Here is a 60785-nt window from a genome sequence, read left to right as displayed (position 1 = left end):
TCCTGTCTTTTTGAGAGAGCAGAAGTTTTCCTCCGTTTTATAGTTTGAATCACATTTCTACGTGCAGGTATGATAGAGCTGGGTGACTCAGAAAAAAGGTGCAATTTTGTAGAAAAAAGGTGGGTTTCTAAAGAAAATTCCAATGCATTTCTAATGCATTATTTATTCCCAGTTTTTTGGAAATAACTTTGGGAAAAATTGGAATTTTAACACCAAAAGTCATAGCACCCCTTTCGGGATAAAGACGCACATTTTGATGTATATATTACCGGGGTTTTCTCAAAGCTGCGGGACAAGTTACGCGCCAAAATTTGGCGGAAGAATAATCTCAGCTATTCTAGCTGTAGAGGAGTGCCTCGGAGCTGAGCACCCGTGGCACTAATAAACTCACTCAGCAGCAGCTGTCTCTCAGCTGCTCGCCCTTCACAGCCCATGACTTTCTAGACTTTTTCAGTAATAAATAGACAAGATTAGACATAAAATCAGCTTTTCTTCTCCAGCTTCTACAGAACCAGCAGAGCATTACATTGAGTGCCTGTTAACTTCTCCTTTAACAAATTTTGAGACTCTGTGTCTTGAAGCACTGTCTAAGCTGGTGTCTTCTAAACCCACCACCTGTCTGCTGGACCCTCTACCAGCTAAGCCTCTGTGCTCTCTCTCTCTCTCTCTCTCTCTCTCTCCCCCCAACACAACGGGTCGAGGCAGATGGCCGCCCACCCTGAGTCCGGTTCTGCTCGAGGTTTCTGCCTCTTAAAAGGAAGTTTTTCCTCGCCACTGTCGCCTAGTGCTTGCTTTTGGTTGGGAAATGAATTGTTGGGTCTCTGTAAATAATTTTATAAAGAGAAGGTCTAGTTCTGCTCTATTTGGAAAGTGCCTTGAGATAACTTCTGTTGTGAATTGGCGCTATACCAATAAAATTGACTTGACATACACACTGATACCGGCTGGTATCGAGGTCAACACGGCTCAGACATGAAAGAAATAAGTATGAAAAAGATCAGATGGTGATAGGGCCCAATAAGGAAAATACCAGAATAAAGAAAATGTGTGAATTTTAAGTAATAAAAAAGTCACTTTCTTCGTTGTAACAGGTAACACTGAAGTAAAACTGACAGAACTGCAAATAATAAAGTCAATTAGCCGCTGAATGTGTAAAGGAAGGAAACATTTAGAGCACTTATTGTGCACACAAACAAACATACAATGACACGATGATAAAAGCAATATATTCAGATTTATTTAAACCGCATACATACTGTACATTTCAAAAACAATCACTAAAGTTTCATTTGGTCCCACAGGTTGACGTTACATGATACATGTCCCATCTTTCAGGTATTTCATCGACTCCATCTGCTGCGTCATTGCCAGAACTTCGTGAAACCCGGTGCTGAGTCCTGACATGTGCTGGAAGTACGCCTCCTTCTCCACCTGCACCGACAGATTATTCACCCCTGCGTCTTTCAAAATGGCCGTCACCTACGAATGAGGAGAATTACACAGTCAGATAAATCAGGATTATTTACACTGTAACCATGGAGAAAGTTTCATGGAGAATGAATCGTGACTCTTCTGTTTGCACCGACCTGCTGTATGATCCTCTGCTCCACCACATCTGACATGATCTGCAGGTGGATGGTCCCTGCGATCATGTTGGCTGAATGCCTCCAGAAATGAGGGTCTCTGTACGACAAAACTCCTTCAATCTTCTCGATCTGGAACAAGGAAGACTGAGCTTTAAATATCAGCAGATTTGTTACCAAGGCTAATGATGATTATCAAGAATGTTCCTGAATCAAATTACAATGTGATGTACCCCATGTGATTGACAATCAAGAATATTGTAAATTTACTCTAAGTTAAAAAACCTTCATAGTGCAGACCTCCACTAACAGTTAACAATTTATAAAATCTGTATCCAGATCAGTAGAGATGATGAGCAATCATGGAGGCCATGCCAGATTTTCTTTGGAATCCAGAAAATAGAATAATTATTTCATCGTCTCTATAATAAGAGAACATGTATGCGCACAGCTGACAGAAACTTAAAAAATAAATGACCAAATTAAATTAATATGCAAATTTATGCAGCAAGATGCTCCAAAGTTTTAATCAGACCAGTTACTCCATATGACGTCCCTGAGGTGTAAAGTATAAAGTTTCTACTATGTATCATTCTTGAGTTGTCGTGTTCACAAGAATGTGTCTACAGAGTCACAGGTGCCAGGATGACAAAATAATTACATTAAATAATTTAATAATAATAATAATTATATAAAATTTTAGATATCCTGCAAGCAACCAAACAGGAGTCCAAACACATAACATTAAAAAAGCATCAGATTCTACTGATTTCAAGGGTTAAAAGAAAAGTTCAACATCATTTTTCACACAGAAATGTTTTCAGGCTGTAATCATCACACAATGAAAAGCTGCCACCAAACTACTGCATGTCCTGCTGATGTCCTATATCTGTTTTTCCTCTTATTTTCCTCCTATTTTATCTGGTGTTTTACCATTGCTTTTATTTGATATATTTTCATTTTAATTATTTCAATTGATTTTATTAACTGGATTGTGAAGCACATTGTGACTAGTGTCTGTGCTATTTAAATCAACTTTGCTTGCTTGCAAAATGCTGTAATATAAATACAGTCAGTCTGATTGACAGTAAAACCACGAACTGTTACAGGAAAACCACAGTAATGTCGTTCTCATCTCACCTTCCCCAGTGCACTGTTCAGCTCCTTCTCTTGTTCTGGGGGAGTTCGTAGAAGAAGAACCTCACAGGCGTCCTTCAGCAGAGGGATGACACTGAGGAAAATTAGTGTGGCGATGAAGAGCGAGCAAATCGGGTCAGCAATCAACCAGCCGAACTGCCGGATGAGGATGGTGGAGATGATCACACCAACGCTGCCTAAAGTATCAGCCAGGACATGAAGGAAAACACCTGGAAGAAAAAAAACGCATGAGGACTACATCTGGTTAACACTTCCTTTCCACTGGGTTTATTTCTGTACTATTCCCTAAACACACACCTCTCATGTTAGCGTTCATGCCTCCACCCACTGAGCCATGGGAGTGCCCGTGTCCGCCGTGCCCATGTCCACCGTGCCCGTGTCCTCCATGAGAGTGGCCGTGACCTCCGTGGCTGTGCTCGCTGTGGGAGTGGCCGTGGTGCGAGTGGCCGTGGTCATGTGAAGAGCAGCTTTTGCCGCCGTGGGCGTGGGCGTGGGCGTGACTGAACGCGCAGATACCCACCAGGTTGACCAGTAAGCCTCCGACAGACACAGGCTGCAGGAAACAAAAAACAGCACGCAGAGTTCAGACTGACTGACGTGAAGTGACATGATGATAAACCATTAATTAGTGAAATCATCTGATATCGTCCCAAAAATATTAATAATGAGGATGTCCAGAGTCGATCTGAAAAATCTGTTCCAAAGCTAATCGAGATACTTCACTGATCCAATCCTCCATTCTTTTTTCACATGCTCATCAGCTGTCGCATGTAAACAGACATTACGCACAAGTCAGGCAGCTGGCGAGGCATAACAACTACACTGATTATAGTGTGTGACTAGCACTCAGACACAAAATAGTAGCTATACAATGTCTACACTTCCAGTTTAACAGGTTTAAGGAACAAAACTTAAAGTAAAAATTTTATTTAAATTGTATTCTTTGGGATGCTTGTTTACTGTATGTGTAAAGTTTGTGTTTTATCTCAGTTTTTGTTAAAGGTCCCATATTTTACACTTGTCCTATGTTCACTTCATGTTCAATCAGAAGAGAGAGGCTCTGAGCCTCCCTTCTGATTGGCTGACTGTTTTCTGAGTGATCTAATAAAAATATCAGATTTCAGGAAAACACTCAGAGAAACCAAATCCTGTAAGGTTGGTTGGTGGGTCCAGGTGGGCAGGGCATGGCTAAGAGTGAGAGAGTGCATTTCTCTGTGGACTGAGGCTTTGATACTTTCACAGTATTAATATAGAACCTAGACCTGCTTTATAATCAAAAAGACATGGACATCTAACTTTATACAATATGGGACCTTTAAAGGATTATCATCAATGCATGAAAGCGCTGCATGTTTAATTTTCTACGTCTGATATTCTATGTTTTGGTACTAATATAGAGCACAAACTGTTTTTTTTTGCTTTACTTTTCGGTTTATCTTGCCTGTAATATAAGTAGTGTCATCTAAGCCCATGTGGGCTCAGCAGCTCCAGTTGTATTATTCTTGGATAAAAGCACTCATTCATTCTTAAAGGGATTCCCTTGTCATTAGTTATAGTACATGCATTAAGCTGGGGAATTTGTGAGAGAGAGATTATAAAAAAAATGGTCAAGAGGCCAAGAAAGATGGCCTTTTAATTCCTTAATTGAATCCATTAAGCAACTCTATAGCATTGCATAACACGCAGTTTACACAGGCTTTTTGTTAAACATTTGTGGTTTGTAAGACAAGATAAACCTGATGATATTACTTCAGAAAGCTCCAGAGCCAAAGTAAGGAGAGTATAGGTACTAAACATGATAAGCAAACTGAGCTTCATGTGTACAAATGGTGCAGCGCCCCTGTAGGTTTGCTTAATTTATTTTATACAATATTTATTTAATATATACTTATATTTATTTTTTCACAAACTTTTACTTTGTAAATAATGTTTAATCAAATAATTACTGAAGTGTGTAACAAGCTTCTCTATTGTGTAGGACTGGTGAGGACCGTATTAGCAGATGCTCAATATTAAATGACTTGGGACTGAAGGTGAACACATGATCAGGACACACTGATTTAAATTATTTACTCAAGTGCATCAAATGTACATTCAGTCACAAGTGTTCACATGAAGAGGTACAAGCAGTTTACTTACTGTCAGCATGTCTGTGTTTATATTAGGAGGATCCAGTAAACGGGTGACCGACTCAACGAAGACAAAGAAAGCGATGACCATCAGGAACAGGCCGTTGATGAATCCAGAAAGTATTTCCACGCGTCCATACCTGCAAACAAACAAGAGTTCATTTTCAAACATGCAGCTGTAGTTCAAGTATTTTTTCTAGTACTTCCTATCAAAGCCTATTCTTGTGTTCTTGGTGGACTTTACCCGTAGGAGAAGATCCTGGTAGCTTTCCAGCGAGTCATGAGGGCAGCAAACAAACCCAGGACCAAAGCAGAGCAGTCAAATAGCATGTGGAAGCCGTCAGAGATCAGCCCCAGGCTGTTGGTCCAAACACCATAAAACAGCTCCACAAAGGTAAAAGCCTGAAACAAGCAGAGCAACACATCTTACCAAATAACAACAAAGTAGTAGATGTCAAATCCAAAACTACACACTATTCCCAAGTGTGAAAAACACACAAATATTTTCTGCTAACAAAGTTGATATTTACATCTTGACAGTATTAATCCAATTCTATTTTTCTCCTGATATGGTGAGCACTGTCTCAAAGCCTCCTCTACACTACAAGGTTTTTATTTCACTGAAATGTAACACAGTCAAATTTAAATATGGTCACAACCTTTCACCGGCTGGTCAGCTGTGAGTTATCTCTTCATGACACTGTACGTACCAGGTTGAGACACAGGAAGTAGAAGATTTGTCTGGAGTCATATTCCTCCAGGATTTGTTTCAGTGAATCTTTGATGAACCGTGGGAGAGACTGCGACGTGTGCTGCAACGCGTCGCCCATGAAGTTGTACAGAGGAGTCCCTTCAGGTGAGTAACCCACCAAGGTGCCCTTCTGACCTTTCTTTGACGGAGATGAGAGGATACTGGACGCTGCAGAGAGAGAAAGCGAGGAGAAATCAAGGCTGATATCCAAAAACCACTAAATACGCAGGCACGCAGCTGTGCCTGCGTATTTAGCATTTAATAATAGATACACATTAACTCATCCCGCTGCCCGCCTACTTACACATGATGAAGAAGATGGCGCTGACTAGCACTCCTCCAGAGAGCACGTGCTCGGTGCTGACCTGCTGGGGCGGTTTGCTCATGGAGCGCAGCTGATCCGTCAGTGGGTGAGTCCAGAAGTTGGCCAGCAGCAGAGCGCTGAGGAAGAGGGCGATGGTGCCGTAGCGGGCGCACCTCGGCGTCTCCATCTTTGCGTTGCACATGGCCTCGACGTAAAACTCCAGGATCATCACAGAGAAGATGATCATCCCGAATGGCAGGATGAGGGACGACCAGGATTCTACTTTACTCTGGTGTTGAGACAGATTCAAGGGATTCAGGGATTCAGAGACAGAAGTCATTCTGAGCTTTTTGCTGTGAAATCATTTGAGCATAGACAGATACAATTGATACTGATTTACAGTAACTACAGATTTGTTAGCTTCTGAGCTTACCAAACAGAGGTATTTCGGCATTTAGCATGCTAACATGTAATAACTAACAGAACAGCTGAGGCTGATGAGAATGTCATTAGTTCTGCAGATACTGTCCAATACTAAAGTTTTGGACAGAGTGAAATTTTGACCAAAGTTATTTGCATTCTTCCTGAGGGGAACATGAATGTGATGGACCAAATGCATGGCAATCCATCCAATGGTGGTTGAGACATTTCAATCAAAGCCACAAAAGCCAAACTCATTGTGGTGGTATATGAAAACTCAGTGGCTCATCATCTAGAAACATGGACATCTGCACAGATTTCCATGGCAATCCATCAGGTAAATGTTTAGTTATGTCAGTTTGGACCCAAGTAATGGATTGTGTGACCAACAGACAGACTGACTGACAGACAGGCGAACACAGCCATGCCTGGAGCTGCTAGCATTGCTAAAAATTTTTAAAATAGGACTGAGGCTATATGCATGCAGACATTTGTAAAGATTGGTCATCTTATCACATGGTCTGTGCACCTACCTCTGTGGTCGCTGAGAGCACTATGACCCATGGCAGCAGCACCATGGCAGAAACCAGGTTGTCAAGGGCATAGAGGCGTTTTGCACCACCAATTTCCACTGATAATTTCCTGGAGACTGTGTGGAAGCCCACCTTCAGACACAGGGAGGCCACCAGCAGCACAACACCACCCTGACAGGATGAACACGAAAGCAGAAGATGAAAATCAAAACTAATACTTTACTGTGCTTCTGTTTAGGCAGCAGTAAACATAAAATTTCATGTGGGGAATGAGCCTTGCTTACTTTGTGATCCGCAACCCCTAAAAATGCAATAGCAGTGTAGAGGAAATGTGTGAGCGCACTGTCATGGTGTCCCTCAGCTTGAAGAGGACGAGTCAAGGCAAACATAATACAAACAGAGACATATGATAGTGAACAACACAAACAGATCTGGTCAATAAATAGGTAAACAGGTAAATAGTGAAAACAGATGTAACCGTTGCCTTCTATAAGAAGCAAAGGATACGGTGCTCTGCCATCTTTGCCATGAGATCATCGTTGTCAAAGAGAAGGAGGCAGATCACAGCGATGATGAATAAAGCAGCGCCTCTGGTCTAAACAGTCACACACAAACCAACAGAAACGCATGTAATGTCAAATATATCTGAAAGGGGCTTATCTTTATCTTCAGAGATAAAAGTTTCTGATTTATAATTAAAAGTCCTCCCACCTTGGACGGCCCGCCTCCTGAGCTTGTAAACAAGACACCAAGGAGAGCAATGACCACCACATCACTGTGCTCAAAAAGCAACAATGTCCTGTGAAAGACATGAGTCAGGATTTACTTATAAGCTGAACACAACAGACTCTGCATAAACACTCATGCAGATACAGTGCCCACAAACACACAGTTAAAACTACATGTATATCACATCCACAGTATTGACATCTCTAACCACTATGGGAAAAACACATACATATGGTTGTATCAAAATATTTCACCTTAGGGGTCCACAGAGAGTTAGACCAAAGAATCCCAGGAGAGATATGACACAGCTGAAAACAGCATGCTTTAGTAATTTTATCCACTACAAAGAAAACAGAGGCATTAATACAATGTATTTCATGACAAAATTATATTTTACTTTTGTAATGCTCAACACAAACACTACAAACAACAGGACGACATTCATAGGTGAATAAGAGATTGAAGAAATCACAGAGAAAAATTTGGAATTTTTTTTTCACTCACAAATTTAAGAGTAAGAAATACAACAAACCTGTCTTTTTGAGATGACTTTGCCAGAGGAGAAAGGCTTTTGAAAGAAAAGCAGAATAACAGCAGTCCTGAGAAAAGACAAAGATTTCCTTCAGCATGTTGTCATCATCCATAATTTCCAAAATACAAAGACATAATACAATGCATGTGATGAAACCGCAGCAAGCTCAGTAGTACTTACCCTAATTTAAGTACGAAGATGAATTGGACAATGTGAACAACTTTTAGGATATCGTACGATTCAAAGATCCCAAGTGCCTTGAGGACCTTTGAGACGACCAGTAAAACTATGTACCTGGTTAACCTGAAGAGGAAAAGGATATAGAATAGGATATATTAGTGCTAGAGCTGAATGATACAGAAAAAACAACTGTCCTGCTAAACGTTTTGCTCACCCACTGAGATTTTGCACATATTTTTGCACTGTTATATTAGATGTGTACTGACATAAATAACCAGTTAATGGATTAGTTTCTATAAATCTATAAATAATAATTTTGATAATCTGTTGATCATTTAAGTCATTAATCAAGCAGACTGTAATTTATTCTAGATTCTCAAATGAAAGTATGTGCTTCTTTTCTGTTTTTATAGTTATAAACTGCATACAGCCTATTTGTTGTGTTTGGACACAAAAGGCAACTTAAAGACGTCACTGGGCAATTGTGATGGACATTTTCACTATTTTATACATTTTGTAGACTAATCAACAAACCGCATATGTGGATTACAGCTACAGTCATCTGACCTTTCTGACTTAAGGGCAAGAAAACAGTCAATAAATCACACTCAGTTGGATAAGATAATCGTTAACAATACGGTAGAGACATACCTGGAATTGGGCACTTCGACCATGCCCAGTTTCCCCCCTGAGAGCACGTTGCTGCTGTATTTCTCTTCCATTTTCAAGCTCCCAAACTCGACCAGTTTAAGTCCAGTTACAGTATTTATGTTTCCGTTACCTCATCATCACTGCTACCTTAATAATGAAGCTGAACCGCAGTCCATTTAAAGCTAAACAATATGAACAGGCTTCTTCTGTCCCTAATACATCGCCCTGTTTGACCTAACAAAATATGTAAAGTGAACTGTAAACAAACATAAGGCAACAGTCAGCTGGCAGCCTCTTAGCCTGTTAGCTAGCTAGATAGCTAGCCATTCGGCATGCCAGTTAGATTTTTATACAAAGTTTCTAGTTGCGACACGTCCTGTGTACAGTGTACGTCAAACAAACACACGTAGTCCCTTAGTTAGAGCAAGACAATAATTACAATTTTAGGTTAGGTTGACCATAGTAAATGCTAAAGTCCGTAATGAAAGAGTAAAACAATAAGCTGGGAATAGAGTCACAGCACTTCCGGACACGGTAAACATTCCACGTATTAACGTCACGTACGTGTGTTCGTGAGCGTCGCTCCTGCGCAGTTCTGCGCGCGGACGTGTCACTGAAGAGCGGTGGTGGAGGTGGTGAAAGTGACCTGCATCAGGTGAGTTGTGTTTTTAAGTACACGTTTAAGTTTCATTTTCATTTCAGTTTCATGACAGCAAATAAAAAGCTTCCATGCTGAGTTCTGCTTCACCAGCTTTCATTAATCAGTGTATTATCTCTTTGTACCGTCGGGGGCAAAATTATAAAATCATGAAGAATCATATTAATTATGGAAGGCTACTTGGACTGAGTCAAAAAGTCAAAATTAGACAATTAATTCTGACACATTAATGTAGCCTATTTGACTTGACATCTTACAATATGGATCTTTTTAGTTATTCTGACTGTCCCAAAAGTATGACTTCATCTCAAAATATGTAACTAAAAATTAAAAATCTTTACTTGATACTTCAAAATTTTACTCACAAATTCAACATTTCAGAAAGCTTTCATCGTTATGGCTTAGCAACTTAAGTCCAGATTTTGACCTAGTATCTCTCATAAGAGTCTGATTTATTATCTCATCTCAGCTTTGACTCAACACAAACATTTTAATATTTCTCATTCTAAACTTTTTCATGTTGTTTTTATTTTCATGGTGGAAATGAACTTTCAAAGTATCCACCACTGTATCGGACAGTATGATTTGAACATCTCAGCTTAAACTTAAAACAATTTATTTGGGTAGCATTAACCAACTACAGTGCCCATGAGGCTTTGACAATTGCTCTGTGGCTAAGACTCATGGGACATGTTTTATGCCTATATATGTCTGTCAAACTTATACTCTATTATAATGAGCCAAGTTGTGAATTCATTGTAAAAAAAAAAAAAGAAAAACAATGTATGGAAACAAAAACAGAAACAGTCAACAGAGAAAGTAGCATCAAACTCTTCTGAAGCAGTCAAAGCAGATTTATTTCTTGTTTAGCCTAATGGCTGATGGTTAGCTTTATAACAAACGTTGTTAAAACATAAGCATTTTGGTAAGATATTGGCTTTAAAGCTTGCAGAAAATAAATTATACCCCGCCTCTTTTGTATCTTCTTCATCTTTTGTGTTTTCTGTATACTTTAGATCAATTTCCCATATACTATATTAAATTTGTTACCACAATATACTCCATTAGAAATGTGTTTTTGTCAGAAAGAGGGAATGTGATGCTTAAGTTATTGTTGCTGGGATAAGAGCTTTATTAGAGCATCAACTTAAAAAGACTGTTTGGTGAGGTTATTCCAAATTATTTAGAAAAATGAGGGATCTTATCAGAGATTGGTGGACAACAAAGCTTTGTTTTACAGGACAGTGGTACAGAGTTTCAGTGGGGTCCACACAGTCCAAGCAGGACCTTCTGATAGTGTTCCTCAGTGTCTCTCTGTGAAACAGAGACAAACATGTGGTCAGCTGTTACACACTGAAGATGTCACTTCTTTACTTAATGAGATTGGAGGTGAAAAACAGAATATAAAAATGTGATATTTAATAGGCATGTCTTCTCACCAGTATGTGTTCCTGTAGACTAATGTCATACATGGCCCTGTATTCCTCCACAATCTTCTTCAGGTCGACCTCAGAGCGACCCACTATCACCCTGGTCAGCGTATCCTCACATGTGCCGTGACCCTGTGAGAACAGAGCACGTTTATGTTCACTTAAGTGTTCTCATTCACATCACAGAAAGTTATGTACCATTGTGATGTGCTACCTCTGTGTATGGTCAGCTGATCACGAGAGTGAAAATATTTGCAGTGGTCAGAGACACAATGTGACAAACTTTTCAGTTTTTATTTCAACTATATTTCAAAGTAGGTATTTAAAGGAAAGACATAAATACAACAATAAAATTATATCTTCTGTGTGGGGAAAAGTTATCCAACCACACACACAGTAACCACCTTGACATATGGAGAGAGAGTGAAGCAGAGAGATATTCATACACACCTTCATGGCCAGATGGAGCTTCTCAGCAAAGAAAGCTGGTATGTTCCAGGCACATTTCACTGAACATCAAAGAGACACAAACACACATCATGCAGTGTCCAGCTGTACAGCTCACAACGTTTATTCATTCACCTCTGTGTACTATAGTTCATCTTATCGAGTTTTATATCCATAAATTTAGATGCTCTCGATCACATGATTCAAGCACTTCTCTTCATTTTCACTTATTCAACTCGATGTGTTTTTTTATTTTATTTGTGTATTTAGGTGTTTTGTAGTCCCTCTGCACCTCTGTGTGTCCTTCTTCCACTGTTTCATTCACATTAAAATCGTGTTAATTTAAGTTTTAGAGTGCTCGACTCTTTTGTCAAACCCTTTTTTCCTGTAAGGACTGGTTCTTGAGCAACACATTATCCATCAGTCAGTCAATCTATCCATCAGAAAATGAACGAGTAAAACATCTTGACATCCACTGGCCAGATTTCCATTAAATTGACTGTGGATCTTCAGGGCTCTATTGATTTTGAAGACCCTTTGATTTTCCCCTAGAGTCTCTTTTACACAGGAAATATCAGACATAACTTTACTGAGCTCATTCATGCTCCTTAGAGGATGAATCCTTTTGATCACATGATCTTTCGTTTCATTTCACCCACAGAATAACCTTTTAAATTTTGACCCGTGGAAGCAAAATCTTCAGTATGTTGCTGAATATGTTCAGCACTTTCTCTGTTGTTGGTTGTAATGTGGGTGAACATTGCAGCCTGTGTCCTGTTAGCAGATTCTCCACAGAAACATCAGTTGTGCAACACTATAGTCAGCGCTTGTCAATGACAAATTAAGTGCTTGAAAGTCCCTGACAACGTGGTTTCATCGTTTCTCTATAATATTAAATATTCATTACTAAATGTGCAAAGTTAAAGTTTGAAAGCTCAGCGCTCAGCAGGACCGTGGGTGTGGTTCGATCAAATTTGACATACAGCAGTTTGACAAGACAAGCAAACAGCTGTTATATATATATCATATAAGCTAAATCCTAACTGGCATATAGAGATATGTGACATCACCTCCAGCTGAACTCCGCCCCCCTTCAACCCAGTGAGAAAAACACAGACAAGAGCACAGATATGGAAATCATAGCTCATGGTAAGAAGCCAGTTGATAAAAATGCTTTTCACATTCTTTAGAATTTGTTCTGCAAAACTCAGCAACACGTAAAGTCCCTGCTCCAGTCCTCCAGTGACACCTAATCATGTAATATCATTTAAGATATGATGACATCAACCTTACCAATGTCAATGAGACAGTCTTCGATGTCTCCTTTCAGCTCCATGTTCAGGGCTTTAGGTAGTGTGATGTCACTGACGCAGGCGTATTGCTGGAATGCTAACAGGTAAACAGACAAACAACAGGTATTTATGGGTAAACAGGCTTTTTTAGTTGTCAGACAGAAACCAGGCGTCTCTCCTCAAAAGTTATTGTTGCCAAGGCAATGAGGATGTTGCATATACACTTAGCATTGCTGGAATTTAAAATACAGTCTTTAGCTGGTTTGAAATGATCTTTAGATATGAGCATCCACAATTTACAAGTTCAGCTGAACTACAGAAGATGAATAACAACAATTTTGCAGTTAGAAGGCAGTTACTGTACACAACAACTGCTTTAAACACACAACAGGGATGTTTTTACACATTTGTTAGGCAGGTTTTGTCCTAGAGATTCAAGCCAAAGTTTTCTTTCACAAAAGTTATTTTTGCTTTCATCTTTGGTTCCCTCCTCTGGACCTACCATCCTGTCTCTGCCCTGTTTATCTTAGCCACCATCTCCTGCCACTCTCCATCCGCCCACCAGATGTCCCCAGACTCTCTTCCCTATTCCTGTTCACCTGACAGCCCCACCCATCCACACACCTGTTCCCACTTGTCATCAGCCCTGCAGTCACCTGAGCTCTCCCCACCTGCACCTCCTTCTCAGCCTTGATCTACATATACCAGTTCACTTCCTTTGCTTATGTCACTGTGTGTTTCCCTGTATGTAGTATCCTCTTGTCTGTACCTGCCTGTGTGCCTACTTGTCTTCCTGACTGACTTTGCACTGCATTGTTCCTACAGTGCTGGGTGTGTTCCACCTGTTACCTGGAGGAGTGTGGTTACACCTGTTTGCCCAGATGTGTGTGTCTTCATGTAAAAATGAAGGTTTTGAATGTTTCATCCTCTGAATCAAACCCAACAGCTGAAGCATTCATGCATTTGAAACACACTCACTCTTAGAGAGCTGTGGTCCACTCCGTGTGGTCAGGATGTTGATGAAGGCGGACACGTCGATTCCTGCAGTGTTCTCACCTGCCTCGAACAGAATCTACAGATAGAAAACAGTAACACTGTGAACCTGTCGCGTTTGGTGATTGTATGTGATAGTTTTACATGTCCTCCCTTATGATTGGCTGACTGTTTTCTGAGTGATACATCGCCAGGCCAACCAGAGGTAATGGATTGTAGCTTACTACTGTACCTTGGTAAAACTCATTAGTAAATACAAATGGCAATACCCAGTCAGCGATTGAGTGGAACATGTGTTTAAAATTCAGAAATAATGATAAAATCCTGTGGTATTTCAGAAAAAATCAACTTTACCCACTGGTCTCTAAGGTTCCTCTGCTTGGAAAGGTTGTGCAATGATTTATTGGCTTCTTGACATCCAACAACTAATACCTTGTTAGCTCGGCGATAGAAAGACCTCTTGGTCTTGTTATAAATAAAGTTAAAATGGGTGAGAGCGGAGACTTTGATGTGACATCACAAAGTCCCAGAAGTCCTGACGGCTGGTTTTAAGGCTCAGTTTCTGAATACAGGCTGTGTGCATTTCTCTGTGGACTGAGCGCTTTGATACTTTCACAGTATTAATATAGAACCTAGACCTACTTTATAATCAAACAACACATGGACATCTGTGTTAATACTATATGGGACTTTTAAAAACTACAGTACTCAAAAGTGACAGAGCTTTTTTTTTTTTTTTATTAAATAACTAACTATATATCTGTTACATCTTCAGTAAGAACCAATGAGCTTGGGACAGTGCTACAGACAGGATAGGGAAGCTAAAAAGTATTTTTAGTTTTTCAAGGGATTGACAACAAAATTATAAGGCAAATTATGTCGTTTAAAAGTTGATTTTCCTGACTTTACCTCTGCATCCTTTCGGGCCAGACCCAAATCGACTTCAGTATTCTCATCTTTGTTTGCTTTCAACATGGCCAGAAGGGCCGTGGTGAAGTCGCCACTGGTCTCATCCTGAATGACCTCTTCCAGGTCCTTTTCATACTCTGAGGGATCGAGAGCATTTCAGGATAAGGTTGAATACACTCTGCAATAATATAATGAAACAAGGTATAGCTGCAGTGGTAATAACTTTTGCTAAGAGGCACAATGATTACAGTGCAGCACTGTCTGGGAATTCATTGTTATACTGCTCCAGTGGAGACACTGAAGAGGTTTGAGTTACATACCTAAGATGTTACATAAAATGTGAAGAGCTCTCAGGAGTTCAGAGCTCATGTACACACACACACACACACACACACACACACACACACTGTAAGTAGTGGATCCGAATCAAGGCTGACCTTCTTTGAAGACCCTCTTGATCTCTCGAATCTCTTGGTTTGATCTGGTTGCCAGAATCTCCACCAGGATGTCCTCATGTGTTCCCCATCCCTGTTGGAATAGAGAAAATGCCATAGAAGCATTAAGCAAGAAATGTGCCTAGAAATAACAGATACTGCAGGATAAAAAGGATAAAAAACAGCTACATGTAATATCTTACTCAGCTCAACTAATACTCAACCTTTTTAAAAAAAGATAAAAAACCTTGCAGAAGCCAGATCAAAGAGGAATTCACTGCTGGTTGAACAATGAAGAGTTACACAGTGTTATCTGGAAATATTCTCCCATGATATTTATAACATAAACCACTGATGTTTACCTTTGTGGCTTGCCTGAGCTGGTAGGCATCAAAGTGAGCTGGTGTCATGAGCAGAGCCAGAGAGACGTCCTCTAAATCTGAGCGCAGAGCTCCCCTCAGAGCTTCATCCAGCCTCTGCAACACACAGGGAGCAACCACATGAAGACATGATGGTACCACTGCTCATTACAGTCATGGCATTTCAGAACGGAGAAAAACTGCTGCAGAAAAGTAAAGCCATTATGTGCTGATTTGTGAGTGTTTGAGGATGATAGGATCTGCCACAGTGTCTCTTCAGGGAGTCATGAGTTACTTTAAAGATGTTTTTCTTACACAGCCTGACTGTGTGTGAGTAGCACAGGATCACCGCTTTAAAATGACAATGTCACAGTGTCTTCTGGTGAGGTATGCTGCATTTACTTGTTGACATTGGTGATGACGTGATGTGCTAAAATGTAGCACAAATAGCGATGAGTCATAAAGACAACAAGCTCCAGCAATGTCAGTTGCACAACAGTGGAACCATCAGGGCCTTCGAGGCCTTCAGAGACAGCAACACATGTCAGCATTATGAATTTCATAATCAATATCTTTCATTTAATTATCATTCTCTTCTAATTCTGATTTTAGCCTCATTTTCTATTAAATTTGCTTCAGAATTGAAATGGTTACAATCCCATAACCATGAATTAACCAATCACATTTTGACTTATAGTGTGTGGGACCATAAATCACTGTCCTAGTCCCTCCCGAAGGATCACGGCCAGAGCTATTGCAATGGTGTAAATCATCATCGGCTTTTGGAATTGGTGCGCTCAACTGTCTTCACTCGATGCTCCTGTAGTGAAGACTCAACATACCCAAAGCCCCCCAGCAGGAACATGAATTTGGTCAGCATTAGCTGTAATACTCACGGTTCGCCACTGTTGCACAGCAATAGCTTTTAGCTGTTAAAGTTAGCCAGCTAGCCACCATGGTACAGGTCATACCATTGCTAAGCTGTAGCTGAGTGTATTTAATTGAATAAGATTGTGTTTTATTACTTATGAATTCAACTATTCATTCGTAAGAAGAAAAGTAACAGTCAATAATGTGAAAGAATAACTGAACTTATGCGTAAACACAGACTCTAAACCCTGCAGGTTAATGTGAGAAAATAAGAACTGCAAAAGAATCTTTAATCCCAATGCAGAGCAAGGATTGAATGGCTTGTTGCTGTCACAACAATTGACCTCATTTGTGTTGCAAATCTGTAAATGCTCAAAGCATTTTACATAGTGAGGTCAGTGATGACTGACATTTAATGTTTTAACATTTTTCAAGGCTTTAACTTTAGTTTTGGTTTGTGTTTGTGAATCTTCCATTATCTGACCAGACTCTTCATATATATACTCTATATACTATATATATATATACATATATATAAATGACTCACCTCCCCAGTGGACGCTTCATAAACGGCTTTGATCTTCTGCCTCTGCTCGTTGCTTCTCTTCACCAGGACTGAGATGATCACATCCTCATCCACTCCTGCGAGGGACAAGCTGCACTTTACCTCACTTACTTAAAAGCACTGAGAGGAGAGTGAGAACGTTTTACAGCAGCCTAACCTTAAAAAACACAAGGTTATCTTTAAGAGAACATGAGAGGGCACACCCACCTTTGCTTTCAATGGCACTCTGAAGAACTGAAGCGTCACTGCTGGCGTTGAAGTTGGGGTACGGGGAGACTGTCCCATAATACTTAGGCTTCGGTTTACCCTTCACCTGAAAGAACAACCAGAGATACAGATGTTTTACAAAGCTCTGGCTGCTGCAAACCACAAGGACTGAAGATATTTATCATGGCAGTTTCATTACAAGACAGAGTGACTGACACAGTGGAGATGGAGGAGAGGATGATGACTAGCCTATTAATTCATATAAAATCCAAACACTAGAATGTCTCTCATTAAAACCTGGATTTCAAACTGGAATTACACAGTATTCATCAAAACTGCAGCTAGCCAGCAACAGGTGCATTCTCCTAGTGACTGGTTGTTCCTACAGGTGATACTCACTGTAACGGTGTCATCTTCAGGGTCTCTGTTATGGATGACATTCTTGAAAAACTTCTTGAAGATGGACATCTTTCCTCGGCTGGAAGGTTTAAAAACAGAAGCAAAGGCTGTAGCAAGAAAGAAAAAAACAGGAGGTTAGAGTGTTTTAAAATGGTCTTTATCGTATTTAAAAATGTAAAAACCTCACCTGTGCTACAGGAGACCGTCCTCACACCCAGGTCTGTGGATGTTAGTCACAGTATTTAGCTCGCTCTGCAATGTCTCCACCCAACTCTGCGCAGATGATTTTGAGGCAAGTTTATTTTGCCTGCAGAGGATCAGCCAATCGTCTGTCACCTCTCAAAGCTGGCATTCCTGCAGGGTGGCTGTCTGAGGTTGGAGCACCTCTGACTGGTTGGGTGACTCTTCTGTTCAGGCTTGTGTTGTAAATTGTTAAGCTTCACCCTTTTAATCAAACAACTTATTAATCACGCAGACATGCAGCAAACAGTCTCAACTCAGAAAGAATTAAGTGTATAGTTTAAAGGAGCTGGTGAAGTAAACCTTAACACTTAAATACTGACCTGAGACAACACGTTGTTGTTTTTGTACAACTGCATGACTGAACCTGATGTTCCACATTTTTTGCTTGGGCTGTGAAAAGGGAACTCAACAGATTTAGGACATCAAAGTCTTTTTATAGGTCTTGGGAAGCTACTGCATGTTTGAAAAAAGTTTCATGAAGCCTTTTGTGGCTCCACACGGAGCTACACAATGTCCTTAAGTGATGTCACCTGAGTCAAGGTCAGAGGAGGATGAAGACTACAAGTTTGAAAATGAAAGAAATCTGGGATGTGGTGTTAGAAACCAAATCTCTGTAGCCCGCTCCTCATCTCTGCTTGAGGCTAGAGGCTCAAGGATACATTAGCCACTACAAGTATAGCACATCTGAATCTCCAACCAAAATTCTCCGTGGTCAAGTTGCATTGTGGGTAATGTAGGCACCAGGTTTAGACAAGCAAGATGAGAGTGCATATCATGTAGGCTCAGTCCTTACCACATTACCTTGGGTTCCAATCTGATTCAGGCCCTTTGCTGCATGTCTTCCCCTCTCTCTACCCTGACCTCCCTGTCGCTCACTCTGACCCCGTTATAAGGAAGCCAAAAAAAAAACAAACCATTGTAAGCTAAACTGCTACAAAGATGTTTTAAAAGATATTAAACTTTATTGCAAAGTCAGAATCTTATCATGAATGAAAGTCAATGTAAATGTAAAAGAGGCACAGATGTGTTGAAAATCAATAACTGAGACATCAGACATGACCACACCGTGTTTACATAAAGTACATGAACAAACTGAGTGGGGGATGTTTGAGATAGTGAGGCCAATCTCTTCAAAATCACCATAATGTAATTGCATGAAAATATGCTTAACTGACATTACATATACACATATATGACATATAGTCTAAAGGTAGATGTCCATGTGTTGTTTGATTATAAAGCAGGTCTAGGTTCTATATTAATACAGTGAAAGTATCAAAGCGCTCAGTCCACAGAGAAATGCACACAGCCTGTATTCAGAAACTGAGCCTTAGAACAAGCCATCAGGAAGTTTGTGATGTCACATTGAAACAGTCACCACCCTCAGCTGTGCCCCCAGCATGGCCTCTTATAGGCTCTGAGCCTCTCTTCTGATTGGCTGACTGACCTGTTAGACCTGCTGGACCTCCAGGCAGGAGGCGTAAAACTACATTCAAGATTTTTGGTTCTTAAAACCACAAATATAGTTTCTATGGATATCAAGATTTCACAGTGTCTGGACACCTAAGATCTTTCTTTCCTGTGGTTGATGAGCCCAGATGAGAGAACTGTCTTTACTTTTGGAAACGTGTTTTATCGTCACAGAGACAAACAGCATTGTCAGTCAAGTTTAGTTGTTGCTCAAGACAAAGCAGCAGCTGTAGGTTCCAGTTTACAGGGTTCCAAAAAGTTTCAAGAATGACCTCTGACAAACTTCAAACTGTTGATGTCAGTAAAGAAGCATGAAAGGAAATGAAGTCTCTTGTGAAATACCGCTATATAACACTCTGCTGAATGTGTTTGTGCTTTGAACTGAACGGATATTGTCTTGGGGATGAACACAGTCTTCAGGGAAGTGAGTGCTAGCGAGTGCGAGTGCTTGCTAGCCAATCCCCTTCTGTGGCTATTATACACATAGGCAATAATACGTGTTATATAGAAAAATAAGGAATGTCATGAAGGCATCGTTAAGGGAAATGAGACTCTGTATGAATAGTCATCATGTTTCCATTCATACTTTATATACCTGTGAGCCATAGTAACCAGTACTCTGCACTTTCATTTATGTGTTGCACTATAACACACGATCATGTCCATTACCAGTGAGTTATCTGGTAACACAGGGTGAAGTACTGTTCTGATGTAGGAGAGTGGTTTAACTGTTCAACTGAATTCATTTGAATTTAACTTAAGATTAGACTTCACTCATTACTTGTCCCTGCCTGCTTTTGTCTGCTGAGCATTAATAAAGATGAACTGTTTTGAACTTCTACCGTTGTCTCTGAGTCATGGAATTGAGGCCTCCCTATCCTGAGTCATGACACCTGTCAATCAGAAGACAATTTGGACACTAGCCAATGTTAACCCATGTTTAACTCATACGGGAACCAACAGGACCGAAACACAGATCAACAGTCGTCCTTCATGAGTTATATGTTGCTCAAGACAAAGCAGCAGCTGTAGGTTCCAGTTTACAGGGTTCCAAAAAGTTTCAAGAATGACCTCTGACAAACTTCAAACTGTTGATGTCAGTAAAGAAGCATGAAAGGAAATGAAGGCTCTTGTGAAATACCGCTATATAACACTCTGCTGAACAGATATTGTCTCGAGGATGAACACAGTCTTCAGGGAAGTGATTTTCTCACACTGTTATCTTGGAGGGGGCCCTCTCCCACGGCCTCGGCCCGGTCCTGCACCTGGACCCGGCATCGGCCCTTGTCCTCTCGGCCCTGGTGGCCGGCTCACCGGTCTTTGAACGTTGGGGTTGGGCGATGCCAGAGTCACATCTTTCTCCAGGTTAACACCTTTACCAGGCTTCGTCTTAGTTGGCTTTGGTTCTGGCTCTGGTTTCTTTTCTGTTTAGACAGAGAAAGTAATAAATCAGTTGTTGTATCTCTGAGTTTCCATTGATTCATAACCTCAATACCTCAATGGAGGCAACATCAAATGTCTGTTAGTGTTTAAGAATAACATGTTAGTGCTCTATAATCTAGAGAGAATTGTATTTTCACATGTTGGTATAAAGGGAACAAGCTTGGATCAGTGTTAGATTCATATGTATAAAATGTCTCCTTTTATAGGAGTTTACTGACCAGGCTCTGGTGGAGCTGGGGGGGCAAGGGAGCGGTTGGGCAGAAGGTCCTCCAAGTCTTTCATGACCTGGTTGGTGCTGTCCGTGTTGTTCCTCCGATTCTTCTCTTCATCCCGAGCCTGGACGGAGACAGACGGAGGGAGACAGATACAGACAAGAAGAGGTGGTGGACAGAAAAAAGAGTGAGGAGGTGGAAAAACCCAACATATTCAGTTATTGTTACTTATATTGAAGATATGTCAAGAAGGTGCTTAAAGGATAAGACTACTGATATTCTATATTTTTGTTATTGTTAACAAATACCATGAAAAGAAACCAAAACCAACAATATATTTATCCATCACTCGATACGTCAGACTTCTGAGGCTACGTCCACGCCGTTTTAAAATGAAGATGATCTCCGTCCAGACGACTGTTTTAGCTTCATATCAGAAACAATATCTGTTGATACTATCACACTTGAAAACGCATGTATTCATGACTCATAACATGTCTTGATCAGACCCAATCAGGGAGCGACTGCAGGTGTCTACACCAGCATTTGGAGTAGTGTGAACACCAGGCATAAATGTAGCAAAAGTGATGCATTTTAAAACTAAAACGTAGTAGTGTGGATGTAGCCCGAGTGTCAGTGGCCTCGAGTCCATTGGTTATTCCTGAAGATGTAAATCTTTTAAAACAGGGCACAATTATATATTTCATTTCTTTAAAAAAGGCTCAGTAACTTCCTATAACAGATGGACACTGTAGTTTTTAGCAAACATTACTCAAACAGGAGTAAATAGTGCATTTCTTTGGGACTATTTCCATTTGGGGATTAATACAGTGTTCATGGTAATGAAGAGACATGTCGCCCAGTGCAAGAGTGTGGCTCATTTCATGGTTTCTGGACAACAAACGCTCGATGGCACAGAGGAATAAGACATATGAGGCTTTGGTACAAAAACAACTCATGTTAATATTATCAATTCATTATTGATTTCTTTTCAGATGATTTGTTTGCAGAAATTAAAATAGAAAGTCACTAAATTATCCTTTAAACAGTATCTTTAGTGGGATATTTGATCAAAACACTTTGGATCTGTACATGATGACGGATGTAGCGCTAGATGAAAGATGAAGGGACCACCACAGACAGACTGCCATTACAAACTAATTAATTATTTCAGCAGCCTGTAGATCTGTGATAACACCATGTATATGTACAGACTGCACAGGTGTATCTCCATTCTCTATTTACCATCTGCATCTTCTTCTTCAGCTCCATGTTGGAGTTCTTGTAGGCCTCAGACACTGCGTTCAGGTAGTAGATGGCCAGTCTGTACAGGAGAGAGGACAGGATTGATGTATGAATGTGAAATATGCATCTATTTCAAAATATAACTTGGTATGTACTGGTACAAAATTGAGGACGAGCTCAAATATATATAAATCAGAAAATGAGTTAAGTTAGGTTCAAAGCGTAATATATGTGTGTGTGCGTGTGTGTGACCCTGTGTGCCTCCTCTACACTCACACCATGAGCAATACAGCAGGTATGATGAGGCCCGGGTTGGCTGCGTAGCTGAAGAGCGTCCCCATGAAGGCCGGCAGGTCCAGGTCGATCGTCTCCATGATCACATCAAACATCTTCACCTTCCCACTGCAGACAGCAACACTGTCAATATGTCTGTTCATCATATTCATATTACATCATTTTAAGGGTATGTTTTCCGGGCTGCCCGTCCGTACATAGGTACGTTGGGGGTCAAAGATTCAAGGGCGTGGTGACCTCACAGAAGACGGTTTTGGCCTTGTGAGCTCAATATGTCCATAACAGGAGGTCAACCAGCCACCCCGGTTTTCCCAGCTGCTCGGAAAGCTGCAGGGAAGCGGAGTGGCGCTTCCAGTTCACTAAGCCTCACCTCCATTACGACAATGAACTACTTTCATTACATGTATCATTATTACTAAAGGAGGCAGAGGAATAACAAAACATAAGGCACAACAAACAAAGAAAGAGCAGGAGAAAGGGAGGGAGAGAAAGAAGTCATCAGTACCTGCTAAGCTAAAGAAACTAGCAGATCTGAGTAGCATGTAAACAACAGAAACGCCAGCAACCGGAAATGAGACAACATGCTGCAGCACAGCAATAAGAGCCCTGTCAAGAAAGAAAGTGTTTCTGTCCACTGAAATGCTTACAGGGCTTTTAATTTATAACAATTATAATAAATATAAAAATTATACATATCAAGCAGAGGGAGTCAGAAATAAAGACCTGCCTCAGTTACAGGCCTGTTACATTCTGGAGTTGAGGCGAATAAAGGCCCCGGTTTCACTATTTGAAAACTGTTGTGGATCCGACAGAAACTGTGTGCTGTGTCAAAATAAGAAAGATAAGAAGGGTCACTTCAATTTCTTTCTCTGAGTAATCATTATATAAGTAAATATAGCTGAAATCACAGCACAGTCTGTCTTTAACATGTGTTTGGCAATTTTGTCAGACGGTTATAAAATCACAATTTTAGCAGCAGCTTGGAAATGGCTTGAACAAAGCTTTGATATTTGACTTTGAGATGTTGGGCGAGTGTTTTTGTGCTTTTTGTACTTTTAATGTTTCCAGTAGAAATCATACAGTGTGTGGTATAATAAGGTTAAAGTCCAGTTCATGTGACCAAGTCAACACTCTGGGTTGCCATGACGTCATGTGATGATGTCATACGGAATGTTGTGATGTAAGAAGGCCAAGAGAACTCCAGAACAGTTAGTCATAAAATCTCTCAGTGAACACACAAGAACCTCCAGTACAACACATCATCCACACGAGAAAGTACAGTACTACAACTCCAGCACCAATTCAATATTTGTGTACAAACGACATGGAGAGGAGCAACACTTCAAGAGACAAGAAAAGATTTTCAAAGAAGCCTGAGGATGCTGCTCAACAAGAGGCACATCCTCCCAGTAAAACGCTGCAGGCCCTGCGACGAGCCCTTCTCAACGCCCAGAGGCAAAATAAAGAACTGGCTGCCGAAAATGCAGCTCTGAAAGAGCAGGTAGCCAGCAAAGACATCAGCTGGGAGGCAGAGAAAAAGATGCTCCTGGAGAAGACTGTAGAGTCTGAAAGAGCTGCAAGGACAAAGTTGGACGCAGAGCGCAAGAATATGGACAGACGGATGAGAGAGAAGGAGAAGGAAGTCCACTCCTTGAGGGAACACCTGCGTTTCCAACAAACCCAGACAGAGATGGCCAAGAAACAGTGGATGGCAGAGGTCGCCAGAGTCAAGGAGATGGAGCTCTCCTTTGACCAAAGCATTGTCCAGTTCACTGCAGCATGGGAGAGCCGGCTGACTGCCAGGGAGGAGAAGGCAGTCGCCGAGCTCAAAGCGCTGCAGGAGAGCTGCGACAAGAGGGTGAAAGACATTACCCTGCAACAAGAACAGCACATCAGCAGTGCCAGGGCTGACAACCTGGTACTGATATACAGAAATCTAGAGCACCTGGACAAGATCAAAACCCTTGAGGCCAAGATCAAGCAGAAGGAGATCGAGTGGCAGGAAGACGTCAGGACCCTAGAGGAGAATCTCAGGCGAGAGCAGGAAGTAAAGGAGGATGAGCTGCAGCAGCAGAACAAAGCAGAGGACAGGTGGCTGGCCAAGCAAGAGGACTGGATCAAGAAGGTCAGCTGTATAGAGGAGGAGATCCAGCGCCTCATCCTGCAGAACATTGAGCTTCAGGTACGTCACATCAGCCATCACTTTGATTTGAATTCTAACTTGTTGGATTGTAAATTTCTTCCAGATTGAACCTTTGAAAGAGAAAATACTGCAACATGTGCTGTGTCTGTCTTTTCAGGAGCTCGCCTTAAAGTCCGATAGAGACAAGGCAAAGATTAGAAAGGAGGAAGAAAAGAGGCTGAAGAAGGAGATGAAGGAGAAGAAAGAACAGGAGAAGAAGGAGAAAATGGAAAGAGAGGAGAATGAGAGGACGGAGATAAAAGAGAAGGAAGAGCAGGAGAAGAAGGAGAAGAAGAAGCTGAAGGAGAAGAAAGAGCAGGAAAATAAGGAGAAGAAGGAAAGAGAGAAGAAGGAGAAGAAGGAGATGAAGGAAAAGAAAAAGCAGGAGAAGGAAAGAGAGAAGGAGAAAAAACAGTAGGAGAAGAGAGAGGTAACATCCCTTTCCCTTTAACCCCCCAACACCAACCCTTTCCCTCTCCCTCTCCCTCACCCAACTCCCAACCCTCCTTTACCCCGTTACCCCTCCTTATCCCCTCTCCCATCCTTCCTTGCTCGCTCAACCCCCCACCCCCTATGCCGGTCGAGGCAGATTGCTGCCCACCCTGAGTCCGGTTCTGCTCGAGGTTTCTGCCTCTTAAAATGAAGTTTCGCCTGGTGCTTGCTCTGGGTGGGAATTGTTGCCCCCCCTCCTTATCCCCTTTACCTCTCTATCCTCTTAACCCCCTTCACCCCTCCTTATCCCCTCTCCCATCCCTAACCTCCCTCAACCCTCATCCACCCCCCACCACCACCACCACCTACACCTTTTCCCTTTCCTCCCACCTTCTTACCCTAAACCCCCCAAACATGTAACCACCCACCCCTCTACAACATAAAAATAATTCAATACAAAAACTAATTCTATGACATCCACCTGTTTCTGTCCGACAGCAGAGCTTTGAGATATTTACCTTATTTAAATTTCTATAAACTGAATTTGATCCTTCATTTTCACCTTGGCACGATATGAAGTGATTGTAGTTTGTAGGGCTGCAGCGATAGTCGCCATGATCGACGACATCGACTATGAAAATGCGTTGACGTCAATATTTAACGTTGATGAATTGTTTCCCATATATTTATTTATTTGTGGCAGTGAGTGACTATTAACCATAGCCATATATTTATTTTCTAAATCATCTATGGTCACACTTCTTCTCTGTTGCGGCGCCAATACACACACACACACACACACACACACACACACACACACACACACACCACATGCCTATGTTCAAATCTCTTCTTCTTGTGTGGTACACTACTACATATAGTACAATGAATGTTGTCGCTACCCAACTAGTGCACTAATTCAACACAGAAAAGTATGAGCTTGAACAAGCAACAAACAGAAAAGAGAATTTCTTCCTATTTGGTACGAATGCTCATGTCTTGGACTCAAGGACTAACTAATTAGACTTTGGTGGTCAAAGCTCAAAGGTCAAGGTCACAGTGACCTCAGAAAACACTTTTTAGCCATTACTCAAAACTTCACACAGAAATTATGACAAAACTTCACACAAATGGTTCATATTTTATATGACTCTGGATAAACAGGGATGTAACCTGAAACTACAGTAGTCTGAGTGGCAGGGGCAGACAACCGCGAGGCGGTAATTCTAGTCTTTCACATGTGTTGTTACCTGAATGGTCCACAGTCAAATGAAGGTGGCAGGGTCATGATGGTGTAGACGACAGGTAACAGACTGAGGAAGAGGATGAGGAGCAGCAGGCCCATGTAGAAGTTATTGGACTTGGAGGCCTTGAAGACTCTCTCGTGAGGGACATTGGTGGCCATGACGGCCCAGCACTGATAGTACATGGAGCTTAGGAGGCGGAGCACGTTGATGCCAACCAGCCCAGGAGCATAAAATGCACCCATCCTAAAGACATGCAAAACAAATAATAACAAATAGTGACGTAAAAACATTTAAATATGATGTAAAAATTACGATGTAATGAGAAAAACTTTGAATCTAGTGTGAGGATGCATGTGAAACAGCATAATGTCATGTAACCTATTACTCCATGGTCACTTCTATTCAAAGTGCTGTTGATAATGAACATAGAGCAGCTCCAATGGCAACCTGAGACCAAACACTGGCTGTACATTATCCATCCATTTAGTGATATTGGATACATGCAGCAGCCATGCATTTAAACTCACACTCACATACACACACACACTAATGACCACACTGGCGACCGAGTGTGAGCATGTGAGTATAAAAATACAAGAAAAGTTTATACCAGATCATCCCTTGATTGAAGACTAATCCAAGAACATTTCCACTGATGTCGAACTCTCCATACGACGGCTCAAAGTGAACAGACAATGAAGAAAAAAAAGCTTTACTCATAACAAAGTTTAAGTTTCACAATGACCTTATTATGTTCTTTTTCTGGGAGCTATTGAAGGTAGCGTTCAACAATCTGTTTGCACTTTGTATCATTTCTGTCTGCCAGTAACAGTCCCCTGTCAACACTCAAACATAATATATACTTCATATTATTTGATCATAGTGTGGAACTGGGATTCAGACTGTGAAGAGGGACCTATTGGAGGTGAAGTAACAGTATTTCAAGTTGCTCAATCTATGCATTATGGGAATTTTCTGCACAGCTGAACCTCCAGAGCATGGAACGATATCACATTTAGATTTTATTTGTTTACACATATGCAAAAGACACAAGTTGAGCTACGCAGAAACAACAAAACAATGAGATGGAAAGGTGCAAAAAGTCCCTAAAGAGGCTTCAGAGCTCTCTCCCATACATACTTTACTTAATTTAGAATAACGAAAAAACATCAAAAAGATGGGAAGAGGGGAAACAAAAAATAAGATTTCATATAACAGTAGACATCCAAATATATAACTACACAAAATAATTCAAATTAAAAATGATTCCATCAGAAAACAACTGACTTCCTGTGCTGTTCATCACTCACTTGAGCTGTGCACTTCTTTTTAGAGACACCCTGAGTAAACAATTTAATTTAATGTTGAACCAAAAAACTTACAAATCCAGCCTCCAGGTCCCAGCACCAGCAGTAGTTGAGGAAGCGGACGATGACGGCTCGGGCGAAGTCACCAATCAGGATGGTCAGGTAAGTCACCTGGATGTCCGACACTGTCAGCTTCACAAACTCCTGCAGCAGACAGTTGAGTTATGAATGAACGGGTGATGAATTACACCTTTAAAAAGGAGAATTTCTCTGAGCAGTTTTTCCACTGTCAAAACACCTTGTATTCATTCTGATGGTTTATAAAACATTATTACCCAGTTTTGGATAGATCATATTTAAAGAATATCAATATTGATGTTAACCGATGAGACATAACAAAAACTGATGTCATATTGGCATTCATTAAGAGAGCTGTATTCATGATGTAAGTGTAAAATAGTTTTTATTTTCGTTACTATGCCAACAGCGGTTTCCCAGCAGGGTCCTCTGATGACATCAGCGGGGTTCATGGGGGGTGGGGTGGACTCGGTGTCGTTGATCAGGCGTGAGTAGTTGGCGTAGTACTCCTTCATGGCCCAGATGGAGGCGTTCTTAATGGACTGCTCCTCCTCCAGCTGAGAAGCACAAAGAAGAAGTCAGCAGAAAACCAAAGCACATATTTTACATAAAGATTGTTTTTTATATCAATTTCATGGGATCAAACATCAAAAGCTAAAATGAAAAATAGTTCCATGCAGAGCCACAAGACTGGTGCAAAACTAAAATATTCACCATTTTATAAAAGATGCATACTAATGACGTTAGCCTCTAAAGCAAAAACTGATCAAAATGTTAAACATTAAAGTCGGGAATTAAGTTATGGGGCTAGAAATGTTCAACCTGAGACTGGCACAGAAATCAAAACAGTTTATAATGGATGGATCCTGTGTGCAAACTTGACATTTTGGCCTGAGGGTGGTGCTACAGGAAAGACCAAAAAAAAAAAAATGGTTTAACCCTCTACAGTGTCTGAATGTGGTCAGTGAATTTCATGTTAGAGTAACCATTTCATTATAATGTTTCTGGTGCACAATAGTGGTGGGAGAGGAAAGGTCACGAAGGGTCATCATAACATGAGGCTTCACTGAAATCTGACCTGTGTTGTTTTGCTCAAGGGGACCATATTGACATGTTGACTGACTGACTGACTGACTCGCTGGCTTGCTGCTCAGTGAACGATGAAAAGACTTGTACCAAATTTATCCGCAGGGTTTCAGCTAATTTATCATAATTCAGGTCATTTGTGGCTAATGTGAAACCATCAGAAAAGTGTCATGAGGGTCTCACACACACACACACACACACACACACACACACACACACACACACACACAGTGATGGCATACCTTGGTGTTGACCTCATCAAACAGGGCAAACAGGAAGGTGTAGAGGTTTCCCAGGAAGAGGGCAAAGATGCGACCCAGCTGCCACTTGAGGGCAATTCGAGGATGGTAGTCCTCCAGCTCAGCGATGGTCTCAAACAATGGAGGACACACCAGACCCAGCAGAGACATGATGATCTCCAGCTGGACCAAAATCAAAACCAGTTTCATTACAACATGTTATTAGTTAATATTTTTCTTTCTAAATTATATCTACAGTTGTATCTCGATGTATTAATATTTTTTTATATATTTTTTCAGTTATAAGAATTTTTTCTGCTCGGCAAATAGCTGTGAATGCATTTGTCTTGTTAGATTGACTTGTGGTAATGATAGTCTCACTGTCTCCTGTGTGTTTTAGATTTCATTTGTAACCTTTGCTAATGCTCATTAAAAGTTTAATAGTAGTATTTAGCATCCTGTTGCAAACAAAACAGAAAAAACTCACACTTTGTTAGTGTCCTATACACCTGCTTGCATCAGAATTAGTAATAGGCACAGTGGCAGTAGCAGTAATAGTAGTTGTTGTAGCAGTGGTAGCAGCAGCTTAGCAGCTGCTGCTAATAACTGTATGTAGTCAATCAATAGCGGTATCAACATTAACATCATCATCAGGACCTCTTTCCCTAGAGACCCCTGACCATCATTACCTCGTTCTTCTCGTACCAGCTGAGGTCGTCCCTGCTGGCGAACTCCTGAGACCTCTTCACCACGAAGTAGATGAGGTATCCGCTGCCGCCGAGGCTGCAGGTAATCAGGACGTTAGCCATGAGCCTGAGGAACCTCCGCAGGTGAATGTTCTCATCCTTCTGGTTCTCTTGCTCGTCCACAATGGACTCCTGTTCTTGGCAGAATAGGAACATAAAGGATTTACATTCGGTAGAGACCTTAGTCTGTCATTGGCTGCATTAGCAGCGTAGCAGTCAACTCAAAGTGAACTACAGATGCCCTGAAAAATAATGCACACATGTTTGTACATTTGTTTCTAGTAAAGAGGTTGCCATGGTTACCTTGAAGCTGGTAGTGATGGAGGCGTACTTGTTGTCAGCTGTCTCTGCGTTGCCGATGAGGTAATCCCAGCTGGTGAACATCTTCCAGGCGAATGTGAACTCTCCTTCTTCTCCGTCTCCACCGCCAACATCAGCGTTCTTGGCCATTCTAGAAAACAAAACAAAGTCTTTCTTTATGGACGTATGGACAGACAAGCCTGGACACTATAGAAATAAATCTGTGTATTTGCAGCAACCTGTTTACATATTCAGAGTTCTTTTATATTGATGACATTACATCTTATTTCTTGCTTTGTCACATCTGAGAGACTAAATTAACTCAAATCAAATTAATGGCAAAATTTTCCAACTCAAACAAAAACCCATCAAAACTCGAGCTTAATGACAGTATTACATTACAATATTAATGTAATTGCTCAGGGACATTTTACATTAAATCTTCATCAAAAGCAACTAATACAAAGGTCTCTGAGCTTTATGACTCACGTGCGGATCACGACCATCAGGCTGTAGCCGAAGGTGCCGATCCCGACCATGAGGTAGGACAGAGGCAGCCTGAACTTCAGCAAGCCGATGGTCCTCTGGTCGTTGTAATATCCATAAAACAGGACTGAATATTTGCAGTAGCCCTTTGAAAAGAAGAGATGTCAATAAAAGTTTAATAAGAATTTATTGTCTGGTTGTGCAGCCATGTTAACCAGGATGCCTTCAAAGGAGAGAACATTCTAGTTAAATGAAGCTCAAATGTAAAAGTAAAAGTGAGGTTTTATTGCATATAGAGCAAACTGCTGTTGTTAAGTCTCATTCATCTACAATCCAACGATCTTAGTTGCACAGCTAAGACCTCAAATTCTTTCTCTGGCCTTTGATTGACAGACTCGCAAATAACCAGCAGAAAAACAGATTGTGTGGGGTGTGGAATTTGAAAAAAAATTGAAAATGAGTCCAACTTTCTAATATATTTAACATACAATGATAGTTTTTGTGCGTTAACAAAGTCTAATCAAAAGGTGAAATCTTCTGTTGCAAAGATGCTAAGAAACTGGACGAAAAGACAAAAAGATCAAGACTATTTCATGAGTCTTTGGTAGTTTTCTATAGTAATTTACAATGATATATGGTATTTAACAACTTATGCAGACATGTAGACATGAAAATATGATACAAAACTTCATCTTCATCATATATCAGACTCACATTGAAGTCCATGAGGACAGAGTAGTCCTGAGCCGTGGCCTGCTCTGCTCTGGGTACAGTTTTCCTGGGAATCGACCCATAGGGCAGGCCCATCAGAACCTGCAAAATAAAGATATGAATATGTTAAGTTAAGCTTTCCTCCTGCCATCAGAAATAAGTCTGGCTGAGTCAGTGCCATCTTTTGAGTTTCTTCTTTCAACTTTTTCTAAAAGAGACAATCCAGATTTTACTTGATTTATCTTATCTGCTGTGTTGAATAGTTTCTTCTTACTTCTTAACACTAAAAATAAATAGTTTCATGTTTTTTCTAATTTTGAAAAGTGCTACATGAATAGATTTTATTACAGCATTTTTAATTCAGAAACAGGACTACATTAATTGACCTCAGGAATGACCACCAGTCCAAAAGTGAAACCAAAGAGGACGAGGTTCATGCCGTACATCCAGCGCAGGAAAATGAAGTAAGAAGCCACAGATGACCCAAAGTGACCTGAGGACATTGAGAAGATTTTTAAATTCAGCATGTGTCCACAAGGAGTCTCTGTTCATCTGGTAAACACTGCAGCTGCTCTGTCAACCACACTTACTTTCCACCTCTTTGATCTTCCTCTCCCAGGGAATACAAGCTGTTCTGAAATTCTCAAAATCCCTTTGAAACTTGATCCATTTCTGAGATTTAAAAAAAGAAGATGCAAAATCAAAACAGGCACACACATACAAACACACACACATACACACACACAAACAAAAAGCAGAAAAAAAGAAAGGCTAGAAAGTTTGGATTTTGTGCCTGACCTTTGTCATCATCACTTTGTAGGCATACCACTTCCTGCCTTTCCCTTTGCCCAAAGCTCCTTCAAACTTATCCACAAATTCTTGAGCCTCCCTGTGAAGAGACAAACACATACTCATTCAAATGAGCTGGATTTATGTTTTTCTAGATTGAAACATGAAGACAAGAAAATAGTCTGACAGAGCAGAAGATTACTTCAGGTGCGATAGCCTTCGCTTCATCCTCCACGGCTTATTCCTGATAGTGGCGATCAGTTTCTTTTTCTCCTCCACCTCCTCCATCAGCCGGGCCATCTCTCCCTCTGACATGGACTCCTCCTCATCAGAGTCTGAGTTGGAATCAGATGAGCTGGAGGAGAAAAGGCAGAAAAGGCACAGAGGAGGAATGGAAGGAGACTGTTAAGTTTAGGATGAGGATGATAAATAAACAACACTGATGGACTGCTGTTAATTTACTTCACGTTACAGCAAGATGCTTCTCTTTTTGAATTCATATAATAAATTCTGGAAAATTAATGTAATATGCAGATTGCCATGTGAGTATACGCCTGTAAGGCAGTGAACCCCCATAGGATCCAAGAATAAATTTGAGGGGCTGTGAGATGGTTAACAGGATAAGACAGGAGAAACACACATTTCGACAAAAAGACTGTTTATTTCTTCAGACTTATTTCAATTCATGCCTTTTTTCTTTTGAATTAATGGGTCCATTTTTTCAGGTCTCTAGAAGTTATGCAAACAAAACAAAAAAAGAGACTGTACCCATGCTAGCAGCAATTTTTCAGCTGTAAGACTGCACTGAGGCACATGGGTGCTGGTGCTTTGAGCTAAATGCTAACATTAGCATGCTAAAATGCTCACAGTTACAATGCTAAAATGCTAGTGTTTAGCAGGTATAATGTTTACCTTACTCACCAATTTAGTTTAGCATGCTAACATTTTTTAAATATAACATTATTACAAATGGAACATTCATTACTGTACCAAAGTAGTAGTTGTTGACACATTTCAATCAAATACCAAATGTCAACCTCATCATGGTGGTACTGTAGGAAAGTCATTAGGACTTATGTGAATTTTGAAGTGCTGGTGGAGCTAAAGCCAGCAGGATTCATCCTCTGGGGATGATTGCAGGTTTTTTAAGAATAATTCAGTAGCTTCATGCAGTGGGATGGTGATGGAAACACATTGGTTCAGAGGTCCACATATCTCTATAACTATAGACCAAACACTGGTATGATCAGTGTTGATTTATAAGATGATAAGATTACTCAGCAGCAGATTACAGAACAGTTTTATTATACTGTATATATTGGCAATTAAATTGTTAAAATAATATGGATCCTTATTTAAAGGGTGATCAGTTTGGTATCTGGCTCCTGAAGTTTTGCTTCTTACCTGTCGTCCTTTTTCTTCTTCTTCTTCTTCTTGTCCTTGTCATCATCCTTGTCTTTCCCCTTGTCCTTTCCTTTGGTGTCCCCCTTCTTACCCTTACTGTCCTCCTCCTCCTTCCCTCCTTTCTTCCCTCCTCCCTTCCTTCCCTTCTTCCCTTTTCCCTCGTCACTGTCCTCATCACTGTCCTGGGCTTTGCCTCCTTTCCTCTTATTGGCTGCTCCTCCTCGTTTCTTCTTGGGAGCTTCCTCATCGCTCTCATCTTCATCATCACCGCCTCCACGTTTCTTTGCAGGTTTCTTCTTGTTTGCACCTCTGCGTCCCCTGGGAGCTTCATCTTCCTCATCTTCATCATCCTCGTCCTCACTGGCTGTTTTTTTGCCTCGACCTCTTCCCCTTGCACCTCCTCTTCCAGCTGCCTGCCTCCTGTTCGGTCTCCTCCGGACGGCACCGTCTACACCGACACCAAATAAAGCACATAAAATTAACTACAAAGTATTGAAGTTTTTAAAGTCAAGGCCATGAAATGCTGTTTTATCCACTCACCGTCACTGTCACTGTCACTCAAATCCCCGTCTACCTCTATCCCAACTGAGGAAGAAAACAAACAACAATCAAAACAGACGATCAACACATCCATTTGCAACGCCAACAATTATGTTCTACAATCAACTATTTTCAAATTCAGTGTAATAAATCACCATCTTAACAAGTAATATCATTATTATTGAGTTGTGTTTTGTTTTGTTTTTTCAAAGCAATCTAATTTTTTCAACGTTTCCTGTAGTCGTAGTAGCTAAGCTAGCGGTGTAGCTTTGGGATAATGTCGATCAGTCTGCCACAGTCAGGTTGACATTTGTCGTTTTGAGCGAAACAAAATTAAACTTTGTCCAATACTTTGCTGGGTGATCACATACCTGCAAAACTGGCAATGACAATTCCCGGCAGCCTCGGCTGTATTTTCTTTTTAGTGCTATTTAGCAAATGTTAGCAGGCTAACATGCTAAAGTAAGATGGTGAACAGGGTAAACATGCTATCCTGCTAACATCAACACGTTAGTATTGTCACGTGTGGATAAAGAAATCCAATTAAAGGAAAAAAATTAAGACTTTATCACATCATTTAGACTTTAATATCACACAACATCAAAATTTCTCATGAAAAAGGAATTTTCTGGAATAAGGTTTTTAAGTTGTTATTTATCTCAATGATACTGAAGTCATCTGTCTTAATCTGTTGGGTACTGAAACATCCTGAAACGAGATGATTGTTTATAGTAACTCAAACTGAAAAATTACTGTACACCATATGTAAGAACTATATGTAAGAATGACTATACTATTGCTATTAGAATAATATCAAGCGGGTGGTTTCAGAAAACAAGTTTTTAGGACTCAGCAATAAACAAAATGTTAGCATGGAGTTTTCCAGTGGCAGTGATGTCATATTGTCATATATTGCAAAATTGACACAAACTTTATATATTAGTGTTTTTGAGGTTCATCATAGATACAGGTGTCACAGAGACTCTCTGTTTTGCATATAACACACAGCAGATATATGGGGCATGAAAACAGTGAATACCAGAACCAAATAAGTTTTCATCAAGTTATTCAGGTCAGAAAGTCCAAATTAAGTTTCAAGTCAATTGAGTCACAAATAATTATTTTTGATAAATTAGATAAATATTTTTTTTGATTTTGTTAAGTCTGATTCAAATTTGTGCCCAAATTCAGTTCCAGGGACTCGGGCCAACAGCAGGTGGAGACCAGTGGAAACAAGAGCAGCACCCGTGACAATGGCTGCACGTTATGTCAAGCTTCATTAAGCTCCTGCTTGTGAAAAAGGGCCAAAAGTCACATGACTTGAGTCCATACATTAGTGTCTGGGGTCTCAATTAAACAATTGAATGTTGTATAAAGTATGTAAGTACTACATGGTTGAAATGTTCAGTCAGTTCATGAAATGTATTTTTTTCAACACAAATTATTAATCTGTTTTGATAAAGGATAATATTTTTCTGCTCTGAATTGACCCTGCTGCATCACACATCATTACAACCTACACAACTCATATCATTATACAAAACAAATGATTCCTCCAGTTCTCCAATCTTCAACTCACCTTCATCCATCGTCGCTGCATCAATTTTTCTTGGCATGATCGAAGATAAAAAGCGTCTGTCCTCTGCGTCCTCTGCAGCGTTTGACCAGTCCACCCCTCCACCCCTCCACCCCCCCAAGGAAATTGGCTCTCCTCTGCCTCGGCTCCCCGCCAGCACCCAACTCAGGTATCTGACAGTGCCGTCACTATGACGACTGCTGCATGTGACCCGCTCTCAACAGGTGTTCTTTGATAGGTACAGCGAATTCTGGAAACCAAAGGCAATGGCACTGTGGCGTATCAAGCAGAGAGGCTGTGTTATTCTCCAGTAGCTGGGACATTTATATTTTATTATTACTACATGGAGGTGCTGATGTGCAGCTGTGGGTCTCAGCAGTGGTTCCCATCAGGCCCAAACTGACTGTTAGAGGTGAGATCATCTACTGTGAAGACTGTATTTAGCTTTCCTGCTTTCTTTTTCCAAAATGTCCAAAAGAGCACATTATCTAAAATGCCTAAAAACACTCTCACTCATCTTGTTATTGGAGACCACAGACACACACACACACACACAGGAGAAGACCAGACGCCCTAAAGATTTAATGAAGGTTTAGGTTTCTGTAAGCGAGGCTCATCAGGCATGCAGTAAATACCCTGAGATGACCTTGAAACTGCAGTGTTTCTTTTCTTTACAGTACAAATACAGCAGCTCAGACAGTCAGCCAGCCTGAAGCAAGCACTGACAGCAGCTACCTGTGTGCGCAGAGCTGGAAACCGTGCTGAGAAATACTCCAGAGCGTCATTAAATAATAGAGAAGAGCTCATTTTCCACATGCAAAATGATTCTATTACACGGTTGTCAGTTTCTGCAGGTGAGATGTGGATCACACACTCGACACGTTTGCTGCATCCCTGCTCACCTGAATAGAGAGAGAATGTGAGACAAGAGAATATGGACACAAAGTGCATATGTCAAGAAAGTGTATATGACAGAATTTTACTATATTAGATTAAGTGGTCATTATATAAAGTACTGCAACATACAAAATGTTGATGGTATATTTTTAAAGTGAATTTATATGAGGGTAAATGTATAAGCTATACACCGAGGTCCAAAACTGTGAAACTATTTTCCCAAAAGTGGTCCGAGACCTTTGGACCCCACTGTTTGTATATACAAGTGTAGGCATATGCACAGATATTGTATTTTATGAGAAATGCAAAAAGAATTGTAACCATCCCCAGCCTCCCCTACAAACATGTTTGTATATATCAAATATCACAAATGTGGTTATTGTACATGTGTTTTTGGCATCTGTTTAAAGGATTGATAAGATGTTTCCTTTCTGCTCCGCTTTCACAACTGTATCATCGGTTTTGTATTGTCATATAGCAATTTATCAATATAGAAAAGACCATTAGGAAAAGAAGACCACACTACGTATTGAGTTATACATCACACTAGGGACATTGAACACTACATTATAATTTAAAGATTACAGCAAAAAAACCAAAAAAAACAAAAAGAAGGTAAAATTCCCAAAACGGGAAAATTACAATTGAGCAAAATTCCAAGACATAAACTGCAATTGAATGAATGAACATGGACAAATAATAAAAAATAAATAAAAGACCTTCTACCTTTGTAATTTGTTGTAAATAATCTACTATTAAGTCCATAAATGCCAAACTTACTTACATTGCTCATCACAAATAAACCAAAGTAATGTCCTAAATCTGCTTATTGAACATGACCAGCAGCCGAAACAGCATTAAATTGACAGTACAGTGATGCTCAGCAGAGATAAGCAAGCACATTTTAAAGCATTAGGACTAAAACAAATTGTGTATGACAAAAGGAATTAAATGAACAAAGTAATTATTTACCAAAATTAAAAGCACTTGCTGCTCGTTTAATTTATTTTTACATTTTTTTGGTTAATAACATCTCAGAGATCAGTCTTGTCTCTCTGGAAACAGCAGAAATTCCCCACATCTCCTCAACTCCGGACACATTTGTGGTGCTGACACACAAAAGCCATCAGATGTTTCTAAATCAATATTTGATGCCTGATCACAATGAAAGATGCATGAGCAATTAAAAGTTAATGGCTCAGGTCTGGAGAGAGCTTTAATATTCTACTGCACATCTGTGACAGCTCAGCACCAGTGTATGTATGACAGACAGACTGAACGATAAAAAGAAATTCAACTATTTAACTTCTGTTACCTGTTACAATCAGAGCTGTGAATTATGAACAACTATAAACCTTCATATAAGAAGGTTGGTGATCAATTCAGCTGTTTACATGTGTTTATATTCATAATCACATTCTGCAAACAGTGCTGACTGAGTAATATCAAAGAGTTTATTTTTAAATTTGCAATGTCAGGTTTTACTTTTCAGTGATATTTTATTATGTTAAGTTTTATTTCAATTTGTCTTTAAAAGTTTCATATATTTATACAAACTGCACAATAAAAGTCAACAGTCATGTTTGTATTTTGCTCTTAGACAAGTTACATGTTGCTGTTATGCCACCTAGTGGTTGTTCCACAACAACAACAAAAAAGAAAGAAAAATCGATTGACGTGTACTATCCCACAATTACTGCAGAATAACTGCATTAATTAATAAATTATCTGTTTTACAAATACTGAAAGGTCATGTTTATTTATGTGAGAATATATTTCATGTATTTTTATATTTCTGTATGTTTTCTTACAATCACATGTACACATGAGAACAGAAGGTTTAAATGCTGAATAATCTGAAAGTTAGACATGGAATCAGATAAGATATAATCAATAAGATTTTGAATTTGTGAAAATCTGTTCAGTGTGGTTATCACCCTTTGTAAACCTGTGACAAAACTCTGCATGTTTAATTCAATTGTGGATGTGTAGAAGAGATTTATACTTATAGAGAACTGCTTTCAACTGGAAAAGCAGGGTCAAAACTCTTACACAACTTCAAATGTGTATTTGTAACATCAGTGTCACACTGTGTGGTACACTGAGGTTACAGTGGTGGGAATTTCACAGTTTTCTGCTTTTCAGTTGCAGTCAGATGATCACAAAAGCAGTGTTTTTCCCCGGCTTTATATAACCTCAACACTGATCCTTTGTGCACAACTTGTATTTACTTTGTCTCATTTTAGCAAAGGCTCTATGGACAGCAATGTTGGTGTGATGGCTGGTTGCTCAGTCAGTCACATCAGTCTATACTGTAAATACATTCACGTTCCCCAGAGAATGGATTTTATCGTCCTACCCAGTGTGACTGGAACTGAGGAGCAGAAGCGTTCCTGACACCATGTGCATCTTGTGCTAATGAATGAGCTCCATCTGCACGTGCGTGTATCACAACATACAGACCTCAGGGTGAAGCAGGGGAGCAGGTGTCATAATGTGACCCGAGGACACACTCGCTGCAGCAGATCCTGTTTCCCCTGCGGAGACACGAGTCACGTGGAAACACGGAGCTGTGGCAGAGACACTGACAGACAGCAGCCTGTAAATGTCAGCGGGATGCTGTGCTCGCCATCTGAACCTGTTCGAGGAAAATAGGGGTTTATGTGTCATTACAAACTGTGGCTGTATCAAACTTTTACCAAGGTTCTGTTTACACTGCAAAATAAAGAGATCCACATGGAAGAGGTTAGGAAGAAATGCACCAAAAAAAACACCAAACTATTAATAAGAGTCTTGATTCTATATTTTTGAACATAATTTATTTACATCATACAATTTATTCTGTATTATTGGAAGATTATGCGCACTGCAGTATATAAATAAAGATGTTTGTACAAACTTGCATAACTAAAGGGTAAAAAACAAAACACACACATTAAGCAGCCAGACCAAAAATCATCAAAACTGAAAAAATTAATTAATAACCTACGCCCACAGGTCTCACTAGTCACCGCGGCACACAACAACTTAGCCTCATGGTACTCACACACCAGCCAACCACATCGACTCCCAATAACACACACTTGTGTTTGATACACACGTGCGCAGCAGTCCAACACACTCCCGATGTCATGAATTTGTCAGCTCACATTAAAAATAGAAGAAAACATTCAATAGTGAAGTAAAAGATGAAAATATTAGTGGAGCTAAACCCTTCCAAAGGCAAAAAATTAATACAAGTGTAGGCTACTTGTCATACAACAACACACAACATACAAACCATTTTTCTGGAAAACAACAACAAAAAAAAACAACAAAAAAAAACAAAAAAAAAACAGGGAACAAACGTCACAGTCAGGTGACATGTCTCATCATGTGACTTCAGTGGATGGTTTTAAAGACCTTAAAAGCTGAAGTCCATGTGCCTGTCCTTCCAGATCCCGGACACAGGGCGAGTCACAGCATTCAGTCCAAGATCAGTGGGAGAAAAATGAAATACACTGTCAAACTACATTGTGTTCCTAGTGCCGCACACACAGCAGGAGGGAGGGGATATGAGCCAGCAAGATAGGGCCTGCAACAAAGTCTCTTTCTCAAAGTCTTTTTAGCAATATGTCTGAGCTGTGTGTCGCAGGCAGGGCCAGAGTGGACGAGATTCCGGCAGCACAGAGAAGCATTTCAGGTTGATAATAACTTACCGGGACGCAAAGTCTGACAGGGTTTGACAGTCAGGAGGGTTTGACTCTGACCTCACAGAGTTTAGTGAAGGCCAGAAAAAAGAAAAAAAGAAGAGACAGAGAGATATATCCATTTTGCTACTCAAGCCAGCAGAGAGCAAGCACGGCTGAGATGGTGCCATCAGCCAACAGCAGTAACAGTCTGAGTCCAAACAACAGCCCGAAAATATCTGAGCGTTTCCAGGCAGAGTTCAAGTGACCTCAGCAGGACCACAAAACAGACTGGACAGCCATCTACGGCCATCAACAGCATTTTCTAAAAGGGGCTTTTTTTTTTCTTCAGTAACCTCCCTCAGTCACTTCCCATAATAACCCCCACCCACGCCCAGTCCCCAGATACACTATTTGCTTGTTCAATACAACCCTCAAAAAAGTGTTAGACTCACACCTAAACAAGAACAAAGCTGAAAATATACATGAACTTTCATGCACTGGGGGGAAAAATGTCCTGAATGTGTAACAAACCAGAAAAGAAAAACAGATCCTTCACAGAGAAGGTTGGGCTCAAGTCTATGTTTTTTTTCAATCCGATCACTCCCGGTATTCAAAGTCAAACTAAGAGTCTTCTTCATATTCTCTGGATCTTGTCAGCAACAACCACAGGGTTCTCTTTGCGAATCTTGGCAGCAGCTTCGGCTTTGTAGTCGTACGGACAGTTGTGCTTGTCGGAGTAACGGTGAAGTCCACAGAACAGGTTCCCACAGCGGCAGTCAAAGCCTGAAACGCAACAGCAGAGGACAGGCCGGGTCAAATCAATATTAAGGGCTCACAACAGCAAAACATCCCTCAATTTAAACACGCCAGTGCACACTGCAGCCACGTGTTGATCACCTTAAAAACTCATCACCCCCTGATGTGATCAATTACTGATCACAACAGGTGTGAAGACACATTTTCAGGAAAAGGACACAGTTCTTATTTTGGAGGATGTAATAAACTACAACCAGCTGTAATGAATCACTGCTCCCTGTAACGTAGCCTATTACTTATAAAATGACTGAATCGTAGAGGAATATATCAACACTTAGATATGAGATCAATTCTGAACCAATATTTACCCACATCTGTGCCTTTCTCCATTTTACCTCTTTGGCTGCAGTAGATTGTAATGTAGTCTGCTGATGTTTTTTTTGCCTTTGCTCAAGAAAAAGTTTATGCACATTTCACATTCTGCTGTGGATTCTGGTCTGACCAGACTCTATTGGCACATTCAGCCATAATTGTAGCTGTTAACCCAGAGCAATCTCATTATCCAACCACAGAAGCTGTTACAATTTGAACACCTGACAACACTCCATTATAAATGACTAAATCACTTTACTGAAAAAAGTTACAGTTGTCAGCTTGTACTTCCTGGGGGAACAAGTAACCTAGAAGAACAGGAACAAAGCTGTGGTTGGTGGCAGACTGACTCTCTCTAATCACATTAAATCACTTCTCACCTGTAAGGCCAACCTTCTTGCGACACATAAAGCAGCGATTCTTCTTGGGCTTTGGGGGCTCTGGGGTTTTGGACTCTTCACTGCCAGCAGTGGAGGGATGAGAGGCTGAGACTGTGGGCTGACTCACCACTGAAGACACACAAGAAAAACACTTCAACTCGGAAAAGTATCTCTCTTAATAACCCGAAGAGGTGCTGCCATACCATAAAAAATGCATTTCTCGGACAACAAAGCATCCTTGTGTAAGTGAGGGTGGAGAAAATATTTTAATCAGGTGTACACAGTTGAATTTAATTGCAATATGAATATATACATGAACTACATAGAGCAGTTATGCATAAAATAACCAGAGTGAAATGTTTGTTTCTGACTAATTGTGTGAATAAAATAGCTTTAAAATCAAGGTACTTCATCACACTGATTAAAACGACACCCTGACTATAATATGTCCATAAAGCAGTCCTGCTCACTGATTTACAATTTGTTCCTCAATGGCCAAATACAAGCAGAGATATTTCAGTAAAGGATACCTCAGTATAAACAAAATTTGGATCATCTCATGATAAATACCATCAAATTGTCTGACTGTAATCAACATTTTCCCAACAGTGAAAACAAAAGTTAAGCATTATACTGCAAGTGTCACAATGTTATTTCCTGTAGGCCTGTTGTATTGGACCGTATCACACTACACTCAATAAACTATTAACTAAGTATATAACCACTGAGATAAGTAACTGGTCCATTTGTGGTACCCACCTGGCTCTGTGAGCTCTACTGTACTCCCTGACGCCCCTTTCTCCTCACAGGAGAGACTCATTTCAGTCATCTGTTGTGTTACAGAAATGGCCGTTGAAACCCCACTGTGAAGATAGAATAAAATCAATTTAAACCTGCATATTACAGGAGAGTTAATGAATTTAATGACCATATCTATCATATATCCAGCTGGTGTGTGCTGAGGAGACAGTAAGGAGATCCTACTACACGTGTATTGATTCAGGTTTAATGATGGCTTCAAGTGGGGTCCTTTTTATGAGAAGAGTCCACAGGAACGACCCACTGAGGAAGTTGCTAAGGACTAGCAACACTGCACTCATGACTTACACCATATAAATGGCAGGCGTAATGTGTACTCAGCTTCCTATTTCAAACCTGTGACCTCGAGCTTTGTTTGAAGGTAGTATAGTGTGACCCTTGTGGATCCCCTCACCTGAGCGCCTTGGTGTCAACAGCCTCAGCAGAGGCGACAGCCTCAGCTGCCACCTCTGCAGCAGCGACTGCAGCAGCAGCTGCAGCATTATTCAAGGTGGCCTCTAACCTCTGCATGGCAGAAGCCTCAGCTGTGGGGCCACTGCTGCTGCCTGAGAAAGAAAATATCACCTTCTTACAGTCAGACACTCGAGACAAAGGCAGTGCAGCTGCAGACAGGAGTCTGGAGTTTGTGAAAAACCTGTGACAGACACAGCAGTTCTTACCCACAGCACTCAAAGAACCAACTCCTCCATTATTTTGTCTTGACAGGTGCTCCTTGTGGCACACAGAGCACATGCCATTAGTCCTAGGGTTGCCATAGAAACCACAGCCAGTGGCACAGAGCATAGGTACTGGGCTCTGATTGGTCTCCTGGGCCATAGCGATGTCTGCCGCCTAGTGAGCTGACCTGGAGACATAAACAAAGACGCACATTGGAATGATAAGTGTTTGTGTTGGTGCAAGCACAGGAAAGGAAATGAGACCTGAAGAAATAAGCTCAAGAATTAGTTAGCTTTGCTGAGTGGGGCACTCAGAAAACAAATCATGCACAAAAACAAATCATTGCCAAAAGGCCACTGAAAGGTAAATGGAATACAAAGAATTAATCTGGCAGAAAATGCCAAACATTCACTTTCTCAAATTTGAGTTTTGCTGCTTTTTCCATTTTATATAATTGTAAACAAATTGTAAATTGTAAACAGCAATGAATTTTGGACTTCTACTAGATGTCCAGACCAAAACAACACTGTGTTAATAAACTGAACCGATTAGTTTTATAATCTGGGGTACCGTGATGTTGTGATTCAGCTAAACTCAGCTGTATTACAGCCAGCAGCCACACAAAATATCCAGGTACTGAGTCAGAAAACATTGATGTTTGTTCACTTGAATCTGTAGAAATGATAAAACCAAACAAACATTTATAACTCACAGCTCAAACCATTTACTAATACACAATAAAATGTGCCATTAGCTGGGTGAATATTGGATGAGCATTCATGCTAAATGATGTCCTGACCTATCACCAGGCCCTGCAGTGAGCATCAGGCTGTGCCGTCATAACACAGTGTAATATTCACCCCTGACCGTAGTCTGTCTGCTTTACTGAATCACACTCACCTCTGGTTCAAATCCACTCAACACTCTCATACCACACTATTCATCTGTAGGTAGCAATTACTCATAGGTTTAGCAAGAGCTCATTATCACTCACAGCCATTAACACATGCTCACATCTGACTTTGGCTTGTTCAGCTGCTCAGATACTTAATGTAATTAACACAACATTGTAGTCTAATTTGGACACGATCATCTAACAACAGTGCGAAAGGGAAAGACAGTCTAACTGATCAGAAGACACTTTCTCCAGTCAGTCATTTCTTCAGTAGCCAAAGTTAAAAAGACAACTTGTATCTTCCCTCTGCCCTATATCACCACAGGTTTTGGCCTCAGATCACTACACTACCTGAATGATGAGATAATCATGCCATTTAAGACAGGGGTCTATACTTTTTTGGCACTGAGTGAAAAATGTTGGCAACACAGATCATTGAAAATTGTACAGAAACTTGGCATGAATGCCTGGTCACGTTTATAGTCTGCCAATTTTAGACTACAACAAGGAATTCCATGCTTGATCTTGGAATCAATATATGTGATAAAAGAATCCCAATTCATGGTTTGACTGTAAAAGCTCTTGCTTACATATTGTCACAATAGGCCTGTAGGCAAAAACACAGGCAAGTCTAATATTAGCATGATTACGGCTTGTTCCAATTCAAAACACAAAGAGTCCTCTCTTCTCTAGCCAAAGTTAGTAAAGTAAACATGAATTTGCATCAGCCTAATGAGACGTTTATTTTAAAGGAAGTGGTGAGGATATCGCTTAAGGGGACATAGGCTGTTTACGGTGCTAACTAAAAGATGGGGGAACGAAATAGGAAAGTATTCACATCATCAAGCTCTGGTTCAAGTGAACTGCATCAGAGGCTTCCTCCTCTCCCCAAAAAATGTCATCACTACACTACTGCAATCTGCACCTTCACGTGTGTGTGTGCCTGCACACTGCAGAGCTCCAGGCTCACATGGACCTGAGTATGATGGCTTTCCTCTGTCACAGGAGTGCAATGTGACACTGATTTCAAAAGACACACACACTCACGAGTTACCTCAATACAGTAAGGCTGTGAACACATCTATTTTTAGACAACCTCGAGAGACCTGCAATCAGAGCTGGTATCGTGCCAAAATTTGTATCCTCGTCAGCGTAGGTTTCCCTTGAAAGATATCATCAGCTTTCTAAACCAAGGGACAAGAGGCTGCCACCAACTGGGGATGAAAGTAGTCTGAATAGATTGTGACATGGGTACAAAACTCAGTGCAACACCTGTAGATCACGTAAAAAGACGAGAACGTTTATTACTGAGACAAAAGATCAAAATCACTCTGAGCCAGACATGTACTGTTTCTTGTAGTATGCTAACATCACCCCAAGGGTCAATAACATAAAGGCATGTATCTTAAGTTAGATATCCTCAGTGGAGTCACAAACAATCAGTATTATTTATATTGGCTGCGGTCCTCGGTTGCTTCCTGGCAAACACCGGGCCACAACCGTGTCACTTCTACAAATCCACTGAGTCATGCTAGCAAGCTAATGGCTGCTGCTAGCGCCCTTCTCTCAAAATCAACGTTACATTCAACTGGCTAGCGTGGACATTATTGCCTCTCAGCCATGTTATGGACGTTTCTAGCTAAAAAGATACACGACTAAATATCAGATGAATGCTTAGTTGTATCCAATTGGTCGTATGCTAACGTCTGTTAGCCACAACAACCGTGTGAGCAGATTCTCGTGATCTCGCTAATGATAGCATGCTAGAGGTTAGCTACAGCAGAAAACTGTTAGCACTGTTGTTGCCTTTGCTTTGTCTGTCCTCTGTTTTTGTTCCCACCACAGACGAAGTACCTATGTTGACATTAACTTGAAACTAACTACCTTTATGACTAATACCATGGGAAATGGGCAGGTGAATCAAAACGGCAATACAGACAAATGAGAATACCTGTTAATGGAAAAATCATGAAATAACCAACAAGATACTAGGCAAGTCTACAGATGCTGGTGGTGGTAATGCTAGCAGATTAACGCTAGCCACAATACATACAGAGTTTATAGTTAGTTTATAGTTTGATCGGTGTTGAAACAACAGTGACATTAAAGTTAGGTTTAGTAGCTGGGAGCTCTAAAATGCGAAAGTTGTATTTTATTTACAACCCCGCAGTTGGATAAGAAAAGTTTTCAACGACACGTGCTAATCAAACGAAACATTTCTTTAATCCTCCCTAGTTTAGGAATTCAAGTATAGATTAACGTCAAGGCTAATTACAACAAGATAAAATGTGATTTAAAGACTGTTCCATGTTAACGCTAGTGTTTCGCTGTTCACCTCAGAAACTTCCCCAACAACCACTTGTGCTAGCTCACGATGCATCAACTAATGAACTTACCTTCTGTGTCAGAGAAGCGTTTTGTTTTTTGGAACTTTGGGATTGACGAATAACTAATTTAACCTTGGTTGGAGCTAACTAACTAGGGCCGTCTAGGTGAGTCGTCGTCTGTGCCTTTCTTTTCAGTCTTCTCACACAAACGTAGGCTCCACTCCACCCGGGAGTAATGCTGACTGGTTTAGCTGACGTCCTCTGTAGCTGATTTGTGGTGGCATCTGTTTTGTTTTACGTGGTGCGTTTGCGTCCTCTCTCTTTCCGGTGGACGTCACGGAAATTGTGATCCTGTGATTGGAAGGCAGGGGTGTTGGAGTATAGCCACAAAAGATGTCAAGGTATTACAGAACATTTAACCCTGCTTCTTCTACTAAGCAGACAGAAAGTAGCTTCGATGCTGGTGTTGTTCAAAATCAATGAGCATGTTGTTAGGAAAGGGATGATGCGACCTTGCTATCTGTACATCCAAAGAAACAAGTTGGAGAAGAGATGGCGCATTCACGTGCTCCTCGTAATCTCCAACTTCCTCAGGGGATTTCTGTACCTCCACTGCCCAGCTTTCACTATAGTTCTCTTTGTCTAACCTTGTTCTTTGTCCTACAACTTACATCTCCCTGAGGTAAAGCTCAATGAAATGGGTAGTCTTTACGCACAGGTCCAAGTATTTCTTGTCTGAAAGTCACAGGGTTCACGTAAAAGTAGGGATGTCTGGGTAATTTTTTAAAAACATGATCATTTCATTTTGTGCAGCTGCTCTCATGATACCAATTCTGATTTGACATTTATTTTTGTTAACTTTTTGTCATGTTTATTTTTATAGTGACAGGCACATAGCATGGGTCAATGCCACATACCACAGCATTTATAGCCAAAGCTTGTTTGCAAGGCCCATCACAAGGGCTTGTACACAAATACACAAAACAGCAAAAAACACAAACAATGCACAGGGCACACACAGTCATACAATGAAATGATCATAAAACCCAATGAAAAGCACCAGATACTTCATGACAACACAACTGATCATTCTTTCAAAGCAACATGAGTTTAAAATGATGTAGTTCATGATCCATTTTGAGTTATCTAGGTAAGGAGTTTCACATATTGATCCCAAATTACAAAATATAGTTTTAAAGCACAATTGTGGGTGCAGTGGTAGTTAGGGTGCCTGTCATGTACTCAGTGCCCATTAAGGATACATTATAATTCATCCATGCCACCACACTGGATGAAAAGATCCTGACACTACAATTGCTAAATGCTCCCCTCTACTCATTTGCAAATTCCCATCATCTCCATATAGATTGTTTTTGAATTTTCAAATCCATAATCTAAAACATGTTGTCATTCTGTAGTTACAATATAGAGAGAAGGAAAGAAAGAAAGACATTATATATATATATATATGTATGTATATAGAAAGGCTATTCTAGTTCTATAAGACAATAGTCTATATCACATACAAGTTCATTAATTAAAGCTAAAGTTAAATTAAATTAAAGTTCGTTAATTTCCTCACAATATATTACAGTCCCACGTAATGTTGTAGCATACTGTCAATAGCTATAGGTTGATACAGGTATCATAATAATACATCATAATTTTGTGTGTGTGTGTTTGTGTTTGTGTGTGTTTGTTTAAGATGGGAGACTTATATGTAATCAATTATTAATACTGATTACTGCATGTAATGACACATGTAAACGCATCATCATCCGATTTTTTACATTAAACTTACTGGAGTTTTTTGTTTTATTTGTTTTGTTTGTTTTTACTATGTAAATATATTCTCCACATCTACGTTTTAAAATAAATTCAAAAAGCATTCAAACACTGTAAAGTGTGCTTTTAAAAACATAAGCAGGACATAACAGGAAAAGGAAGTGAATAAAAAAGATACCATATCACGTGAACACTAGTTGTCTGGGGAACGCATTTGAAACAGATGCGCTCGACCAATCAGATGCTCGGGGAATTCGGAGCACAGCGAATCAGCGTGTAGCGAGCGAGGATTTAAACCAAGACGCTGAAGCTTAAAACTACACCGCATCTTTCGTCAGTACGAATATCCGTCTTTTGGTCGAAGCAACGAACATTTGGAAATGGCTTCTCGAGTGACCAGAGTAAGTCATTGGAGCTTTTTCTAATTCGTATATGTTTTCTTACTTATAAACAGAAACATTTAAAAGACTTTGGACAAAGGCTTTGTCGAATTTTTATTTATTTTAAATACCTGCAGTGTAATATGCCCTCGTGCGTCGCGGTGGGACCTGCTCTCGTGCAATCGTTCCATATTAATAGGAATTCGACTAAACTCGGTATCCTGCTATTCATTTACAACTTGCAACATAACTTTTACTTTTTTTTTTGCTTTTCTGCAGAACCGCTTGGCTTCTACCAGGACTGACCTCGGTGGCAAGGCCTGCTCGGTGACCGGGCCCTCACTTAAGCCTCGAGCGGCACTTGGAGAGATTGGAAACATCGCAGTTAACAAAGAAGCGCAGAAAAAGGTAAAAATGAAGGGAGAGCGAATGTGTGGGTTGGTTAGAGGCGTGCTACTTTAAAATACAAACGTATTTTATCGTTAGCAGTGCATTGAAATTTTTAATAGATTTTGCAGGCTGCTGCAATACCCGAAGGAGGTGTAGTTGCATGTTGTGGGGATTTCCATATTTCACTAATTGAACCAGTGGACTACCTGTTGTAGTCTTTAGGCCTAAATGTAGTGGGAACAAAAGGGTGTTAAGGGACGAACTCACCCTTTGCCATTACTTTTTTTCTTTTTTTTTTTTTTCTTTTTTTTCCCCCTCTCTCCTCCCCTCGGGTGGGGGGGTGATCGTTAACCATGATCAAGTTGCCATTATTTCAGTAAGACTTCACTACTCCTCTAATTTTAGGGCATCAAGACAGAGGCAACTAAGAAGACCAAAGCCACCACCAAAGTTGAAAAGGCAGCAGTTGTCCAACAACCAAAACCAAAGAATGAGGTTCCTGTTAAACTTAAGCCTGAGGTGCAAGTGAGTTGCCTGCCAACAGCTATCTTGCTATTAAGACACAAATGACTGCTGGGTGTGGTACTTGTTTGTTTGAACTCATGTTTGGATTGCCACCGTTCCAGCCTGTGCCTGAACCAGCCTCCCCTACTCCAATGGAGACTTCTGGCTGTGAGCCTGCTGACCTCTGCCAAGCATTTTCTGATGTCATGCTTCATACTGCTATCAGAGATGTGGATGCAGATGACTACGACAACCCCATGCTCTGCAGTGAATATGTGAAACAGATCTACAAGTATCTCCGACAGCTCGAGGCAAGCAACACTTTCATTTTCTGATTAGGTTTCATGTTGGTTTTCTCCCCTGCTTGTCTTTGGATTTAATCCAGTTTATCTCCTCAGGTTGAGCAGAATGTTAGACCCAGTTATCTACAGGGTCAGGAGGTAACTGGTAACATGCGAGCCATTCTCATCGACTGGCTTGTGCAAGTGAGCCTGAAGTTCCGTCTACTGCAGGAAACGATGTACATGACTGTGGGAATCATCGACCGCTTTCTTCAGGTGAGTGACTTTTGTATTAACTCTTGGCCTCTCTGTCTCTAACACTTGCATGCTATATAGCAAACCCCAGCCTTCTGATGTGCTTCACCTGTCTTTCTAAACACTACATGTCATCTCCAACAGGACCACCCAGTCCCCAAGAAGCAGCTGCAGCTGGTCGGAGTGACCGCCATGTTCCTTGCTTCCAAATACGAGGAGATGTATCCCCCAGAGATCTCAGACTTTGCCTATGTGACAGACAGGGCCTACACCACTGCCCAAATCAGAGAAATGGAGATGAACATCCTGCGGGTGCTCAAGTTCCAACTTGGCCGCCCTCTTCCCCTGCAGTTCCTCAGAAGGGCCTCAAAGATCTATGAGGTATCAACATCTTGGTCCAGCTGAAATTAAATCCAGTGCCAGAGTGTAGCCATTTACCAGCTACTAACATATCTGTCTTACCTCAGGTAACTGCTGAGCAGCACACCCTGGCAAAATACCTCCTGGAGCTCACCATGGTCGACTACGAGATGGTTCACTTCCCACCTTCCATGGTGGCTTGTGCAGCTCTGGCTCTTACCCTCAAGATCTTGGATGCTGGAGAATGGGTGTGTGGCTTCATCTCTTTAGTGTCAAGACAAGTACACAACTGCACACCAGCTTTGTAGTAGCTTTGATGCTACATAGAAATGTCTTAAACAATCCAAAGACAAACTATGACTTTACATCAAGGCCTCATCAAATCTTTGTCTAGATGCCAAAAGTGGTGTTTAATTTGCTCATTGATTGCAATAAGCTAATTCTAGCCTGGCTGAGCAGCCTCCCTCAAGCCTACAGTGGCTTCCAGTTGTACAAAATGCTGACCATGCTTCTGACATTTCTCCTCAGGATGTGACACTGCAGCACTACATGGAATACACAGCAGAGAGTTTGATTCCTGTAATGGCACACATTGCCAAGAATGTTGTGAAAGTCAATGAGGGGCTGACCAAGCACACAGTGAGTTTTTATTTATTTATTTTAACAAACAATGATGGTATTCAGTTATCACTGTAATTACCTGGTGTCTGGTTTAAATGGGGAATCTGTAGACTAGCCACAAGGCTCATAATTGAGAGCCTTAATCTCAGTTTGGCCAGTTACTTTGTCGGTGACCCTTTTTTGCTATATTCTTTTGTTTCAGGCCATCAAAGGCAAATACTCGACTTCAAAGCAGATGAGGATTGCCACAATCTCGCAGCTCAAATCTTCACTTGTGAAGGATTTTGCAAAGCAGCTCACCCAGTGAGATGACTAAATGTTTTAGCACCATGTGCTGAGTTGTACAGTTGTAACTTAAACTTTTTAAACGTGACTGAAGGATCAGCACACAAAGGACCGTGTCAGTGGTTTGCATGTTTAACCAGCTGAGATCATGCACACTTTTACTGACCTTTTTCCAAAGCATGCTGCAAGTTTTAATTGTCTGGTTTTCAATCTTAATCTAGGCCTCATTTTTGAAACTGATAATGTGAGTCACTTCACTGAAAAGCAAAGTCAGACATCTTTACACCGCATGAGATTCAGTCAGCCACCAATGACGACTGTAATGCTACTAATTCACTATTTTCACTGTCTTTTTACAACATGGATCATTAATGCACTACTTATTGTTAGCAGACTGAAATCTTTATGTGGAATAGCTTGGACAGTTCTGCCATTGAATGTTGCCGCACAGTGTAATGTAAGTCACACACTTGGTTCTTTTAGCATTTTAAGTCTAGAAGTTATTTTTATAGCTTAAGCGCTGTTGGAAATCTAAAACTTGTTGCATGCTTTCTGAATGGGTAACATGTAAAGGTCCAGTGGGCATATCTGGCCTGTTCCAGCTTTTTTTATGGCCTTTTCTTAATGTGTGGCAGTGTGTGAAATGTACAGCAATACTTTAAATGATTTTACATTCTTAAATGTCTTGTTCTTAAAGCCTCTATTAAATGGTTTTGACCAGACACCTGCTCCCTTGTCATGCATTCTGATCAACACTAGAGGCTGCTGTAAGACTAAAGTTGCTGGTAACTTCCAGTTCTGTCTCTGTGTCGGTTTGAGCTTCAAAGATACTGAGCTGTGAGTTCAGGACTACAACTTCATTACATTGAACTGTCATGATAGGCTGACATGACTGCAAATGCAGGAGTATCTCACTTCCCATTCTGACTAAAACTGACTCAATGTGCTGTTAAACCAAGAAATTGATCTTTAAATTCTCACACCTACATTTTTCTGATTGCCCAACTTTCTGCTAGTATCCCTGAACACTAGGGCTGGCAATATGCTGACAGAGTATGCAATAACTTTATGCTTACCTTTTGAGGGCCCAAAAAAATCATGCCACCTATTTAAGAACTCAAAATTTGCACTAAATTGCACATCAGGTTCTGGAAGATCTACCCATTATATTGAGTGTGAACTCTGGGGTAAGACTATTGAGTTGTGACTGACTCAAATCTTGTGCTATACTTTGCTGTCTGAAACTTCACAAACTTGCTGTTAACAAAACCAAGCTTGCTTCCATCTTATTCAGAATTATCTCAGTTTCCTACAGCCGTCTCCAACAGGCTAATGGTCTGGTTAAGATATATCCATGCTTAAAGTAACAAGTTGGAGAACAGAAATGCCAAATGTTTGTCATTTCAGTATTAATTACATAGCATGCCCACCAGAGAACACTGACAACTTTAAATATCGGCCTCAAATTCAGTGTTCAGTAAGCCACACTTATCAAATATTAAAGATCTGTGTAACAGGGTGGTGTTGCAAAGTGTTAGACCATTGACAGACATGTTTACTTAATAGGTTTTACTAATAACAATGGCTGTTATATCCAAGTGCACAATATCAGGGCCCTGAAACCACAACAGCCAAATGGAATTTGGCCATCAATTTGATTATTTACACCTGTGCTTTTCTTGCTATGGTGTGTCTAAATGTCTTGCATGAGACAAGGTCTACAAGCAAGATCACTCTAACACTTGAGTTGAAAGTTTTTTTTTTTCCCCCTTGAAATAATGTACCTTGATTTTTCTTTTCATGTCAATTTACATTCCAGCAAAACTGACTATATCTGGAGATGTTGTCATATAATCCATCAGCCACCCCTTGAATTGAGTCTTTAATACTTGTAAGAGACATGGAGATCTCATGTAAGCTGCAGATAGGCTCCTCACAGATTCAATTACATCACATCAAGTCACAAGTGTTTAAAGCTAATGGACAAAGCAGAATGGGAGCTATTATCACTTTAACCCATTCACAGCTGAGGCCCTGGAGGAACCAGAGACCCCCCCATCCTCACACCCCCAGGAGGACGCCTGGAGGGCTTTGCTGTACAAGAGACCACCTGCCATCTGCATGATGTGAGTCACTGTGTACATCACTGGGGTCATAAGGCCGTCGCTCCTAAAGGCCTTCTGGATAACACTTGACTACACCTATTGCTGCAGGAGCTGGGACCAGAAATCATCTGCTGCTGAAAGGGGAAAAACATTATTTGGCACATGGAGTTTGGGTTTGTTGAAGTTCATGCACAGAGTTCATACAGTGAAATATGACCTGAGTTACACATAAAAGATCAGTGGTGCGTTCACTGTCTTGTGAGGTAGAAACCCAGCCAAAACCACGCTTTGATAGTTTCAGATGTTATATAATGCTAAATTGTTTGACACAACCCTCATGTGAGATCTATGCTGTGCATCTGTTACCTGACATAATGACATACAGGCAGTAACACTGACACCTTAAGAGCACATCCCTTTCATCCATCTAGCTCTCCCTCTGTTGTTTTCCACAGAGACACATGATAATTAGTCTCAGTTATCGTGGAAAGCCGGGCTTTTAAACCCACAGATCATACTGAGAATTCATTCTTGGAGGCTGAGGTCATGACTGAGCAGCCATATCGGTTTACAAGAGAGATTCCTCCTGTGCGGGGCTCCAAACCATACACTTGCAGCTGCCTAGAACACTATTTGGCCTCTCTGACAGGGATTCAGCTGTGTGACATTTATTATGATGGAAAATTGAACATAGTGGAGGTGCAGCTCAAGACAACTCAGCAACTGAACACTGAAACACCACGTTTGCTAGTGATCCTAAAATGCTTAAAGGGTAAGTTCACACAAATTACAAAAAGAAAAACATATTTCATCACTCAACCTTTGTGGTATTGTGCAAATAGCTTTGGTTTTTGTGCGGGGTGAAAGAACGACCGCTGAGATTTCTGCCTCCACCCCAATACAGAGGAGATGAATGGACTTCAGTTGTGCTCAAAATATAAAAAAAATACATTTGAAAAATTAAACAGTTGCGTGTCTTTTACTGGCAGTAAACTGGTGTGCCAACAATTATTGAGCAACCATGTGCAAAAGAGCAGCAGTATTTGTCATTTTTCCTGCATGTCATAGTTTAGTTTACACGTCTGACTCAAAAAACGTCTTTCTCCTGGGTTGAAAATATTAGCCCAAGTGATCTGAGCTGATTTCGCTTGAATCCACTCTGGTACATGAACTGAAACACAACTGGGCCTTGGCATGATTTGACTGAATGTTACTCAGACTGACACCTGGGTCAGGGCTTGGATTCTAGGAATCTCCACACTTGTGTAATCTCTGGTTGGGCTTGGAGACTATAAATCTTTAACAGAAAAACCTGCTGACAGTGAAACATCTCAATACATGGTTTCCAGACAATGTATCCTAACGACTTTGTTGATCCCCTAAAATTTCATCTAGCACCATGTGATAGTTTTTTTTTCATTTAAATATAAATAATTTAGTTATTGAACTATTGGATGGATGGCCATCAAATTTGGTTCAGATATTCATGTCGCACTCAAAATAAATTTTATTAAATTTGATGGTCTCAACATTTAATGTTATGCCACTATCAGGTCAAATAGAAACTAATGACATGCCCATCAGACTCTGCTGTACTTTGTGTTTAGTGCTAATGACCAAATATTTGCACGCTAACACATTAAAGGAGCTATTTGTAAGTTTTGCTATTGCTACATAGCTAGCGTTTATTTACCAGTCTTGTCAAGAGCTTCGGCCATTGTTGCATTTACAAGACAAGAGGTTATAATACGCCCTCTGAGCAGCGCTACTTCTTCAGGGCAGACTGGACTGCTTAGTATGCTAACTTTAGCAGAAGAAAAGAAGTGATAGAAATAGAACCAAAACAAGAGGGTTGCTTTCCACTGCTAAAGACTTGCTATGAAACAATAGCAAAATTTTAAAATTGCTTACCTTAAACTAAGATGGTGAGCTTGATAAACACATATCTTCCCATTGTGAGCATGCTAGTTAGTACATGTTAGTATTTACCTCACAGCATGACTGTGACTCAGTGCATCCTCCCAAACCCACTAGTTATGGGTATATAGGTATATACGCTTGTTTTAATCAGTTTCTTGCAAGCAAATTAGCCTCAAAGAACAGCAATACTGAATCATTTTATTCCCGAAACAGCATTGTAATATTCAAGAAAAATTTTCCAGTTTCCCTGAATAATCTACAGACCCACGATGAACAATTACAATAATTTTATCTCAAAGGTCCACTTATTAACTTGTCTAATGTTTCAGTCGTATCTTTCAATCTTCTACAGTGAATGGAGCTGCTCAAGTGTCAACACCTGATCTATGAGTGAAACTTCTGTAATATGCAGATCATGGCAGGTGGTCATATATTGAGAGGGAAATTATGAGGTCTGTTCAAAGATGGTCTCTAGTGTCGGATGAAAATGTCAGCCTTGATCTTTCTGTGTTCTCCCACTGACTCCTGTTCAGTGACTTAAACCCATTCTCAGTCATTGCTGTGACCACTTTTGGTGGTTTGGTTTAGTGGTGTGGTTTACCTCCATTGTTCCGTCAGTAAATTTGGTTTTCATGGGAACTATTTCTTTGGTACAAAGTCATTTCCGTGAGAAGTGCTTATAACAAGGTTTGTGGATTAGCTAGAATAACTGGGGCATTTTGGAGAATTTTTTCACAGCTTAATACTGACTCAACTTGACTCAGCTCTACTCAGCTCTACCAGGTACTACTTTATCCACTGCAGATAGTACCCCCTGAATGCGTCATCATTACTATAGCGATAATACACAAAGCTATCATGATGTCCTGTTCAACACGACACACACATGAACAATGGTAGATATGGAAGGGATACCAAACAGAGAAACATCTGCACCTTTACAATTGACCACCATGTGATTTGCCAGTTGCCATACTGAAAGTATAGAACAATTACTAACAGAAAAGTGTGCAGGCTACAATGAGCAATGTACAGTTGCTTGGCTGTTTAAGAATGGTGAGTTTGTTTGGAACGTCCCGATGTCTTTCACACAATGACGCAGTAGTGATAATTCTCTCTGACCACTCAGTAGTCTGCAGCGCTTTCACATCACCTTTTGGTGTCGCTTCAGCTTGCTTGGAACCTCGGCACAGGTAATAGCAAAACAGGTACCAGGCACCAGGTACTATCCACAGCCTTTGCCTGAGGGAAAACCAAAAAAAAACCTTTACTGCACTTCCATTCACCTCCACTGTATTGGCTTCATCAGAAGCAGATATCTCAAAGTCTATGAATTCAAATAAAACCAAAACTATCTGCATAGCTAGACAGCACTAAAATTGAATGATAAAATATGTTGGGTGAACCGACCGCTTAAATGACAGCAATGTACAATCACGCAAACTTGATGGCCGTTTATGTATTTTTGCACATTGCAGTATCCTTAAAGCCCAAATGCTTCTGTCCTTTTCCATGTTTATTCAAGCTCTCCCCATTAAGTGAATTTGCGAGTCAGCACTGAGGTCCAGAAAGAATGCAAAGCTTGGCTTCAGCCTGCTCAGTATTTCAGCATCACAGATCTCACCCACAAGCAGATCGTCCAAGACCAGAGTCAAAAGTTTGGAACTCCTTCCCAGTCTAAACATCTTCCAAGATGGCCAGAGATTTAACAAGTGCACCCTTCAAAATGAGTCAATGCCCATTCTCACCTCCCGTCCACCAAGTCTGCGTGTCTCAATTCAATAATGACAAAGTCAAACAAACAGCCGGCCCGTGGCAGCACTGTTAGGGTTTCTGTGGGGTGCTAATAGGCTGGCAGCTGGCATTCAGAATGAGGCCTCTGGGTTCGAGAGTGGAGTGAAGCACAAATAAACACAGGGTCATTCATTTTCACAATTTATGGATTTTCAAATAAAAATCATGTGCTTCCTGAACTTTACTGACCTTTGACGCTCAATGTCACATGGAGGAAATAAAGGCTGCCATTGTGGCCTGAACAGTGGAGTGTTTGAACCAGGTGTGAATAGGATTTTCTCCAGACCACCTTAACCTCTCTGTGCACGGTTTGAATGGCGAGCAGGAAGTCATCTTCTCCTCATGATCAAGGTTACACTTACATGTTTATTGAATCGTCGCAGACGAGAGTGTGTGTGTGTGTTTTCTTTACAAAGACACTGAGACACAAGAGTAGTTTGGAGGGAGAGGAGAAAGCTTTTACATTTCAGATGTCAAAGATGGTTTGAACAAAGATCAGTATAGATTTAATTGAAATTTATTGAAAAGTAAGAACATCTCAAAACTATTTACATTCATTGCTTTATCTCTGAGTGACAATTAGTGATGTATTGTGAGGCCTCCTGTGTCCTGTCCTATATGTTTCGTGTTGTACATCATTTAAAACAATCTCACCTGAGGATCCATTTAGTAGCTGTTCCCAAGCTGTCTGCCATATCAGATGGTCTTCATTAGCAGAGTGAGTGACCTTTCTGAGCACTTTAAGGTCTTCTCGTCCATGTTGGCTTAAATATAGACTTTCAAAGTTGATTCAAAAAAAAAATTTCACCTGGGGGTCCTTTTATTAATTTTTTTGTAGTTTTCAACATAATCCCATGAACTTCGTCAGAAGATATAAGGCAATATGGACAAGAAGTTAAATTGTTGAAAAAAAATTAGATGTGACTTTAAACATCTACAATTCCATAACACCCGGGCTGAATATTACGTGATATGATTGAAAGTTTCACAGCTGCTCTATGAACAAGGCAATGAAAATAAGATCAAAGTTGTAATAAACCAAACTTATCCTTTAAATCAGCAAACCATCTTACGGCGCACGTTATAAAAAACAGCCTGGCTACACAAACACAGACATAAAGTCAAGTTATGCAAAATAAAGCCACTGTATCCCAAACTTTATTACATGCATGTTTTGGCAGGAGATGTTTTGGGGAGACAAAAAGAAGTTATTATCTTGTTTCAGCTCTCAGAGGTTATTTTTGGCCACTGAGCAGCTGGACTGGACCAGTTCAGAGTACAATGTGGTTGCAGAGAGACGAAGACTCTTGGTTCTTCAGTTCCCCAACTGATTTTTCCACTGGCCGTCTCTACACAAGTTCTGGGGATTAATAGGTCTGGTCCAAGGATTTTAAAGCCCCAGTACGATGGCGTGCTTTTTAAAGGCAAGAGTAGTTTATTACTGGGTTCTAAATATGAATCAACATATCAAAAAAAAATTTTCACATTAGGGATTTAATAGTTGGATTTTGAACTTGTTGAAGACTGTTTTTATGGATTTATGATGGGATGGGAGCATTTTTTTGCAGCCTTTGGCAGACCCCTGAATCACTACCACATCTCAGATTTGTCCAGCAAATCAAAAGATGACGTGTTGTGCCCTTTGATGACTGTTTTCTCCAGCTGGGGAAACAAACAACAAATCAGCTCTGTCAGAGGGATTATGAATGGGGATGCCACCCACATACTTAGCTAGCTACCTTGCTACATCTGTGACAAATGGCGGCATAAAAAAATGACGACAACACAATTTATATGTCAACCATTCTCAAATCCAACATAGTTTTTGATCTTCATGAAAAATATTAAAGAAAATTGTCAAAGTTAAGTGTATACATGGTAAGTTAAATGCTTAAATGCACAGTATGGAACTTCTGCCGCCAGGGGTCTCTGGATCAAAACAATAACAAAAGATGCCATTGGGTGATGTTGTGAAATAGCGTGAGATCATGGGAGTTGTTGTCTTTACCACCATAAGCTTCTCCAGGTTTGGATTCCTTATGTGTCAGTCATTCAGGAGGTTTTTACCACAAGTCAAATTACCCACAAACGTCTCCTCCTCTCCAAAACAAACAGACCTGGCGATTATCACAGGTAAAAACACTGAATAGAGCAGTTTCATATTTAAAGTAATTGTTTCGCTATACGGCGAACATGAGACATCAGGGAAGGGTTAAAAACATAGTTGAAAACGACCAAGGTGTAAAAAGTGTATCTTAAAAATGTGGCTTAAAGTTGGATAAAAGTCAATTTTCTGGGAAGAAACCACAACACCAGTACATGCGCACAGGGGATATGACGTCGTTGGCACGCAACCAAACCGTTACCGTGATTAAAATCACAGATTTCTCCAGGTTTGATGAATGCTGGAAACATTTGGGGTGATGTAAGTACACAACTCAAAAAAATATATAACATAGGTCTAGTCGTTTTTAGACATTTTAATGTGGAAAAGTTACATATCATAACTTTGAAATGTTGGCGAGCTTAATTGCAGGTCTCCCTGAAGGGGCCTTTGGTTTCAGATATGTGTGAAACATGATTTTGAGGTGCTTTTAGTATTCTGACAAGTCGTTCAAATGTTATTCACATGTCCATATGTACAATGGAGGAGTTATTAGTTGCTGCAATCATTCCTTTTGTCCCCTTGTATCTTCCCAGTGCGAGTATAGGAAGGATAAATATCCACAGTCCTCACGATCAAAAAGGTTCAAAAAATGAATGTTAAAGGTCACCTGAAGCTAATGTGAGGATTTAGCAGGATCAATTAAACACATTAAGTGTGAAGTTATTGTCTTTTGAGTATGAAATTCCACCTTTGTGTCACCATCTGTCTACCACGATCTGGGGAAACCAAAAGATTTGTCACCATATTGTCATATTGTTCTGGGAAAACTGGCAGACTCACACCATGTTGCTCTCAGAGACTAATTTAAGAATAAAACAAGTCCTCATCTTGTCTTTGAATAACTCCCCTTGAGATTTCAGTTCTAGTTATCTGGCTCATAAAAAAGCAGCTCGCTAAGCGTCCTCACCAGCAGTCACGTACACTACATCTCGATGTTCACATTACATCATACTGACTGGAGCACCGATAGTTTGTACTTGTCAAACTGCCCCCGTGCTTTTTAACCTAACCTCACTGTGCAACATAATAATCACTAAAGGGCTATTAAGTTAATGTTGCCACGCAGCGTGACTATCAGAGGTTATATCACACTGTTTTACTTAGAGGGAACCGTGCCAGTGTTTGTGTTTTGATTTACGAGATCAGTAATAATGAGAACAAGACTGCTCATGAATCCTGTGCCTGCTGCTGTGATTACACTTTATGTGGTATACTCCTTCCTTATGTGATGATTGAGATGATTAACTGCTATAGGCTGGTTTATGAGCCATGTAATGTAATACAATAGTTTTTAAGGTATGATTTGTTAAATTGTTTTTAAACATTTGCGTCATAAAATCCTGAAAAATAATTACTCTACACGCTGATAATTTTACGTTCACAGATTTACAGTATATGCAGGTAATAAAAACAACTAAAATTACTTGGATGTTGTGTAATGTCAGATTTTTTTTTCCACACTAAACATCAATAGCACCCACCATATGCTGGTCTTTAAAGCTGTCTCCTGGTATCTACAATACATTGTAATCTGACCTCTTTGGTGAGTCAGGCTGCCTGGCAAACATCACCTCTGAGCTGTGATAAATCCTCAGTGTGCT

The 60785-nt window shown here is 40.4% G+C and overlaps 5 protein-coding genes across 5 annotated transcripts; 1 reads left to right on the top strand and 4 right to left on the bottom strand.

Annotated features, from left to right (window-relative positions):
* Window positions 1-1215: 1215 nt before the first annotated feature.
* Window positions 1216-9518, bottom strand: slc30a5 (solute carrier family 30 member 5). The gene is made up of 16 exons (XM_023399983.2): window positions 8971-9518; window positions 8320-8442; window positions 8140-8206; window positions 7862-7947; window positions 7590-7677; window positions 7386-7473; window positions 7163-7239; window positions 6879-7049; window positions 5926-6214; window positions 5581-5789; window positions 5115-5272; window positions 4881-5010; window positions 3039-3294; window positions 2724-2950; window positions 1587-1715; window positions 1216-1479 (listed from the first exon to the last, which is right to left on the bottom strand). The coding sequence occupies exons 1-16, from the start codon at window positions 9039-9041 to the stop codon at window positions 1309-1311; spliced, it is 2340 nt and encodes a 779-aa protein (XP_023255751.1). The 5' UTR covers window positions 9042-9518; the 3' UTR covers window positions 1216-1308.
* A 943-nt stretch (window positions 9519-10461) lies between these two features.
* On the bottom strand, window positions 10462-17813 carry LOC111650116 (annexin A1-like). The gene is made up of 12 exons (XM_023399922.2): window positions 17721-17813; window positions 17534-17640; window positions 17135-17240; window positions 16910-17004; window positions 15496-15609; window positions 15137-15227; window positions 14700-14836; window positions 13776-13869; window positions 12799-12894; window positions 11509-11567; window positions 11068-11190; window positions 10462-10942 (listed from the first exon to the last, which is right to left on the bottom strand). The coding sequence occupies exons 2-12, from the start codon at window positions 17600-17602 to the stop codon at window positions 10886-10888; spliced, it is 1041 nt and encodes a 346-aa protein (XP_023255690.1). The 5' UTR covers window positions 17603-17640; window positions 17721-17813; the 3' UTR covers window positions 10462-10885.
* A 1018-nt stretch (window positions 17814-18831) lies between these two features.
* tmc2a (transmembrane channel-like 2a) lies at window positions 18832-34081 on the bottom strand. Its single transcript, XM_023399977.2, has 19 exons — window positions 33988-34081; window positions 33448-33895; window positions 32246-32398; window positions 32053-32143; window positions 31845-31926; window positions 31641-31747; window positions 31258-31356; window positions 30547-30689; window positions 30061-30208; window positions 29701-29889; window positions 29015-29194; window positions 28085-28243; window positions 27684-27812; window positions 26912-26979; window positions 26305-26544; window positions 22423-22548; window positions 22147-22225; window positions 20908-21025; window positions 18832-20670 (listed from the first exon to the last, which is right to left on the bottom strand). The coding sequence occupies exons 1-19, from the start codon at window positions 34079-34081 to the stop codon at window positions 20465-20467; spliced, it is 2859 nt and encodes a 952-aa protein (XP_023255745.2). The 3' UTR covers window positions 18832-20464.
* A 6629-nt stretch (window positions 34082-40710) lies between these two features.
* zfand5b (zinc finger, AN1-type domain 5b) lies at window positions 40711-46627 on the bottom strand. The gene is made up of 6 exons (XM_023399953.2): window positions 46407-46627; window positions 43118-43302; window positions 42853-43003; window positions 42399-42502; window positions 41640-41768; window positions 40711-40914 (listed from the first exon to the last, which is right to left on the bottom strand). The coding sequence occupies exons 2-6, from the start codon at window positions 43272-43274 to the stop codon at window positions 40766-40768; spliced, it is 690 nt and encodes a 229-aa protein (XP_023255721.1). The 5' UTR covers window positions 43275-43302; window positions 46407-46627; the 3' UTR covers window positions 40711-40765.
* A 1790-nt stretch (window positions 46628-48417) lies between these two features.
* Window positions 48418-51920, top strand: ccnb1 (cyclin B1). The gene is made up of 9 exons (XM_023399909.2): window positions 48418-48523; window positions 48782-48910; window positions 49298-49417; window positions 49519-49707; window positions 49795-49953; window positions 50077-50313; window positions 50400-50540; window positions 50821-50931; window positions 51116-51920. Exons 1-9 carry the CDS (start codon window positions 48503-48505, stop codon window positions 51218-51220), a joined length of 1212 nt encoding a protein of 403 aa, XP_023255677.1. The 5' UTR covers window positions 48418-48502; the 3' UTR covers window positions 51221-51920.
* Window positions 51921-60785: the final 8865 nt, after the last annotated feature.

This window comes from Seriola lalandi, unplaced genomic scaffold (assembly GCF_002814215.2).
Source record: "Seriola lalandi dorsalis isolate HSWRI2012SDOR001 ecotype SW California unplaced genomic scaffold, Sedor1 jcf7180002052129, whole genome shotgun sequence".
Taxonomy (NCBI): Eukaryota; Metazoa; Chordata; class Actinopteri; order Carangiformes; family Carangidae; genus Seriola; species Seriola lalandi.
The sequence above is the reverse complement of the archived record's forward strand: the minus strand, read 5'-3'. Positions and strand labels throughout refer to the sequence as shown.

Bases quoted from the DNA above. Each gene is read 5' to 3' on its own strand.
- slc30a5 (XM_023399983.2), bottom strand. From the start codon at position 9,041: ATGGAAGAGAAATACAGCAGCAACGTGCTCTCAGGGGGGAAACTGGGC. The intron at 7,678-7,861 runs GTGAAATATTTT...TGTCTTTCACAG, and splicing joins ACTCTCTGTGGACCCCTAAG to GACATTGTTGCTTTTTGAGC. The intron at 7,240-7,385 runs GTATCCTTTGCT...GTCCTCTTCAAG, and splicing joins GGCAAAGATGGCAGAGCACC to CTGAGGGACACCATGACAGT.
- LOC111650116 (XM_023399922.2), bottom strand. From the start codon at position 17,602: ATGTCCATCTTCAAGAAGTTTTTCAAGAATGTCATCCATAACAGAGAC. The intron at 12,895-13,775 runs GTGAGTGTGTTT...TTTACCTGTTAG, and splicing joins TGGACCACAGCTCTCTAAGA to CATTCCAGCAATACGCCTGC. The intron at 11,568-12,798 runs GTAAGGTTGATG...TTTGATGTTCAG, and splicing joins AGACTGTCTCATTGACATTG to TGAAATGTGCCTGGAACATA.
- tmc2a (XM_023399977.2), bottom strand. From the start codon at position 34,081: ATGGATGTGTTGATCGTCTGTTTTGATTGTTGTTTGTTTTCTTCCTCA. The intron at 30,690-31,257 runs GTGAGTCTGATA...TTCTTTTCAAAG, and splicing joins CTGTCCTCATGGACTTCAAT to GGCTACTGCAAATATTCAGT. The intron at 22,549-26,304 runs GTAACAACACAT...TGCTGTCTGCAG, and splicing joins TTTGACTGTGGACCATTCAG to TGGGAAGGTGAAGATGTTTG.
- zfand5b (XM_023399953.2), bottom strand. From the start codon at position 43,274: ATGGCCCAGGAGACCAATCAGAGCCCAGTACCTATGCTCTGTGCCACT. The intron at 43,004-43,117 runs GTAAGAACTGCT...TTTCTTTCTCAG, and splicing joins TGGTTCTTTGAGTGCTGTGG to GCAGCAGCAGTGGCCCCACA. The intron at 41,769-42,398 runs GTGGGTACCACA...GTGTGTCTTCAG, and splicing joins AGTAGAGCTCACAGAGCCAG to TGGTGAGTCAGCCCACAGTC.
- ccnb1 (XM_023399909.2), top strand. From the start codon at position 48,503: ATGGCTTCTCGAGTGACCAGA. The intron at 48,524-48,781 runs GTAAGTCATTGG...GCTTTTCTGCAG, and splicing joins TGGCTTCTCGAGTGACCAGA to AACCGCTTGGCTTCTACCAG. The intron at 50,932-51,115 runs GTGAGTTTTTAT...CTTTTGTTTCAG, and splicing joins AGGGGCTGACCAAGCACACA to GCCATCAAAGGCAAATACTC.